The sequence below is a fragment of the Hylobates moloch genome, unplaced genomic scaffold (assembly GCF_009828535.3).
Source record: "Hylobates moloch isolate HMO894 unplaced genomic scaffold, HMol_V3 SCAFFOLD_15, whole genome shotgun sequence".
Classification (NCBI taxonomy): domain Eukaryota; kingdom Metazoa; phylum Chordata; class Mammalia; order Primates; family Hylobatidae; genus Hylobates; species Hylobates moloch.
In genome coordinates, this window is record NW_026652290.1 from 60,287,710 (window position 1) to 60,359,798 (window position 72,089).

General features: G+C 42.6%; 1 long non-coding RNA gene across 1 annotated transcript; it reads left to right on the forward strand.

The window, feature by feature from the left end:
- The first annotated feature begins 8,126 nt into the window (after positions 1-8,126).
- On the forward strand, positions 8,127-58,207 carry LOC131381405 (uncharacterized). The gene is made up of 4 exons (XR_009210151.1): positions 8,127-8,309; positions 13,754-13,825; positions 32,726-32,798; positions 58,143-58,207. It is a non-coding gene; the product is annotated as an uncharacterized LOC131381405 (long non-coding RNA).
- Positions 58,208-72,089: the final 13,882 nt, after the last annotated feature.

Sequence of the window (72,089 nt, forward strand, 5' to 3'; positions counted from 1 at the left end):
CCTGAAAGAAAGAAGCAGAGAGGACTGAAGGTGGGGACCTTTCTATCCCAGGAGGCTAGATACAGAAAGGTCTCTCTTCCCTGTGGAAGGACAGGCAGGTCTGGGAGTCCCTGGACTCTCTCGGGCAGGAGTCTAAGCCTTACCAAATCAAAGTGGGCGCAGTCACTGTCCTCAGAGAGCCTCCATTGAGCCCTGTTTCTAACAAGTCACTTGCCCAGTCTGGGGTAGTCAGCTCTTCACTGAAAATCTCCTCATACCCTTTGTGGAGTACTTCCCAGGGGATACACACCTCTTTTATTCAAGCCAGAAATTCCTGTATGGCATTTCCACACTAGGATGATTATGTAACTTCTCAGATAAAGCTGTATCAACATATCCTCTATTAGGTGACATCCTTGGCTGAAACATTCCATTGCGTGAATCACCGGGGCGTTCTACGCTAATAAGCAGGGAGCATGTGTGACCTACTGCAGTCCCAGAGGGCCTCTCAGAGGCTCCTTTGCTCTTTTTTTTTTTTTTTTTTTTAAATTGAGACGGAGTCTCCCTCTGTGGCCCAGGCTGGAGTGCAGTGGCGCGATCTCAGCTCACTGCAACCTTCGCCGCCCGCGGAGGCTTCTTTCTAGTCACTGCAATTGGCTGTGTGGCCTAGAACATCACTGTGGCTTTTGTGTCTTAGTTTTCCCTTTATGGTCCAGAGCTAATGATGGTAATCTCAGTTGAGCAGGGAGAATTACCTGCACACGCCTGTAAGCCTCAGTCATATCCTCTGGAAGCGGTTCTCGAACTAGATAGAGGCTGAAGCACAGTACGCTTGTGGCTGCAGCAAACTTTGTTTACCAGTCTTAGCTCAAAATCACTCTTTATTACTTTAAAATATTAGGTACTTAAAGGAAATCATTGACATTTGAAAGCATACTTTATTATGTTATCAATTTCTGAGAGTCTGGTATAGGGAAGAAGCATTAAAGTGCAGTAGTTCTTTGTCATTAACTGAGTGACACAATAAGGGTGACACAATATGTGATGGTGGTTAAAGAGCCGGTGTCTTGGGTTCAAATCCTGGCTCTACTATTCACTAGTTGTGTGATCTCGGAAAAATTACTAAACTTCTCTGTGCCTTAGTTTCTTCATCTGTGACTCAGGATGACAATGATGATAATAATGCCTGTCTCAGGTTATTGGGAAGATTAAGTAAATACCTTCCTTAAAACAGTATTGGGCACATAGTAAGCACTTATACAAAAATACTGAGTGCCTGCTGTATACTAGGCACTGGGGATCCAGCAGGCGACTTTTTTGCTGAGCTTACATACTAGTGGGCAAAGGAAGTCAATAAGCAAAATATGTCAGGTGATAAAAGTGTTAGGAAAAAGTAATAAGGCCAGGTGCGGTGGCTCATGTCTATAATCCCAGCAATATGGGAGGCTGAGGCAAGCGGATCACTTGAGGCCAAGAGTTTGAGACCAGCCTGGGCAACATAGAGAGACTCTGTCTCTACAAAAATAAAAAAAATTAGCTGGGTGTGGTGGTGTGCACCTGTAGTCCCAGCTACTTGGGAGGCTGAGGTGGGAGGATCCCTCAAAGCCAGGAAGTCAAGGCTGCAGTGAGCCCTGATCTCACCACTGTACTGCAGCCTGGGTGACAGAGTGAGAACCTGTCTCAATAATAATAAAAATAATTAAAAAGCCAGTAGAGAGAGCGATAGGAGGTAGGGTGATGCTATTTATACAGGATGGTCAGGGAAGCCACCTCTGGTAAAGTGACATTTGAGAAGACCCCTGAAGGAGGGGGTGAGTCATGTGGACATCTGGAGGAAGAGTTTGCTGGCAGAGGGAACTGCAAGGGCAAAGTCCCCAAGTACTGGGGCTGGGGGCAGTGACTGAGGAGATGTGTAGCTAGAAATGGATAGCCCTTCTACACTGTGGTTGAGGATTGGCTTTTACATGGGGAAATAGGAAGACATTAAAAGTTTCTGAGCAAAGGAGGGACATAGTTTGCCTTTTATTGTAGATTCATCCACATGCTGCTGTATGGAGTGGCCTTTGAAGAGAGGGTGGATGGTAGGAGGGAGGGTAAAAATGGGACCTAGGAGATTCCTATAGCATTCCAAACAAGATGTGATGGTGGCCTTGACATGGTGGAAGTGGTGAAGATGTGAGAAGCCCTGGGCCCTTGATAAGTCCCAGCTGTTACCATGCAGATTTGAGAGTTCATATGGTCTTCTGAGCCTCAGTTTCCTCACTTGCAGAATTAAGGGGCTGAGCTCATTCATCACTCCCTCTTAGCTCTTAGAAAGTTCTGGTTCCTGAAAAGCTGTGTAAATACTATCTAAATTGAAATGGGTTTGAGAGTAGGTGCTGCTGAATGAAAATAATCTTGGGTTGAATCTTTTGATAAGTGCTTTTGTAGGGCAAAGAATAACCCTTTGATTTGTTTTGTTAAGTGGAGTTTAAGATATTTGGATTGCTGGAGATGAGTTTCTTACATTTTAGGAATGTAAAGAATAGGAAGGTACTAAACGTGCTCAGAATATTTTATCATGGAAAATTGCCTTTTATTCCAAAAATGCTTGATTCCTTCTCAGTCTATAGAATGGTTTATTTTGAATATGAAGAGCAGAGAGAAAGCCTGAATGAGTTTTGCTGTAACTGAAAGTTGAGCAGGGTCAAACTATCTCTTATGGGGAAAAGCCATTAGCAAACTAATGAATTATAGAGCTTAAAAAATTCTTTTTTGAGTTGTATAGCAAAGATTAGGCAAAATTTGCTCCATGCTTTGATTATAGGTATTTGTGTGTAAAAACATTAACCAAATTGGGACCCATTTATGAAATGCAGTAGTGAAATTTCAAGATGAACCGTGTTACTACTGGAAACTACTAAAAACGTTAAAATGGGGAAGGCAGTCAAACAGATTATTAGCTTTGAAAAAAAGTACAAACAGGTCTTTGAAGATGGGTTTTGCTAAATGATTTTTCCAGAGGAAAATAGTAGATTACTTCCTTTTTACCTTAACATTTTATGTTTTGTTCAAATGTATGCACATAGAATTTCTAATATTGGGAGGGAGAATAAATATTGATGACAATTCAGCAACTATTTTATCAGTATTGCTACATGCCGTGGTACTATGGAGATAGGTGAAAATGCATGAGTCTTGTCCTCAGGAAACTTACACTCTACTCTGGGACACAATGGCAGGATGTATTAGTGGGTAAGATAGTAAAGGCCTCAGACCCATAGCCTGAGCACTGACGTGGGGAGATTCACTCCCATTTGGAGGATAAAGGCCACTTTCTGAAGGAGGTTGCATATCCCTGAGCATATGCATAGCAGCAACTGCTGCAGAACTACAAAAGCAAGTCTTCGAAGACCACATTGCAGCTCTGTTTGTGGCCTGAATTCTAACCCCACTCTTCTCTCTGGTGTGGCAACCAGCTGAACTGAACCCCTGCTCCCAGAGGCTGCCTTTCGTCTGTGCCTTGGTCCAGAGAGGCATGTGCCTCCTTCCCTTCCACCATGCCTGCCGTCTGAGGCCTCCTGTGGGCCGTGATCCCAAGGCCCGACTTGAACTTACAGACCACTCATTTCTGTCGGTGTGTATATACACATTGTCTAAAGCAGGGTTTCTCCTCACACTAGTGACATTTTAGGCTAGGAAACCCTTTTTTGTCGGGGGCTGTCTGGTGTGTTAGAAGATGTTGAGCACTAGATGCAAATAGCACTTCCCCCTCCTAGTGTGACAACCAAAAATGTCTTCAGATATTGACAAATGCCCCTCTTGGAAGGGAGGGCACAAATTGTCCCCAGTTGAGACTCAGGACACACTACCCCAAAATGTAACTGTAGGAGACTAGAATATGCCACCCCCAAATATACTTCTTTGGCATATTTTGAGCTGATTATTCTAAGAAACTGCAGCTGGAAAAGTTGTCCTTTTGTAAAAGAAATGTGTATCTATAAGGGAAGTCTAATACAGTATCTGCATCATGAAGAGGGCTGCTCCAGACAACTTTTATTATCTGGGTGACTTTATCTACATAACAAGACGACCTTTATTCACCATACATTCGTACTTTCACCCTCCCACAACTTACGTTGCCACCATCCCCTTGAAGCCCCAAGCCCTATTCCTTTCCGTAGCTCAGGATACTATATAAGCTCCAACCATCTGACCCTTTGGAGTCTCGTAATTTGTGGGACTCCCATGTGTATGTATGTAATTAAAATGTTTTTCTCCTGTTAACCTGTCTTATGTCAAATTAATTCGTAGTCCAGCCAAGGAACCTACAAGGGTAGAGGGAAGCCAGTTTTCACCCTGTAAGAACCAATGATCTAGAAGGTTCCTTAAGATTCCTATTATCCATATTTATATGTATGATATGAAATTTTTTCCAATCAAATCTAGATTTGATACATGCACATCAGAAACACCTTCCTTTTTATTTGGCAAGTCATTGCTTCCTGATTACCTAGGAGCACTTTGCAAATGATTCCACAAAGAACCTCTAAACTGACGGATGACCCATGAGGGACTCTGTGGGTGTAGCTGCCAGATCAAAATGTCTTTGTAATATTGAGAGATTTGTGTGCATTGTGCATTCTGTTCCATAATATTGCCATGTTTATTTTGATGTGGACATAATGTGCTCCCCACGCCTGTACCTATAGTACAGCATCCCAAATGTTTATCTTGTTTACCCTGCAGCTTTGACTCCCTCCTCGCCCCAGGTCCCAAAGGATGGTGGTAGCCCACTTTGAGGAATAAGACACTGCACAGTGTTACAGGTCCATTCAAGCTTTCAGTTCTGCATAATTGCTTTTTCAGGCCAGTCTGCTGCTCATGATCAATATTCATGTAGGCAGCAAAATACACAAACTCAGCATCCTTTTGTTTACCTACTTAGGTAGGAGGGCAAACATTTATCAGGCTGTATTTCTATATTTCACAATGTGATTATAGTTCTTAATTATTTTAGGAACTATGGTCATGGTTGTCAAATAATTATTTTAGACACACACAAATGTGTGTTGTACCAAAGTAATTAGGGGACAGCCATAAAACTTGGCAGTCAATGCCAGTTCCAACATTTCACTTATTTTCGGTTTACTTATGAGGAGACTAGAATGAGCCTTCTGCTTGTGTTTTAATTACTTAGTGCAGAAAGGATTGATTTTAGAAAACCTCCAGCTTAAGAAGAGAATAATGAACGCATTCCCAGGAGGAGCTCAAGGCTTCAAAGGTATGCTCTGCTTCAAGCCCCGGGGAATGTCACCGTGGACCCTTTACGTGTCTGAGAAGTCCTCCCTAGAACAGAAACCCTGTCCGACGGGGAAGTGGAATGCGCACTGTCCAGGAAAACAGAACCCTTGCTTCCAGCATTTGGAACTGACAGTGTGAATGAGATATTTTAAGACTCTTTCCAGTGGAGCTTTTTGTGTATAAAGATCAACCATGTGCTTCTGAGCCTTCTCTCCAGCCTCACCTTTGGCAATTCCAACAGGCAGGTCTGTGGTCAGCCAATCTTTTACCCATCAGGAATGTGACAGGCCTGCGTGGCAGTGCTCCAGGCCTAATTATGCTCTTCTCATTATGCTCGTCGTTTCTGTTTTCATTTGCTCGTTTATAGTTCTCCTCTTTACCGCCTCTGTGATTTTATTTTCTTGTTGTCAAGTGGCATAAAGGGCTTCTTAGTTTTGTAGTTTCATGGAAACTTGCCTGGCTTTGCTGGTGGAAGAAGACCAAGATTTGGATTTAGCAGTCATTTGGAAATCCTGACTAATGGGGAGGAAAACCCAGGAGGCATGTTGCCAGGTGGTCATTTGATTTTTGGAGGAAGCATATTTGGATGATACAAATTTCTGGATTTTTTCAAAGGTGAACTACACAGAGTATGGGTTAACACAGCACGGCTTCTGAGCAAACCACCATCCAGAAGAGACCTGGGAATTTAAACTTGGCATCCAAATTTGATTACCCAAGGTGATTGAGAGAAAGCATACTTCATTTATTCAAGAACAATTTATTGAGCTATGCTCTGTTTTAGTTGCCATTATGATAGTTTTTAGTTTCTTTAAAAGAGCAAAAACGACCACATGCATTACTTGCACTTAAAATACTTGCCCTCCTCTTAGATACATGTTTCCTAGGGATATCTCTGCTAGCCTCATATCATAGATTCCTCCCCTGCACACTGCCTCTTCCATGTGACAGTATTCAGAGTGGATCTAAGAGCTCCCTTGCCAACATGGCAACAGAGCCCAGAAAATCAAAATGAAATGCTTTGAATTCATGGGCTCGTTGCATCCCACCTCCATTTAGGTAATATGATTTCCATCTAAATGTAGTTTATCTGGTACATGTTGATTTGAGGCCTGAATTGTTCAAATGATTATCCCATAGAGAAGGATTAAGAGTTGAAGAAAATATTTTAAACTGAAGAAGAAATTTACATTGACAGTCTACGTTGATTCAACTCATCACATTTCATTCATTCACATTATTGGCCTTTGTTGGTTCAGTGCTTCTCTGAAACCTGATAATTAGTTCAAACTGTATAAATTCAGGAGGCTTTGGGCTGGGCACGACTTTTTAAGATTGCCGTGTGTGTGTGTGTGATGGTGGGGTAAAGTGGAGAGAGGGGAAATTTCAGCTTTTTAAATTTTAATTGTTATGTATTATTTGCACATTTTTATGGGGGTGCATGTGATATTTTGTTACATGCGTAGAATGTGTAATGATCAAGTCAAGGTCTTTAGAGTATCCATCACCTCAAGTATTTATCATTTCTGTGTGTTGGGAACATCTCAAGTTCTCTTTTTTTAGCTATTTTGAAATATGGAATACATTGTTGTTAACTATAGTCACCCAACTCTACTGTTGAACATTAGAACTTATTCCTTCTAACTGTATGTTTGTACCTGTTAACCAATCCCTCTTCATCCCCTACCTCCCTCACACCCTTCTCAGCCTCTGGTAACAATCCTTCTACTTTCTATCTCCATGAGATCAACTCTTTTAGCTCCCACATATGAGTGAGAATATGTGATATTTGTCTTTCTGTGCCTGGCTTATTTCACTTAACATAATGATCTCCAGTTCCATTTATGTTGCTGGAAATGATATGATTCAACTGTTTTTTTGTGGCCAAGTAGTATTTCATTGTGTTTATATACCACATTTTCTTTATCCATTCATCCATCGATGGACACTTAGGTTGCTTCATATCTTTGCTATTGTGAATAGTGCAGCAATAAGCATAGGAGTGCAGGTATCTCTTTGATATACTGATTTCCTTTCCTTTGGATAAATACCTAGAAGTGGGATTACTGGATTTTATGGTAGTTCTATTTGCAGGGTTTTTTTTTGTTGTTGTTGTTTTGAGAACTCTCCATACTGTTTTCCACAATGTCTGTACTAACTTACATTCCCACCAACAGTATATAAGAGTTCCCTTTTCTCCAAAACCTTGCCAGCATTTGTCGTTTTTTCTTTTTAATAATAGCTATTCTAACTGGGGTAAGATGATACCTCCTTGTTGTTTTGATTTGCATTTTCCTGATGATGAGTGATGTTGAACATTTTTTCATATACCTGTTGGCCATTCGTATGTCTTCTTTTGAGAAATGTCTATTCATGTCCTTTGCCCACTTTTTAATGGGATTGGTATTTTTTGTTTATTTTGTTTTTTTTCGTTTTGTTTTGTTTTTGCTGAGGTTTCAGCTTTTCCTAAAAGCCAATCCTCATTTTAATTACCAGGAATAAACAAAAGTAACTTGGGGAGAGGACACAAAGCAGCTGTCTGGGCTTGGTTTTGATCCCATCAGTGTAATGCCAGGGAAAACTCCATCGTGGGGAAGAGAAGAACCTCATATCATTTTTCTTATTTTGAGATTACTCAGGCAGAGATACAAATATTAAATTTCTACCCTGTGGTGCTTTCTCACTTTCTCTGCTAACAGGTGTTCTCCTTGACAGTGCGGTGGAATCTTCCCACATGCAATGATCCCAGCCAGTTCTGCCCACCTAGTGCATCTATCACTTAATAATACAAAATGGCTTGTTTCCATGGTAACCCGCTCTTCTCACCTGGACAGGTTGGCCCTTGTCATTCCTGGCCCTTCAGACACCTCCCCACTCCTTCCAGTAGATCTGGGCTTCCTCTGTCCTCCTGAGTAAGTTCTTCCTCTATAGCCTGTCTTTTGTAGGCTAGATTTACTGAGTAGATCCTCACTCAGCCTGAAAGAGAAAATTAAGATCCAATAAACACATACCATTTCTATATGATCCTTCTTTGGAAGCAGGAGTAGGTAAGTTCCTGTCTTTCAGGAGGCCACTGTGCCTCCTTTTCTCTTTTAGTTATTGTTGACTGACTGGTGCTATAGCTAGGACGGACAGAAAAATGAGTGTCATGTCATTTCAAGCCCAGGTGATACAGCTAACAATTATTCTGGAGAAGTTAAAACTAAGGGTCGGCACTAGATGATTTATATAGATTATCCAATGCCAGGTGATATATTATAAATAGAAATGAGAAGGAATAAGCTTAAGAGAAAAGAGGATGGGCAGAATTGCTGACTATGCGCAGGCCGTGTGTTTTTTCAGGTCTAACAACAATTTTAGTCCACAATGTTGTTTATTCTCAATGTTCTAATAGAAGATCATAAAACAGCCACAGGCTCACCCCAAAGCCCTTAGTAATTATTACACAATGCTAAAATAGAGCATCACCCAGGAATCAGAGGGTATCTACGCCTTATAGTAAGTAAAGTGTAATTCAGTTCCCTTCCTCAACATTGAGCTTGCGTTTGGTCAATGTGGTCTTTTTTTCTTTTTCTTTTGAGACGGAGTCTTGCTCTGTTACTCAGGCTGGAATGCAGTGCACAAGCTTGGCTCACTGCGACCTCCATTTCCCCGGCTCAAGCGATTCTCCTGCCTCAGCCTCTGGGACTGGGCTGGGACTACAGGCATGTGCCACCACGCCTGGTTAATTTTTGTATTTTTTAAGTAAAGATGGAGTTTCACCATGTTGACCAGGCTGGTCTCGAACTCCTGACCTCAAGTGATCTGCCTGCCTTGGCCTCCCAAAGTGCTGGGATTATAGGCATGAGCCACTGTGCCCAGGCAGCATGGTCTTTTAAAAACACAAATTGTGTAATGTCAACCCTCCTTAAAATCACTTGTTGGATTCTCTCGGTATTTAGAATGAAATCCTAATTCCTTTTCCATGACCTTCAAGGCCCTATAGGAGCTGGACCTGCCTCTCCAACTTTACCTGGGGGCCATGCTGTCTCCTGTTCCCCACTCTTGAGTGAAAACTGGCCTCCCTGGTGTTCTTCCAGCAGCCAAGCGTGCTCATGCTTCGGGGCCTTTGCATTTGCTGTTCCCCCTACCTAGAATGTGCTTCCCCAGACACTTGTCAGGTTCTTCATCCTTAAATCCTTAGCTCAGATGTCACTTCCTGGGAGAAGCCTTCCCTAATGCAGCCCTAACCAGGGCCTTTTACTGCGTCCTCATCTGCACAGTATTTATCTCCATCTCTAGTTGGCTTGTTTATTACCTGGTGTGGCCTTTCCACCCCAGAAGGTAAGAGCCCTGAGCACAGAATCTTGTCTTCCTTTTTCATGACTGTGAGAATTAGGCATGAAGATTTGTTGTTTGAATGAATGAGTGAATAGATGAGTTGATGAATAATGTATGGCCACAGATCTGCAGATGATACATAATCTCATAGCTGTTGAGGACTCCAGGGTCCCAAGGCTGGAGTTCACTTACTGACCTCCTGTTTCACGGTCTCAGAACAATTCTCCTTATGTGTCCTTCCCACCATGCAGAAGGCTCAAGTCTAGACAGCATATGGATTTTATGTAAGTTCATGTTAAATATTAGCCAAAATTGTTGAACCTAAATTTAAAATGTCAGAAAATACCCTTGTAAGCAATAAAAAATGGAATTTGTAAGGTCAAGCACAGTAAAGATAATAGTGAAAAAAATCCTAAAGCACAAGCATAGCAATATAATATCTATATTACTGGTATTATTGTTTCCTCATCTTGATTAGGTCAACTCTCAGGCTCTTTAGAGTAACCTAATATCCCTAATGCCGAACATTAACTCTGACATCTTCTGTAAGAGGGATGAGCAATGAAAGTGCTACCTTTTCCAGATTACTTACTTAATTTTACTTAACAAGCACTGTGTAGTGTTCACTATGTGCCAGGTACTTTTCTAAGTACTTGACAAATACCGCCACAGATTGGGTTCTCTGGAAGCAGTGGTTGAAAGAGTTCAAGGTGTGAGATGCTTATTAGGGATTAACACCTTTGAAGGGAATGGAGAGAAAGCAGGAAGAAGTCGAACTGCAACGTAGGTTCAGCAAAACCTCAGCCAATCTGGCAGTGTCCTGCATCAGGCCCCCACCTCACTCAGTCACCAAATGTGCCCCGCACCCCTGCCCCCAGCAAGGAAGAGCACAGCCTGAGGCAAGGCAGCTCTTCTGCAGCTGAGCCAAACTGGAGTTGCTGAGAGCTGGGGGAGGGTGTCTGCTGACCATACTCCCTGCAGTTGAGCAGTGAGTCCTTCCTTGAAGTGGAATGTGGGGATTGCATCTCTGTATCTGCTCAAATGTTAGTTCATTTAACCCTTGTAACAACCCTATGAGGTAGGTCCTTTTATTACTCCCATTTTACAGATGAGAAAACTGAGGTACAGAGAAATTAGGTAACTTTCCAAACTAGGTCAGATAGCAGAGCTGGGATTTAACCCAAGCAGTGTAGCTCTAGAATCAGAGCTCTTAACTACCCAGCTATGCTGTCTTATTACTTCGTAGAGAAGGTTAAGGGTAGTCTATCTAATAATAATAATGACAGCAATATTGGCACTACACTTTGACGTTGTAAAGTGCACTCACATCAGTGCTTCAGTTTATTTAGTTCTTTGTAAGGGGTGTGTGTGTGTGTGTGTGTGTGTGTGTGTATGTTTGCCTGATCTGGTGCATTTATTAAGAACGACATCAAAAGATGATAATTTGGGGTTGTCTATGGCACTTAAATATTAAATCCTGCAAAAATATTAAATCCTGCAAAAATCTAGGAATCAGAACTAGAGTCTGAGGTGCAATGACTGGGCTTGAATTCCAGGACCAGACAGTATGTGCTGGGGTTCTTATGATGGCCTGGGAAGAGGAAAGGTCCTCTTTAGTGTTTAGGACAAGAGAGTGAGTAGGTGGAAGAAAGGTTGTAAAACGTAGGGTGGGGCTGGCCACCTCTGAGCTCTGCCAGGCAAGTGAAGTGTTACTAGAGAAAAGGACCTGAGGGAAAATTAGGAAGCATGATGAGAAAGAGGGTGAAGAAGGGAGAGGAAGGAGTTCTGCAGGCGTGAGCAGTGTGGGCTCTGGGCGCTCTTCAGAAGGGTCTGTAAGACGATACAACACTGTGCATGACCAAGAGGGCAAGAGAGGGCTCAGTGTGGGCATATGGCTGTTCCTCAGAGTGGCAATGTGTGGACTCAGACTGAAGTGGGGGGACAGAGGAAATCTAGAGGCAGTAGAACATTTCCCATCGCCTTCGTGGAATTTAGCTACACATACTCTTTTTTTTTGAGACAGAGTCTTGCTCTGTTGCCCAGGCTGGAGTGCAGTGGCATGATATCAGCTCACTGCAACCTCTACCTCCCAGGTTCAAGCAATTCTCCTGCCTCAGCCTCCCAAGTAGCTGGGATTACAGGCATGTGCCACCACGCCTGGCTAATTTTTTTGTATTTTTAGTAGAGACGGGTTCTGCCATGTTGGCCAGGCTGGCCTCGAACTCCTGACTTCAGGTGATCCACCTGCCTTAGCCTCCCAAAGTGCTGGGATTACAGGTGTGAGCCACTGTGCCCAGCCTAGCTATACATAATCTTTTAAAGATATTTATTTATTCATTTATTTATTTATTAATTTTTGAGACAGGGTCTTGCTGTGTTCCCAGGCTGGAGCACAGTAGTTTGATTTTGGCTCAATGCAGCCTTGACCTCCTGGGTTCAAGCGATCCTCCCATCTCAGCCTCCTGAGTAGCTAGGACTACATGCATGGGCCACCATGCCTAGCTAATTTTTAAATTTTCTTTATTTTTTGTAGAGACGAGGTCTCACTATGTGGCCCAGGCTGGTCTTCAACTTTTGGACTCAAGCAATCCTCCTGCCTTGGCCTCTCAAAGTGCTAGGATTACAAAAGTAAGCCACTGCACCCGGGCTTTCAAAGATATTTTAAAATCATTTCCTACATTGTGAAATTATATTTCTTGTTCTAAAGACTGGGCTTAGGCAAGGAAGAAATCCAAGGATGGCAAATTTTATTTTGGATGATGAAGAATACACATTTCCCCCTACCTTACAATTCTATTTTTGTCTAGAAGAGTTCATGTAGTAAAAGTTATCCTTAAGACTTTTAGCTCTAGTGGGATTAACTGGCTTCAAATTCTTTTTCTGGAGTTGGTGAAGTGTCCTTTCTGAGCCCAATAGAAGAATTCTGTTTTAATACCTTGTTACTTTTATTTGTATATAAAACATAGTCCAAAAGGCTGGAACAAAATCTTGGTAGTAAGCACTCTGCAAAAATAGGCAGCCGGGATAAAATTCAGCAACATGACATATAAACTTCCCAACAGACCAAATGTGTCCTCTGAGCCAGGGGGATTAAAGGATTCTACCTGGGATCTGAATGAAGGTTATTCTTGTTACTGAGCTGATTATGTCACCATCGTTGACCCTTATGTTAACAGGTTCTTTCCCTTGAGACATATTCTATTCCATTCTCTTGTGGATATTTTAACATGATTTATTCATTTGCCCATTTTTATAACACATAAAGCCATTTTAGAAACTTGCCCTATAGCCCACAGCATAACAATACTATAAATAATTCACAAAGGAAAGCAACTACAGAGGTGTTTAAAAAGTAATGTACAGCAACTAGAAGATAACTCATGAGGCCAACAATAGATCTTGCTTAGAGTAGATACCCAAGCTCATTTATTACACTAAGCCAAATTGAGAGAACGTGAAGAGACAAAGTGTATCCAGAGCATAACATATTTCTAGTACCATCCTCTGGAAAATGAGCATGGTTTCAGAGGAACCTAGCTTTTCCTGGAGTAAACAGTTTGTGTTTGGGGAGAGAGTAAATAACTTATTTCTGAAATCTAGCATTTTATTGAAAAATGTTTTCCCAAACCTGACAAACCTTATGAAGGCAGAAGCAGGAATAAGTGTGGAAGATCATTGTCTAGCTGTGGGGATGGCAGCAATGGTGGAGGGAGAGGAGTCTTGGAATCCTGCATATTTCCCACTGACCCCTTGGTGATTCTGAACTGCCTTCCTGTAGTCACTTCTCAGCTGGGCACAGTTGGTGGAACCCAGTGAAAATAAGCCATATTCCAGGGAGCACAAAAAAGGTGAAGCATATGGTAGTTCTATTGCTAGTTTTTTGAGAAACCTCCAGACTGTTCTCCATAGTGGCTGCACTAATTTACATTCTCACCAACAGTGTATAAGTTCCCTTTTCTCTGCATCCTCGTCAGCATTTGTTATTTTTTTGTCTTTTTGATAATAGTCATTCCAACTGGGGTGAGATATCTGATTGTGGTTTTGATTTGCATTTCTCTAATCAAAATGTCACTCTATATTCCATAAATACCTGTAATTCTTACGTGTCAATAAAAGATAAAAGGAAAAAAGCCTATTTCTGGACTTTGAAATGCTTATATTTAATCCTCAGACACTGCGTTTGGGAGCCACCTCTGCTTCCAGAACACTTGTCTCTTCTAAGAGCTGGATTCAGTATCAAAAGGTGAGCTCTTTCATAGAATGCTGTACTCAACAAAGAGTCAGGACACATTCTTATAAAAATCAAAGCATTTGACCAGCAAGAGGTGAAATTGCAGGAACATAGGGTACACACATCTAATAGTTTTATAGATACTGCTAGGTTTTTGTCCAGTGGGGCTGGACCAACTAAATTCATTTTCTACTCCCATGCGTGATGCATTTCCACTCACCTGTACCAACCTTAGGACAAATTCATTTTCCCTTTCTAAAAAACAAAGACAAAAATACAATAGCCAGCTCTCCAAAATTCAACCTCTAAAATATATCTGGTCATAGATAGATCTAAAATGAATTTGATGGGCATCAATATGAACCTTCACCCTCTGCTTCTACCCTGAAATGCAGGCCACATACCCTTCAGCCTGATGTTGTTCTAGAATTAACTGTGCACTTCTTTCATGAGATGACATTCAAACCACACAAAGACAGCAAGGTCAATGAGGGCTAGAAGGGAAAGTAAGCATGGCTCATAAAACCAAGAGGTACTTAAGATTTAACAAGATTAACAAGTGCTATTGAAAAGAGCTACCTGGCCTGAGTCACAGGCAGGGAGAAAGATGCCAGCTCAATTCTCCTGGCTTCACTAAAGTCTTGCATGAAATTGCAATAAAGCTCTTTGGAAAGTGATTATGTCTTTAATGATTATTTCTCTTGAACTCTTGCAGAAAGAATGAGTTGTTCTTTTTCACTGGCCCATTTATTTGCTGTTAACATTTCTTTTGTCTGCCTTGTTTGAGAAGGTTATGTTTGAAGCTTGCCCAGCTTCTTAAGTTTAAGTCATTTAGTACACAGTAAACTCACAGTGGACTCTTGCAACAATTCCCCCTGAAAAACTATAGTTTCAGTGGGATTCAGCAACAGCGAGCTAAGGGAGACAATCCTTCTACTTTTCAGGTAGTGTGCAAATGCATGAATGAGTGAAACGCACTAAATTATAGACAAAACTTGTCATTCAGCTGTCTCCCAATCTTTTTGCTCTGGGCAAAAGCAGTTTTTCCACATCAGTGTATTCAGATTTTATGAGAATTGAGATTTTCAGAATACACCGTGCTTTATATTTTATATGCCGAAAGTTGGCTTTAAATGCTCAATAACTAGGTGATCTCAGGAATGTTGAGTAATCCCTGTATAAGCAATTTGCTTAATGCTATATATAGAAGAAACTCTGGAAGCTATACTAGTTACATATATGCATTTCAATACAGGTGGGTAAACAGAGCACAGGTTGTTCGTTTAGATGCCTGATCTTTTTAGATATGTCCATACGGAAGATACAAGTGCTCTGCCTGTCAGGGTAGGTAGCTTGGTGCTTTCATTCTGGTGATACTTCCAGCTGACTCCTTCATATTAATTCTCCCCTTCTTCCTTGCAAACAGGACCAATTTTGGGGTGGGTGGCAATTTGTCCCCTAAAAGGCTCTGTTCTCTAAACTTCCTTGCTGTTCAGGGTAGTAGTGTAAGGTCATTCTGGCCAATGAGATTTACATCTCATTGGTCTAATTTATGGGACTCTCAGAAAAGCCATTTTTTCCCTCATAAAAAGTTGGCATTTGCCTTTTCCTCTTTGTTCTTCCTCTTTCTTTCTTACTGGAACACAACAGACATAAGGAGGACAAACAGAAAGGTAAGAGGGGTCTGATCCTTAGATGGCCAACCCTGGAGAGCTGACATCCAGGCTTCTTATTCAAGGGAATAAACCACTTGTTTCAGCCACCATAGTCAGGTTTCTGTTTTGTGCAGCAGAAACCATGATACGCGTAACCTAACTAAGAGCAGGATGCTTACCTAAGGAGCCCTTGTTCTAAACAAGAGTGGTTCAATTGCCCCAAGAAGTAACTGCACTTGGGGTTTGAAGGAGACCGATTTTCAAACATCCAGTTGGTTTGGTTAACCAAAAGAAAACAAAAATCTCTGAAATTCCTCTCTTAATCATTGAGTTGCTTTAATGGTAACTGTGATCCAAAAGCAAGAAGGTATTTGTCTGATGGTCTCAGATTTAGTGGAAGAAAGCTTGATGGAATCTGTCTGTATACTCCTGGCCATATTTATTTCTTGTTTTGGAGACAGGGTCTTGCTCTGACACCCAGGCTGGAGTGCAGTGGTGCAGTCACAGCCCACTGCAACCTCAACCTCCCTGGCTCAAGCAATCCTCCCCTCCCATCTCAGCCTCCCAAGTAGCTGGGATTACAGGCACATACCACAACACCCGGCTAATTTTTAAATTTTTTTTGTAGAGACAACGTCTCCCTATGTTGCCCAGGCTGGCCTTGAACTCGTGGGCTCAAGTGATCCTCCCACCTCGGCCTCCCAAAGTGATGGGATTATAGGCATGAGCCATGGCGCCCAGTCCATATGTATTCCATAGGTTCTCTCTTCCTCTCCTACCCCCAGCAATCCAATCTTGTAAGTTTCTTTAGTAAACAAATAAGAGCATCAAAAACAAAAATCAGTTTCTTACTCTGTAACACCAAATAATCAAGCTTACTTAGTGTGCACGCATCTGTGAATGTGCAGGTGAATATGTGGGCACGTTATTGATACCATTCTTTAGCATAGAGGGAGAACCTAGACTTTTTTTTTCAGTTAAGGCTCTAGTCTAAATCATGTAAACATACATTTTAGTTGATAAATAGAAATGGGCCTGTGAATTGAGAGGACAAGAATCCAGACAAGTCCAATGGTGGATTCCCGTTTGACTTGCACCATAATGCTTTTTCCACCTCAGCTGAGAGCGAACAGTAAGTATTGGTAGAACAGCAAATAGCTTCATCTGAGTAGGGTGTTTGGGACTCATGCACGTGACAAGTCTGGAAAGGCAGATTGGGTATAGGGTACCTTGGGGCCAGGTTTAGGAATTTGGAATTTATCTTATAGGCTACTCTTTCCTGGAAGCTTCCTCAGAACCTCAGGGCAACGAGATGTTTCACAAGAGAATGTTCCAGGGTCAGGTAAGTTTGAGAACTACACATGCTATATCCGTCCCTCTTGAAAATTCACACCATATAATTGCATAATAAAAGCCGAGGAGTTCTGTATTAAAAAAACTGGTTAAACTTAATGCAGGACTCCTCCCTGCATTAAGAACAGGGAGAAAGAGACTCCATCTCTCCAAAAAAAAAAAAAAAAATTATCCAGGTGTGGTGAGAGGATTAGACAGCTATTTGGGAGGCTGAGGTAGGAGGATTGCTTGAGCCTAGGAGATTGAGGCTGCAGTGAGCTGAGATTGTGCCACAGCAACCCAGCTTGGGCAATAGAACAAGACCCTGTCTCAAAAAAAAATTATCTTTATTTTAAATGTTTGATTTTGGTTTTTGACCACATGCATATATCATTTTACATAGATATAGCATCAATACAATTTTGTAGTATGCTTTTCAGTTTAGCATTACATGATAAGAATGTTCTCTTACTGTTACTTAACTTTCTTATTTTATTTGCTCAGCAATTTTTCAGTAAGTGGATATTTGAGTTGCTTCCAGTGTTGTTTTCTGTTTTATTTTAAGTAATGATTAAATTAACTTAAACACTAATATAGCCCTTTAATTTTATTTACCTATTTTCTCCTAAGCCATTTTATTTTATTTATTTATTTCTTCCCAAGCCATTTGATTTTTTTAAATTACTTTATTTTGGATGAACTATTCAGCAGCAGAATTATTGGATCAAAAGTATAGTGAATGATTTTCAAAACATATTGCTGAATGGCTTTTCAAAGGTTATACCAATTAACAGTTTTCAAGGATTATACCTCTCGAAGTATGAATATACTTCAAGTATATGTACCAGCTTTACTATCTCCTCACCAACTAGTAATGTCATTTTTTATGTTTTTGCCAGTATAGGGGGAACTGACTGGCAATATACTAAGTTCATTGTTGCTTAATTTGTGTGGTGTTTTTTAAAATAACAGTTTAGGCTAAATGTTGAATATTCGTTTTACTGATTGCATCTTAGAGTATTATTGATATTAGTACAAAGGTAAACTTGTTGATGAAACATTTGTTTACTTTGAAAAATGAAAGGCTTATGGGAGTTGCCCTTGGAGTGTTGAAAGAAAATGGAAGAATTGGATAGGATATTCTGTCAGTTAAGATGTTAGTCTTGAACATGGTGAGGCGTGTTCAATAAAGGGAGCGTTTACAAAGGTGTGATCATGTTAAGGAAAACTAACAAGGGATGGTGCAGTACTCCAGGGTTGGCAACAATGGTATCACTTCTAGGCCTGAATAGGTCATAAGAGGACGCAAGGTAATGGACTCAGACAGATAGTTGTATGAAAGGGCTGACAGACAGGAGCTGTGGCCTTTGAATGGGAGACAGTTAACGCATGATGACCTAGTAGAGAGGGAAGGAAATGAGTATCCTGGCCTTGATGATTTCCACTCACCCTCTTGTGTCTTGGCATGGCATCCAATTAGTTGAGCCCAACTGCCAGAAGGCAGTTAATGCAATCCACAAAGGTCAGCCACCTGAAGCCCTAAGTGGAATGAAAAAGAAAGGTAAGTGGATCTGGAAAAAAACATGGAAAATATTCAGCGCAAATATTCTGGCATTAAGATACTTTAGAGTGGCTGATGATATGAGACTTTACAAATAGATGCAAGATTGTTAATCAGAGGTCTCACATCATTCAGTTTTTGAATGTTATTGAGAACTATTGAACTTAAATAGTTTAACTTTCAAATAGAAACAAAACAGTATGTAATGCCATTATTTGATCCCATTCAGGTATGTGGATAGTAGAATTTATTCCTTGCTTGAAGGAAGTTTTACTATGCCAGAATCTCAGAAGCAAATAAGAAAGTAGCATTTCAAATCTCAGAAGTCAGTAAGAAAGCAAAAGAAGAAGCAAATGGGAGCAGTCAAGGAATGTTAAGAAGGGACGAGATGGCTGGGCGCGGTGGCTCATGCCTGTAATCCCAGCACTTTGGGAGGCCAAGGCGGGTGGATCATGAGGTCAGGAGATCGAGACCATCCTGGCTAACATGGTGAAACCCTGTCTCTACTAAAAATACAAAAAAATTAGCCGGGCATGGTGGCAGGTGCCTGTGGTCCCAGCTACTGGGGAGGCTGAGGCCGGAGAATGGTGTGAACCTGGGAGGCGGAGCTTGCAGTGAGCCGAGATCGCACCACTGCACTCCAGCCTGGGTGACAGAGTGAGACTCGGTCTTAAAAAAAAAAAAAAAAAAAAGGAAGGGACGAAATTATGGTGGGTCTACCCCAGACTTTCCAATTCAGTAGGTTGGGGTGGGTCCTGGGAATATGTATTTGTACCAAGGACTCCAGATCATTCTGATGGAGCCAGTAGACTGTAATTTAGAATGACTGGACAACACAAGTTTCGGAAAGAGGCTTCAAAATCTACAGCCTCATAGATGTTAATGGGATCACTCCAAATGGAAATACTAAACTTAAAGATGATAAAACAGCTCACAGGGAACAGGAATTTTCTTGCCTTAAAAGCCAGTATTTGGACTGACAGTGACATTATATTATGCTAATAATAATGATAGTTCTAACATTAAGTACTTCCTACAGGGCAAGCTCTGTGCCAAGTATTCAACATTCATTATTTCACCAAATCCTCTCAACAGTCTTTGAGGTACTATTAGTATCCACATTTTATAGATCAGGAAATGAAGGCTTCTGGAGATTAAGCAAAAACCAGGCACCCATGTTGTTCTCCTGATCCTATGATTTGTAGTCTGCCTTCTCTCTACCTTTCAGAGTTTTTAAAAATGTTTGTTTCATATATAATATCCAGAATTTTTAGTTGTACCTAGCAGAATAGAGAAAAGTAACTCTACTTCATCTTCTTGGAGGCAGAAGTATTTTAAAATATTTTTATAATAAAAAAGGTGGTCATGGCCGGGGGTGGTGGCTCACGCCTGTAATCCCAGCACTTTGGGAGGCCAAGGCAGGCGGATCACGAGGTCAAGAGATCAAGACCATCCTGGCCAACATGGTGAAAACCTGTCTCGACTAAAAATACAAAAATTAGCTGAGCATGGTGGCATGCACCTATAGTCCCAGCTACTCAAGAGGCTGAGGCAGGAGAATCACTTGAACCCGGCAGGCGGAGGTTGCAGTGAGCCCGAGATCATGCCACTGCACTCCAGCCTGACAACAGAGTGAAACTCCGTCTCAAAAAAAAAAAAAAAGGTGGTCATATTTCATCACTCTAGTTGAATTACTTTTCTCATCTCTCTATAACTCTCCAGTCTTTGTATATATACAAATATTTGTATGTAGTTATAATCACAGCTAGCAGCATTTTGATGGTGTAGTTAATACCTTGGGCTTTGGAGACTAAGATGCCTGGGCCTGAATTCCAACTTCATGACTCACTAACTTTGTGACCTTGATTAAACACTTCTATCCCCACCTGGCCATAATGAGGTACCTCTCCCCCTCTTTGCTGGGATGGTATCAGAGGGGGCCTAGTGAATGATAAGGACTTTCACCATCACTCAGCAGCAATGGGCCATCTCCACCACTGTGTCTAATGGCCATGTGAGGAGCTGGAATTCCCACCCTGCCCAGCAGCAATAAAGATACCCTCTATGCTCAACTATTTGTTAGCTAAGTGGGAAACCAGGACTTCTACCCCCACCTAGGAAGAATAAGGCAGCATTCCTCTCTTTCACCTACCAGAACTGTATCAGAAAAAGTCAGTAGAACCAAGTTTAGATAAGATCCAGTCTCATAATATGAACATAATATGAACATATCCAGGACCACTTATCATACCAAGAACCAGAAGGCTGTCAAACTGAATGAAAAAGGCAATTCATAGAAGCCAACATTGAGATGACAGTGATGTTAGAATTATCTGACAAATTTTAAGCAGCCATGATAAAAGCAGCAATAGCAATCAGGGACACACTTGAAACAAATGAAAAAATTGAAAACCTCAGCAAAGAAACAGAAAGTCACAGAAAAGAAATAGAAGAAATAGAAGCATACAAAGAAGAACTAAATGAACTGAATAATACAGAATGAACACAAGAAACTTAGTGAAAAGCAGAATGAAGGAGACAGCAGAATGGAGGAGACAGAAGAAATAATCAGTGCAGTAGAAGAAAGAATAACAGAAATTACTGTTTGAAAAACTGAGAGAAAAATAGGCTAGAAGAAAAAGAAACAGTCTCAGAGGCCTGTGGGACTAAAATAAGAGCTTTAACATTTGTGTCATCAGAGCCCCAGAAGGAGACAAGACGAGGGCAGAGCTAAAAATGTACTTGAAAAAATAATGGCCGAAAACTTTCTAAATTTGGCAAGAGATATAATCCTACAGATTCAAGAAGCTGAGTGAACCCCAAACAGAATATATCTGAAGGAATTCACACCAACTCACAATTATAATTAAGCTTCTGAAAACTAAAGACAATGAAAAAATCTTGAAGGCTGAGAAAATGGACATTTTACCTGAAGGAGAAAGCAGTTAGAATGACAGCAGATTTCTGGTCAGAAGTCAGGGGAACCAGAAGGAAGTGGTACAACATTTTTCAAGTGCTGAAAGAAAAGAACCAACCACCCAGCATCTTGCAAAACTCTCTTTCAGGAGTGAAATGAAAATCAAGATATTCTCAGATGAATGAAAATTAAGAGAATTTGTCACCAGCAAATCTACCATAAAAAAATGGCTAAAGAAAGTTTTTTAAATAGAGAGGAAACAACAAAAGAAGGAAACTTGTAATATCAGGAAGGAAGGAAGGAAGAACACTATAAGCAAACATATGGGTAAATATAATAGGCTTTCCTTCTCATCTTGAGTTTTCCAAATTACATTCTATGGTTGAAGCAAAAATAATAACACTATATAATATGGTTCTAGAATGTATGAATATTTGAGATGATCATATTGTAAATGTGGGAGGGTAAAGAAATCTAGACCAGGCATGGTGGCTCACACCTGTAATCCCAGCACTTCGGGAGGCCAAGGTGGGCGGATCATTTGAGGTCAGGAGTTTGAGACCAGCCTGGCCAACATGGTGAAACTCTGTCTCTACTAATAATACAAAATAGCCGGGTATGGTGGCACATGCCTGTAATCCCAGCTACTTGGGAGGCTGAGGCAGGAGAATCGCTTGAACCTGGGAGGCGGAGGTTGCAGTGAGCCAAGATCATGCCATTGCACTCCAGCCTGGGTGACAAGAGCAAAACTCCATCTCAAAAAAAGAAAAGAAAAAAGAAATCTAGAGGAAGGTAGAGTTTTTATCCTTTATTGAACTATTAAAATTATTATACTAGTAGACTATAAGAAGTTATATGTATATGATATAACACTTAGAGCAACCACCATAAAAGCTATATAAAGAGATATACTAAAAATACTATAGATAAATCAAAATAGAATTCTAAAGAATATTCAAGTAAGCCAAAAGAAGGGAGGGGAAAAAACAGAGAGATGAAAGAGAGAAAAAATAAAATGGCAGACATAAACCCTAAAACATCCATAATTACGTTAAATGTAAGTTTTCTAAATACACTAATTAAAAGGCAGAGATCGCCAGAGTGAATTAAAAACATGACCAACTATATGCTGTCTAGAAGAAACTTACTTCAAATAAAATGATATAAGGTGAACCTAAAAGGATGGAAAAAAATCACATAAATATTAAATAAAGAAAAGAAGGATTAACTATATTAATATTAAATACCGTACTCTTCAGAAGAAAGAAAATTACCAGACACAGGGAATATTGATAATAACAAAAGAATCAATCCACCAAGAAGACATAGCATCCTAAATGTGTATGCAACAAACAACAGAGCTGAAAAATACGTGAAACGAAAACTGATAGAACTGAACAGAGAAATAGACAAATCCACAATTATAGTTGGAGACTTCAATATCTTTATTTCAACAATTGATACAACTACCAGAGAGTAAATCAGCAAGGATGTAAAAGAACTCAACAAGGCTGGGTGCAGTGGCTTAGGCTGTAATCCCAGCACTTTGGGAGGCTGAGGCGGGTGGATCACGAGGTCAGGAGTTTGAGACCAGCTTGGCCAACATGGTGAAACCCTGTTTCCACTAAAAATACAAAAAATTAGCTAGGTGTGGTAGTGTGCGCCTGTAGTCCCAGCTACTCAGGAGGCTGAGGCAGGAGGATCGCTTAAACCCAGGAGGCGGAGGTTGCAGTGGGCCAAGATCATGCCATTGCACTTCAGCCTGGTGACAGAGTGAGACTCGGTCTCAAAAAAAAAAAAAAAAAAAGAACTCAACAATACAATCAACTAACAGAATTTAGTCAACATTTGAAGAACACTTCACCCAAACACAGCTGAAAATTCATTCCTTTCAAGTGCATGTGGATCATATGCCAATATAGATCATATCCTAGGCCATAAAACAAACCTCAACAAATTTAAGATAATTAAATCATACAGTGTGTTCTCTGAACACAATGGAATAAAATTAAAAATAAATAACGGAAAGGAAAACTTTCTGTTATTTTGGAAATAACATTTCCATTAAATTTGGAGATGAAAGAGCCCTTCTAAAGAATCCATGGGTCAAAGAGGAAGTCTCAAGGGGAAACAAGAATACATTGAACTACATGAAGATGAAAATACAACATGTCAAAATTTGTGGGACATAGCTAAAGAAGTGCTGAGAGGGAAATTTAATGCATACATTAGATTAGTGCATATTAATGCATACATTAGAAAGAGGAAAAGTCTCAAATACATAATCTAAGCTCCCATGACCAAACTTTAAAAAGAGGAGCAGAATAAACCCAAAACAAGACAAAGAAATGAACTAGTAGAGATGAGAGCAGAAATCAATAAAAACAAAAACAGAAAGGCAATAGAGAAAATCAATGAAACAAAAAGCTGTTTCTTTAAAGGAATCAATAAGATTGACAAGCCTCTATCAAGACTTACAAGGAAAAAAGAGAGAAGGCACATATTATCAATATCAGGAATAAAATGGCGTATCTCTGAAGACCTCAGGGAACACCCTGAAGGCATCAAAAGGATAATAAGGGAATACTATGAACAACTCTACATATATAAATTTGACAACTGAAGTGAAATGGACTGATACTTTGAAAAAAAAAAACTATAACTCACTCAATATGAAATAGATCATTTAAATAGCCCTATAACTTTAAGGACATTAAATTAGAAATGTTTAAAACTCTCCCCAAAGAAATCTCCAGACCCAGATGTTTTCATCACAGAATTCCACCAAATGTTTAAAGAAGAATTAATACAAATTCTGTACAATGTCTCCCAGAATATGTAAAAGGAAGAAATATATCTCCATTAATTTTATGAAGTTACAGTTACCTTATACCCAAACAAGACAAAACAGTGAAAAAAAATAAAACACAGAACAATGTCTCCTGTGATAGATACAAAAATCCCTCAAAAACTGGCAAATAGAATTCAGCAACATAAAAATGATTACACGTCATGACCAAATGGGGATTATTCCAGGGAGGCAAGCCTGGTTCAATATCCAAAAATCAGTTTAATATATCATATTAACAGACAGAAATTAAAAATCACATGATTATATCAATTGCTGCAGAAACAGTATTTGAGAGTATTTAACATCTTTTAATGGTTAAGAAAACCCCAAAAATATAAATAAAGGGGAACTTTTTCAACATGTTAAAGAACATCTACCAAAATAATTCTATTGCAATTATATTTAATGGTGAAAGACTGGATGCTTTCTTCCTAAGACTGGGAATAAGGTAAGGATGTCCACTCTCAATATTCTTATTCAAAATAGTACTGGAAGTTCTATTCAATTAATAATGCAAGAAATAAAAGGTATATGGATCAGTAAAGGAGAAATAAAATTATTTCTATATGCAGATAATGTGATTGACTATGCAGAAAATTCAAGGAATCTACAAAAAAAATCCTAGAAGTAATAAGTTCAACAAGGTCATAGGATGGAAGATGCAAAATAACATGCCTTATATTTCTATATACTAGAGATGAACACGTGTACACTGAAATTAAAAATAAAATGCCATTTATAATTGCTCAACAAATGAGAAATATTTAGGTATAAATCTAATATGACACATACAGGACTTTATGGTGAAAACTATACAACACTGATGAAAGACATCAAAGATCTAAATAAAGACATCAAAGGGCCATATCATGTTCATGGATTGGAGGATAACATAGTGAAAATATCGGTTATCCCTAAACTGATATACAGGATAAACTCAATTTCTATTAAAATTCCAGAAGAATTTTGTAGATATAGATAAAAGTATTCTAAATTTTATATGAGAAAGAAAAGGAAGTAGAATAGATGAAAAATTTTGAAAAAGGAAAATTAAGTAGTAGAAATTGGTCTATTGGATTTCAAGATGTATTATATAATGATAATAATCAAGAGAACTCAAAAATAAACTCACACAAATATGCCCAACTGATTTTTGACAAGATGCAAAAGCAGTTCAGTGATGGTAAATAGATTTCAATAAATAGTGCAGTAGCAATTGGACATCTGTACACAAACAAAACAAAACAAAAACCTCAACCTAAGTTGTATGTATTATACAAAAATTAACTAAAAAATGGGTTATAGACCTAAATATAAAATTATGAAACTTTTAGGAAGAAACATAGGAAAAAATCTTCCGGACCTGGAGTTAGGCAGAGAGTTCTTAGTCTTGACAACAAAAGCTCATCTATAAAAGTAAAAATTAATAAATTGGATTTCATCAAAATTAAAAACTTTTGCTGGGCATGGTAGCTCACGCCTGTAATCCCAACACTTTGGGAGGCTGAGGCCAGCAGATCACTTGAGCTCAGGAGTTTGAGACCAGCCTGGGTAACATGGTAAAACCCTGCCTCTACATAAAGATAAAAAATTAGCTGGGCTTGGTGGTACATGCCAGTAGTTCTAGATACTCTGGAGGCTGAGTGAGCTAAGGTCCTGCCACTGCACTCCAGCCTGGGTGACAGAGTGAGACCCTGTCTCAAAAAATACATATACAATAATAATAATATAAAAATTTTTGTTCTGCAAAAGGCCCTGTTAAGAGGACAAAAAGACAAATTATGGAGTGGGAGAAAAAATGTTTGCAAACCACACATCTGACAAAGACTAGTATCTAGAATATATAAAGAACTCTTGAAACTCAATAGTAAAACCCCCAAAAATCCAATTATAAAATGAGTACAAGACATGAAGGGACATTTCACCAAAGAAGACATACAAATGGAAAATAAGACCTGAAAAGATGTTCAACACCATTAGCCATTAGAGAAATGCAAATTAAAAGTCACAATGGGATATTACTACACACCTATAAGAACAGCTAAAATTAAAAATAATATTACCAAATGCTGTGAGGAGAAATGCAGTGAAACTGGATCCCACTGGTGGGAATGTCAAGTGATACAGTCATTCTGCAAAAATGTTTGGCAATTTCTGATAAAATGAAACATGCAACTGCCATACAACCCAGCAACTCTACTCCTGGGCATTTATTATCCGAGAGAAATCAAGACTTACGTTCCCACAGAAACCTGCACATGAATATTTATAGCAGCTGTGTTTTATGTAAATGCAACTTCAAGTCTAAAGCCTCTTTTTAATCCAATTGAAACCTTCTATATAGAGATTCTGAAGCCATCACTTCCACCTTTGTGAACTGAAAGAGAAAAAAAAATCCGAACATAAAATCAAGTACTTGATTTGAAGACTGATACTAAGGCCTCCAGGGAAAAGGGTAAAGTTACACACTATATACACGATGTATTTTAAATAAGGAATTACAGTGCTGCTTTTGTAATCATTAATCTGAACCTAGGCATTACTGGGCATAATTCAGATTCCTGCAAAAATAAAGTGTTTTGAAGTTTAGTGAATATTTATTGAACATCTACTATGTGCAAGCCATGAAATTTCCACGTGAAATTAACCTCTGTACCTAACAGTTATCTACATTTTGCAGATGATAAAAATGAAGTTCAGAGAGGTTTAGATTCTACTCTGTGTCAATGACTCTGGTGTTTATCATGATCAGATTTCATTCTCACAGTTGGCTCTGGTCAAGTTTCCTATCTCCTGGTTTCTCAAGTTACTGGTCATCGTTGAGAAGAGCATACAGGGGTACTCTGAGATTGGACTCCAAAATTAGGGCAATGAATCTCTGAAGAGCTCTACATTAAAATGTGCAAAGAAAGGAAATCTTGAAATATTAATCTTTGTGCTGTTCTTTTCTTCCCTTGCATTCTGGTTCCTTCCTTTAGTGAGCTTGTTTTAGTAGGAATACAAAGAGAAAAAAATAAAAATATGGAGCTGTTTTAAAAACTTCCAAACCAGGTGTCTTAGTCTGTTTTGCTATAAAATGCTTAGTCTGCGTTGCTATAAAAGAATACCTGGGCCGGGTGCGGTGGCTCACACCTGTAATCCCAGCACTTTGGGAGGCCGAGGTGGGTAGATCATGAGGTCAGGAGATCGAGACCAACCTGGCTAACACAGTGAAACTTCATCTCTACTAAAAATACAAAAAATTAGCCAGGTGTGGTGGTGGGCGCCTGTAGTCCCAGCTACTCAGGAGGCTGGGGCAGGAGAATGGCATGTACCCAGGAGGTGGAGGTTGCAGTGAGCTGAGATTGCGCCACTGCACTCCAGCCTGGGAGACAGAGTGAGACTCCGTCTCAAAAAAAAATAAAAAAGAATACCTGAGGGTGGGTAATTTATAAAGAAAAGTTTATTTGGCTCACAGTTCTGCAGGCTGTACAAGAAGCATGGCATCAGTGTCTGCTTCTGGTGAGGACCTCAGGAAGCTTCCATTCATGGCAGAAGGCAAAGAGGAACTGGCATGTTGCATGGTGACAGAGGGAGCTATAGGGAGAGTGGAGGGCAGTGCCAGGCTCTTTTAAGCAATCAGATCTTGTAGGAACTCATAGAGCAAAAACTCCGTCATTACCACGAAGACAGTGCCGAGCCATTAGGAAGGGATTTGCCCCCAGGACCCAAACCTCCCTCTAGGCCCCACCTCCAACATTGGGGATCAATATCACATAAGATTTGGAGGGGACAAATATCCAAACTATATCACCAGGTTCTTGCAAATCAGAAGACAAGGCTTTAAGGGCCATGGGGCACAGAGTTTATGCCATGCAAAGAAAAGAAAGTAATGAGAGAGGGATGCCATCTTGCCTGCCCTCTGTATTCCAGGGAGCATACTCAGGAGTTTCCTGTACTGGAGGGGAGGGAGCTAGGGGGAGCTTCCTATGAGGAGACCCCACCATCTGGCACCAGCTGAGTGAGAACACATTTGCTGCTAGGCATAGGAGCCACGTGGCAGTCCTTCTCTGTCCATCAGCAACAGAAGACACCATCCCATGCCCAGTGACTACTGAGCTCCAGTCACACCACACTGTACAGACTGCTCAACCCCCAGCAAGAGCCTAGGGCACTTGTAATTCCCTCCACAGCAAAGGGGCCCTTGGCTCCCAGAGGGGCAGGGATGGCGAAGGGAAGAGCCAGCAGAGGAACTTGGGTGGGGCTGGACTGTGGGGAAACCCTTCCTAGTTACAGGGGCAGGAGGTTCCTCACGGTGGGCAGAGCGCATCTCTGTAGATGATGATTAACTGACCTGAAGCAGCCTGAGGCCCTGGAAGACGAAGATGAGGGGAAATGGTTATTTTCTCTCACTGGGCTCCAGGATTCCAAAGCTCTCTCAATTGAGTAGGCAGGTTCGTGCCCTGTCCAGCCAAGCTCGGGGGGACTAGTAAGGGGAGAATGTCTGTCACCTGGAGAAGCCAGTTACGAAATGGCAAGTGACTAGCATGGCTCCTGGGCAGCAGCCTTGCACGGCAAAATCTGTGGGTTTGCATTCCTGAGGAGTCCCAAGGAGCCTGTGGAGAAGATCCAGGGAAAGGCCAGCTTCCTGGAGTCTATGGTGCAAGGACTGTGTCTTTTGGGCACCAAAAGGAAGGTTGACCTCTGAGTGTGGGGAAGTGAGGGACATCTGGCTGACAAGAGAACTTGATTGTGTCCATTTTCTCACCTTGCTCTGATCTGAAAGCAACAATTTTTTTCATGTTATTTTTCTAGAGTTAAGTTAAAACAGCAGTTGCACAGGTGAGGAAGGGAGTGTGTGTGTGTGTGTGTGTGTGTGTGTGTGTGTGTGTGTAACCAGTGCTGAAGTATTAATTCACATGTATATTTCTAAAACTAGTAGAGGCACAGTGGGGCCTCCCTAGCACGAAGATCTGAGAAGATAACTCCAGTCTAGGAATGAGAACACATGCTCCCACTTTCAGCTAAACCCCCACTTCTTTGCCTATAAAATGGAGAGCTTGGATCGAATGATTGAAAAACATTGTAATCCTAGGATGTGTAGTTTTCCTTAGATCCTCACAAGTGTTTAAGTCAAACCATTCCTAACACTAGGTTTCTCTTCCTTAAGGTCAGCTGGCTATATATGCGTGTGCAGTGTGTATCTGTTGTGTCCATAGTATATATGACATACATGTAGTGTACTGTGCAGCGTGTGAATGTGTTGTGTGTATACTATGTGTCTGCATGGTGTGTCATACACTATTTGTTCTTGCTGTCCCAAGCAACCCCTCATATTGCCCAATCAATGCTAGATTTCTGGATCCTTCAGAAATCCTCCCTCTCATACCCAGGAAATAAGCAAGAACACATGTGTGAAGACTTTTGCACTCCAGTGACTCTTGAGCTGCAGCCAAACAGCTGGAATTACATGCATTGTAGAGAACCAGGGACGTGGCATGGCAATGGGAAATTCAGCATGTATTTGAAAGCCAAATTCCTTTTTCCAGAACCTGAAAGAGCAAGAGAGGTAGAGGCTAGCCTGTCTGTTGCTGGCAGCCAGGGGTGTGTGCGTGTGTGTGTGTGCGTGTCTAGAGGGCACCATTTATTAAAATCTCTGTTGTCTCTAACATGCCCCCATTCACATGCACATTTGTATTTCAGACTCCAATTTTCAAGCCAGCATTTCTTTCCTCTGCATCTCTTCCTCTGATTCCGTTGCTCTTCATTCATCTCCTCTGCCCCTTTGCTTTCTCATTTTCCTTGGAATAGTGAGTCAAGCTCCTTATGGACAGTAGTTTAGGGTTCTTAATCCACTGCATGGACAAGGCCCCCAGATTAAAGCAGGGGAGGTTAGAATGCTGTGCAGTTGGAATGCTGGGCCTCAAAGTCTTTTGACTACTTTCACCTTCCTGGTTATGGGAGGAGGGCTTCCCCCTGATTCTGGGGAAATACAGAGATGCCAGTGTCCAGCTTGCCATTCCACATCTGTTCCAGTCAAACTAAGTTCTGTCCAAGTCCAAACTAAGTAGTTTAAAGTGATAATCATTTATTTGTTCATGAATCTGCAATTTGGTCAGGGCTAAAAGGGATAGCTCATCTCTGCTTCCAAGTAGAACTTACTGGGGTGGCTTAAAGCCTGGGGTGGCTCGAAGGTGACTCAACAGCTGGTGTTGGAGTCATCTGAAGTTCGTTCACTCACACATCTGGTGTTTGATGCTGGCTGTTGGCTGGGACCTTAACGGAGACTGTCAGCTGGAGCACCTACGTGTGGCTTTTCTATGTTCTGGACGTGTTCTCACAGCAGGGTGTCAGGGTTCCAAGAGTAAGCGTTTCAAGAGACAAAATGGAAGTGCATATTATTTTTATGACTTGGTCTCAGAAGTTATTTAGTGTCACTTCTGCTATATTCTATTGGCCAAGGCAGTTACAAAGTTCTGTCCAAGTCTAAGAGGGGGTAACACAGACCCACCACTCAATGGGAGGAGGGTTCATTGTCACACAGGAGGAACAGCATGTATAGTGTGTGTTTCTGTGTGTGTGTAGTGTGCAATGCACTATCTTGTACTAATGTATTATACATGTATGGAGTATGGTGAACACACACTACATTGAAAATTCAGTCTGCCACATCTCTTTCTATATTCACCGTTCCTTTCTCTACCTCTTATAGTCCTGCTGGTTTAAATTTATTGACAGAGATGGGATTCGCAGTAAGGACTGTCATCCCATGGGTGCCAAAGCTTACACTCGGCTTGAATCATGTGGTAGGCAGGATGGCCCCAAGATTCCTACCTGGTATAGACACCCTGTGTAATACCCTCCTCTTGAATGTCAGGGACCTGTGAGTATGATGGAATTTTACTAGAGTGATTAGGTTACATTATCTGGCACAGGTGGGGGAATTTTGCTGATGTAGTTAATGTCTCTCCTGTTACTTTGGGTCACACAAAAGGGAGATTACCCTGGGCAGGCTTGACATAATCAGGCAAGTCCTTTAAAGGAGGGTTCAGGCCTTCCCCAAAGAGAAGATTCTCCTGCTGGCTTTGAGGGAGTGAGCTGCTGTGTAGTAAGAGGGCCCCACAGCTAAGATATGAGGGTAGCTTCAAGTTGCTGAGAGCAACCCCTGGCCAACAGCCAGCAAGAAATTAAGGAGCACCAGCCTGCAACTGTAAGGAAATAAATTCTGTCGACAACCTGAATGGATTTGGAGAACTCCAGGTGAGAATACACCTGGCCGGCGTCTAGATTTCAACTGTGTGAAACCCCGAGCAGAGAACCCAGCTACTCCATGTCTAGGTTCCTGATCCCCAGAAACTATGAGATAATGAATGTGTGTATTTTGAGCTACCAAGTTTGTGGTAATGTGTTACATAGCAAAAGAAAACTACCATAAGTCAAAACAATGAGCTCCATTGGCAAGCAAGCTTTATTGGATGGGTAATTGGAGAAACACATGGCAGATCCAGTAGCAAGACTACACACATGCTGAAGGACCCAGCTCAAATGTCACCCCACTGCCATCTTCGTGGATTCCCTTCTGCTAGAAGTAATCTCTTGCATCTGAAATCCTATAGCTTTGTTTGTCCCTGTTTTGTGATACTTCTCGTATTCTACTTATATTTATCAGCGTTCATGTCTCGTCTGATTGTAAGGTCCTCCCAGTGGAAACAGTGTCCCATTTATTTTTGTGGTGCCAAGGTACTTTGCATAATTCTTTGCATATCAACAAAGATGTATTGATAATTTATTAAATTTTTTTTCAATGACAGGACTTCAACTGTTATTTATTGAGGAACTTTGAGAACACATTTTGCTATGATGATAATCAAGAGATGGTCATCACTATTGTTTTAAAGGTGTTAGTTGAAAATATCAAAACCAGCCAAACATTCTGTCCTCATTTGCAGTCAGTGAGAATGTTTCTGTCATTTGAGATTCTGAAATTAAGCCTATGAACGTTCATCCAATAGATTCTGGTTCCCAGGCACTGAAACTCTCTGCCAAGGAAGAATCACAGATCTGTCTGAGTAATCTTTATTTTTATCCTGAAAATGGAGAAAAGAATTTCCTACACCAATAGGGACAAGCTGCTATTTAGCTATTACCTCTAGAATTAGGGACACTGTGCTAATGGGAGGTAGGAATAAAATTTCTTCTTGGAGCACTAAATACAAGTCTATTTAGAGAAACAAGTAGCCTTTAGCTCCTCTTTTGAATTCAATTTTGAGACATTGAACACAGAGGAAGCAGAAAGGTCAGAGAATAGAAAATACCCATGTTTTTAGGATGGCAAATCTTTTGTATCAAAAGAATCCTGGTTGCCTTGGGCCCAGGGGGCAAGCCCTTGGGAGGCTCTTTCAGAGGCCCCTAGCACCCTGCCTTAGGGAACCCCATGTGGAGTTGTGCCTGAGGAACTGCACCCCGCAGGAAACTGTTTTTGGCAAGTTTGAGTATTAATAACAAGAAGCATTACCATTAACAATCATCCCTGTAGCTCTTCTAGAACTGTAACTGTAGTGCCACGAGGGATTCTTTTTGGCCAATTATTAGTCCTGTCCTTGTTTATGTGCTTTAGGGGAGTGCCAGCTGATTACTCTGGGCTCAAGAACACCTTTTGAGGACTTATGGATCTGGGCCTCATAAAAACAGTGAGTAGAAACACTGCATTTATATATCTCCTAGGAATTTGCAAAGAGTTTCATATACATTGTCTCACTGTACCTGGGGGTAGGCAAAAGCCATCCTCTTCTAACTTAAGCTAATGTGGGTACTGAAGTTCAGGGTCCATGATTGTTAAGGCCTCAAATGGCATCTACTTTGTTAGGAAATTTAGAGTGTGTGTCCTCTTCTGGTTGCCAGATCTCACAAGGCTCCAGACATCTGGAGCCGACAGATCAGGTCACTACTAGTTAGCATCAAGATGGTGTTAAAGCCCTGAGTCAAAATTAATCACAGCAGCTATTCTCTAGTTCACCCTATGGTTATCCCCAGGGTCATTAATGAAACTGGATGTGACAGGTCCAGATTTTACATTTCATGTAGAGAACCAGTAAGCATTTATGAAATCTACCAGGAATTATTTCCCAATAATCCTGGCATGGGATCTGTGGTCTATTTGTTGTTTAGGCTCTACACAGTCCTTGGAATTCACTGGGTAGTTATCCTTATAAATAGCTTGCAAGCACAATGTCTTAGGGAAAAAACCGGCAGTGCAATGTACATTTGAAAGTAGGTGGCACAGTAGGAAGCTAGGAAGAGAGCCGGTGTATACCACTCTCTCCTGCGTTGTAATGGGAGGTGGGAGTGGGTGGAACGAAGAGGAGGGAGAATATTTGGGATCTAAGGAATGAGAAGGTTAGGATAAGTGGGCTAAGTTCATCCACTTCTTGCCTTCGCTTCACTGGGAGAGGTTTTTAAAAACTCAGATTTCAACCCAGTTCTAATGGATCACAGTGTCTAGGGGTGGGGCCCAGAGATCTGCATTTCAAGCATCCAAGTGATTTTGGTGCATCTGAGGGATCATTGGTTTGAGCCCCTAGAGATCCAAGGCACCCATGTCTCAGGGAATCCCACACTGAATTGTGCCTGAGGACCTGAGGACCTGCACACTGGAGGAATCTGTTTTCAGTAAGCTTGATTATTAATAATGAAGCTTGAAAACCACTGGTGTAACTAATGACAGACTGCAAGCAACAGTGTAGAGATCCCTGGACTAAGAGTTAGGGTCCTGTGTTCAAGTTCTGCCACAAGCTTCCTGCGTGACTTTGTACAAGTCACTTTGCCTCTCTGGCTCTTAGTTTCCTCATCTGTAAAATTGGGGTAGGGTGAACAAAATAAGTGCAAACATTCCATCCTGCACTCACACTCTGGTTGGAAGACTATCTCTGACACAAATACCTGGAGCCACGCAGGGACCCTGTGGTGATCCCTGTGCAGATGCTGGGAGGACGAGCGAGGGGACACAGAGAAATGCATGAGGAAGAGTGTCAGGCGAGTGGCATCACCATCAAGGTGGCTCTTGATTTTGTGGGGCCTGAAGCTCATGTAATTTGCGGGGCCCTCTTTAATAAAAATAATGCAAAACTACTATCAAAAATTAAATGTAAGGCCGGGCACAGTGACTTATGTCTGTAATGCCAGCGCTTTGGGAGGTTGAGGTAGGCAGATCACTTGAGGCCCGGAGTTCGAGACCAGCCTGGACAACATGGTGAAACCTCTTCTCTACTAAAAATACAAAAATTAGCTGGGTTTCCTGGCATGCACCTGTAGTCCCAGCTGCTTGGGAGGCTGAGGCATGAGAATCGCTTGAACCTGGGAGGTGGAGGTTGCAGTGAGCTGAGATCGCACCACTGCACTCCAGCCTGGGCGACAGTGCAAGACTCTGTCTCCCCCACCCCCAAAAATTTAAATATAAAACTGGATGTTTGTTTAGAATAATACAAGAAATAACAATAAACTACATACTTGATGAAAAGTGTCATAAATACAGAATCCAGAAAAATAACAGTATTCTAATGAATTTGTTGCCCAAAACACCTTCATAATACTTTTTCCCTGTAGTTTTGGGCAGCATGCACTTTTTCTCTTCATGTGACAACAACTTTGTAATTATCATTTTCTTTGGAGAGAATAGAATGATAACTCAGTCTTTGCTCTAATGTGTCTGATATTTGTTTTTCTAAGCTATTGATAGTTATTAAGAGTTCTTTCAGCTTCAGAACTCATTATTGGTAATATCCTGTACATTTTACGGATTGTCATCAAATCTAGGAAAACCGTAATCAAGCTTCTTTTGTATCTGAGTTGTAAGAGTTGGAAGAATTTTTCCATATACTAGCTTTCAGCTTTGTCCATTTTAATCCTTGTTTTTTCTCCTTTACCTGCATAGTTCTAGTGTTGGCTGCCACAGGCCACATTCATACACGACACCAGTGTGCCTCCATGTCAGGACACTGGTGAGTTGGCAGAGTGGGTTGTCAGAGCCATTTCTATAGCAGGATGGCTAGCCATTACCAACCTGTACATGGAAGTGATGCAAACACCCCCCTAACCCGATACCAGATGTATCCCTGACTCCACTTCCCCTTAACCAGATCCCTGAGATGCCCACGATTACTCCAGGACTGCCTGACCTGAGGAGAAGCATGACGGAAGGGGAAGGAATGTGGAAAGAAGGGGTGGTCTTTAACCTATTGCTGCAACATGAATATATTTTTTCTATATGTATATTTTATATGTCAATTTTCATATAATTTGTATTGCAGGAGGAATGAATATTGTGTGATATATATATATATATATGAATATATATATATATATATATATATAGCTATGGATTGAATTGTGTCCCCCCACCCTAGCCCCCCAGTTTGGTGGTATTTGGAGATGGGACCTTTGGGAGGTAATCAGTGTTAGATGAGGTCAAGAGTGTGGTGCTCTCACAGTGGGGTTAGTAGCTTTATCAGAAAAGGATGAGAGACGCTCTCTCTCCACTGTGTGAGGACACAGTGATAAGGTGGCCATCTGCAAGCCAGGAAAAGAGGCCTTACCAGAAACTGAATCTGCCCGACCTTTCATCTTGGACTTCTCAGCCTCCAGAACTGTGAGAAATAAGTCTGTTGTTTGACCCACTCAGTCTATGGTACTTTTTTATGGCAGCCCAAGCAGACTAAGACATTATATATACTATTAATAGATCTATATTGTCATGTGAACCCGTTGCTAGGGCCCTTCCAGGGCCATAGAAGAGCCAGTGCAAGGAGGACCCAGGATCTTAAGCTTCATTGGCTTCACAGTAACCTGCCTGTTTCTGACGCTGGGACAGAGACTGAGGTTGACTATGGGGATCACAGGGCTGAGATCCTTTCCCTAAGGCTGCTGTATGGTTTGAGACACTTGGGCAGACACCTCTAGGGTGAAGTACTGTGACCATGGCAGCGGCCTGGGGTGTGGGTTAACTTGTATTTCTTCCTTCTCCTCTCATCTCTTATTTAGAATTCAGGAAGGTTCACACCTGTCCAGGTAACTGAGCTGAAATCTCATTAGTTAGTCTCACCATCCCTTACCTCCATGGCCCCCTATGAAAGGGTGAGGTTTTAACCCTTCAGAGGAAGGGGAAGGGAAATCCTAAAACAAATGTCATGAAAAGAGGCTGAGAAATGGCAACAATTCCTTGGTACCTGCTTAAAGAGAGCACAAGGCAAAGCTGGACTGTCAGCAGAGGGTCCCGCAGGGAGTATGCCTGACTAGGTTGTGTCAGGAGCAGAGGGAGCAGGAAGCTCTAGCAAAGACACAAGAGGGAACCCTGCTGGGGCTTGGGAGCAGGAGATTGGGCAGTGAAGGGTCCTGAATGGGTGACTGCCTTCAAGAGGCCAGGAGATAACTGGAGACCTTTCAGAATCCCCAAACATGTGAATACTCAAGAACATGCAGACTCAAGGTCAGTGGAAAACAATAAAGCCCCCTTATTGATACAGCAGCTGCAGTTGGCCAGGTTCACTTACCAGCTAAGTGACATTCTGGAGCACCAAGCTTCCAGAGGGAAATATTTACAAGTCAGCCTCCTTCAAAAGGACATCCCTGTCATGAGCATTCTGAGTCATGAAGGACTAGTTCATGATGGTTAAATTAGCAAATACCATGAGCCTACTTAAAAGAAAAAAAAAGCAGTTTTGGTGACCACCAGAAGCTGGAAAAGGGAGTGTGGCCCTGCCAACAGCTTGACTTCAGACTTCTGGCTGTCAGAACTGTGAGGGAACACATTTGTGTTGTTTTAAGTCACCAGAGTTGTGGTAATTTGTTACAGCAGACCTAGGAAACCCACACAGACACCTAATAACGGCACAACACTTGGCTCCCCAGGAACAATACAGCCAGGTTACTTCCCACGTTATGGAGTCATAATAACACCAACCCTGAGAACTGATTTAGCCAACTTTCAAATATAATCATAATAAGAGGATGGGAGACGGGAAGCAAGAAGAACATATATATGCATTAAGAGAAGTAAATCCTTCCCCCCAAGGGAAGTAGATGGAAAAAAAATAAAAAATAAAATACAATCCCCAGTTTTGCAATTGCAACAGAATCATGCAACATGTCCTCTGTATTCATTTCCTTTCATGGTGTTACAAAGACCACATAGGTAGTGTGGCTTACCACTCACCCAAGCTGGAGTGCAGTAGCGCGAACATGGCTCACCGCAGCCTCGACCTCCTGGGCTCAAGCAATCCTCCCACCTCAGGCTCCTTAATAGCTGGGACTACAGTAACATGCCACCATGCCTGGCTAATTTTTGTATTTTTTGTATATACAGGGTTTCACCATGTTTCTCAGGCTGGTCTCCTGGACTCAGCAATCCCCCTGCCTCGGCCTCCCAAAGTCCTGGGATTACAGGCATGAGCCACTGCACCCGGCTCCAACACACATTCCTTATCTCACATTTTCTGTGGGTCAAGAGTCAGTGCACAGTTTAGCTAAATCCTCTGCTCATGATCTTTTAAGGCAGCAATCAAGGTGGTGGCTGGGCTGTGTTCTGTTGACTTGCTTGGGGAAGAATCTGCTTCCAAGCTTGTTCAGGTTGTCGGCAGAATTCACCTCCTTGTGGTTGTATGACTTGGGTCCCGGTTTCTTGCTGACTAGGCCAAAGGCCACCCTCAACTCTTAAAGGACAGCTGTAGTTCCTGGCCACATGGCTCTCTCACAGGCTCTCTCTCAACATGACAGCTTACTGCATGGCAGTAAGGGAGATTCTTTCTCCCTAGTTTATAGAGCCTTACATAAAGTAGCATAATCACACTCCCATCACTTGTGACATGTAACATCACTTAATCAAGGAAGTGACATCCCATCACCTTTGCCATATTTTATTTGTTAGAAACAAGTCACAGGCTCTGGCTGTAATCAAAGGGACTGGATGCTATAAGGGTGTGTTTTGTCGGCAGTCACTGTAGGATGTGTCTGCCACATTCTACTGTGTGACTTCTTCCTTTTCATTGTTGTGCAATATTCCTCTGCACGTGACTAAACCACAGTTTATCTATTCTACTACTGATAGATATTTGGGGTATTTTTGGTGTTTAGTTATTAAGAATAATGCTATTTTAAGTAGTCTTGTACATGTCTCTAAATGAATATATGCATTCATGTCTCTGGAGTATATAATTAGGCATGCTCAGTTTTTTTTTTCTTTCTGTAATTTAATTCATTCAATACTTATTTACAATAAACTCTCCTTGCTGCAATTTAAAAAGTCACGACTGGCCGGGTGCGGTGGCTCACGCTTGTAATCCCAGCACTTTGGGAGGCCGAGGCGGGCGGATCACGAGGTCAGGAGATCGAGACCACGGTGAAACCCCGTCTCTACTAAAAATACAAAAAATTAGCCGGGCCTGGTGGCGGGCGCCTGTAGTCCCAGCTACTAGGAGAGGCTGAGGCAGGAGAATGGCGTGAACCCGGGAGGCAGAGCTTGCAGTGAGCCGAGATTGCGCCACTGCACTCCAGCCTGGGTGACAGAGCGAGACTCCGTCTCAAAAAAAAAAAAAAAAAAGTCACGACTGGGGATGGGGCTGGAGGGTAAAAGAAGGGTTGACTTTTGATGCAACAATTGTGATTTACATCCTCCTACCCCACTCCCTGCCGCTAAGGTGGTGCTGATTGGATCTCTATTCTGTGAAAGCTTTGCTGATGATTTCTCTCCCTTCCACCTTTTCTTCTGGTAACCAATCAAACATAAACTAGTGCCCGCCCACCCTAAACTTAAGACAGTGCATCATGGTTGCTAGCCTGTTTTTAGGGGATATAGGTTTCCAGCTCTCAGGGACAGCCTTTTCTGTGTTTTTCTCAGTGCCTGGCTTTAGTCTGCACATGTCTGAGAGTCTTGGCCACCAGAGGACACCTACGGATGCACAGTGAGACCTCGAAAGTGCTGGAGCCTAAAACTGTAACTTCAGAAGGACTGCCAGAGTCAGGCTGCAGCCCCAGAGGATGCTTTTCCCTTCAGCGCAAGAGAAATGAAAAGATTCAGTCATATTTAGAAGGGAAAGGCAGGTGATGAAGGAAACTAATCCACAAAAAGATAAACCCTCCAGCCTTTCTTTGGAGTCTGAGGTATCTTCCCTCCTCTGACCAGAAACTGAGAAGGTCTCACAAGGAGTTCTTAAATACAGATGAACCCCATTTTAAGGCCAGCCAGAGCTAAAATCATGTAATATGTGATCTGAACTCAAAATGATTGAATTATTCTACACAGCTGCTTTTGCATGGAAGTGTTTGTTGTTGGCATGACTGCACATCTAACCACCCAGCTAGAAATTTCAAGTCCTCTTCAATTAATGTTGCCTCATCTCTCACACCCAATCAAAATAATTATAAATTCTGTCTGTGCAATCTCATAATCATGTATTAAACTATCTCTTCTTCTTTGCCTCCGTGACTGTGCCCTAAAGTCTTGCATCATTGCTTCCTGGATTCGTAATAATGGTCATCACTTATTAATGTTCATTGTATGTCAGGAGCTCTGGTAGGCACTTTATATATATCATTTAATTTAAAAACATTCCTGAGAGGTAAATACTCTTGTCTCCAATCTACCTGTGAGGACAGAGAAGCTTAGGGAGTTTAGACTTTGCCAAGTTACACAGCTTATAGATGGCAGAAGTAGGATGCCAACCCGGATATGTTGATGCCAAAGTCTGTGACACTCCAATGTGGCACTCTAATGGTGGCCAGTTGATTCTGCCCTAGACAATTACAGAGGTGTGCTCTGTTCCACTGATGAGATTAGGTGAAGAACTAGAAGTGATTTCAACAGGAAACTGATCCTGCTGCTCCTCAACTATTACCAGAAAGAAAGGTCCAAGAACAACTATTCTAAAAACACAATAGTCATTTTGGCAGAAGTCTTTGGAATTTAATTAACATGTATCCAACAATACTATGCAACATGTTGACTCTCAGTTCCTTGTGGGTACATTTTTCACATAATTTATTCTGGCATGACCATTCCTTCATTCAGCTAGTATTTACAGAGCACCTATAGTATTCCAGGCACTCTTCTGGGTGCTAGTGATTTTGCTGTGAAAAGATGACAAAGTCCCTGTCTTCATGAAGCCTACATTCTAGAAGGAGAAATAGAAAACAGATAACCAGACAAAGAGATGAATGACTGTGTATATGCAATGAGTGCTATGTAGGGTATGTATAGGCTGTTATCATAAAGAACGGCAGGGGTGGGGGGATACTTAACCTGAGACATGAAGATTGAGAAAGGAACAGCGATGCTATGTGCAGCAGGAGGGAAATTTCAGGCAAACAGTCGTGTGTTCAAAGCCTCTGAGCAGTAAAAAGGCTTGGGTTTTTCCAGGTGCTGAAAGAAGTTGAATGTGATAACAGCGTGGTGACTGATGGGGAGAGGGATGTGAGATGACATTGACAAGGTAGAATGAAGCAAGATGCTATAGGGCAAGACTTCGGGTTTTAGTCTAAGTGCAATAGGAAGGTACTAAAGGGTTCTAGACAGAAGAGTGGCAAGATAGGATTTGTGTTTTTAAAAATTTGCTCTTGATTCTATATGGAGAGGGGATGTATGGGATGGAAGTGGGGAGATCAGTTATAAGGCTTTCACATCCCCTTTACACTTGTAGTGGTTCAAGTGTAATGGGTCTTAAAATTTATATGTTGAAGTTGTAACCCCCAGTACCTCAGAATGTGACTGTATTTGGAGATATAGGGCCTTTAAAAAGGTAAGTGAGGATATCAGGGTTGGCTCTAATGCAATATGACTGGTCTCCCTATAAGAAGAGAATATTAGGTTGCAGAGAGATGCACAGAGATGAAGAGATAGAGGTGGACCTGAAATATACTTCTGAGGAAGAAGTGACAGATGAATTAAACATGAAGAGTAGGGAAGAAGATGAAATCAAGGATGACCCCCAGGTATCTCTGGCTTATGCTACTGGGTGGATGGTAGTATCAGTTACTGAAAAGAGGAGGCTGGGGAGGAGCATATTTGGGAAGAGAAATCAAAAGCTCTTGACCTGTTAAACTGGGGATGCCCATTAGGCATGTGAGTGGAGATATGGAGTAGGCAGATGGTGGAAACAAGGCTGAACATCAGGGGAAATATAAGGGCTGGAGATAGAAAGTTGACAGCTGTGCCATGTCATGGTATTGGAAGCCAAGTGAGTGAATGAGCTTACTGAGGAGAAGGGACAGAGAAAAGAGCTGAGCATCTTGGAGAAACCCATGTTGAAATCTCTGGCAGAGGAGGAAGAGTCAGGCAAGGAGACTGAGAAGGTGTGACCAGTGAGGTAGGAGAAAACCAGGAGTCTATGGTGTCAGTCAAAAGAGAAGCAGGCTTAAAGAACAGGGAAATGGTCAGCTGTGCCAAATGCTGCTGAACAGTTGAGTGGGATGAGGATAGGAGAATATGCCATGGACTCGCCAAGGTGGAGGCCATGCTATTCTTGACAAGAGCACCAGGGTGGTGGTTGCTGGGGCTAAAATAAAGTGAATTAGGAATGAATGAGAAGTAACTAAGTGGAGACAAAATGTGTAAGGATCTCTTACTAGCCATTTGATTTTGGAGAGGAGCAGAAGAGTGAGGAAACAGCTGGAGAGGTTGAGGAGCCAGGATGACAGAGAGTAAGGAATAGATTGTGTTGCAGGAGAGGGAGGAGAGACCTGAAGGAGTGAAGATCTCCTTTGGGGGAAAGGGGTGAGATCCTTGGAAAGGATCCCTTGGAAAGACTGGGCTTTGCCTGGAGAGGGGACACCTTCTCTGCTATATTAGCACGAAGGAAGGAGATGCTGGTGGGCTTAGGCTTCATCTGATGCCTTCTATTTTCTCAAGGAAACAGGAGGCCATGTCATCAGCTGAGAGGGGGAGAGAGAAGGGAGTTGTTGAGAAAAGAGAAGAAGGCAGGAAAGAGCCAGTTCATAAAGTGGCATGTTGGTCCAGGTCCTTTAAGAAGCAAATGTCAAGATGGGAATAAGCATGCAAAGATTTTATTAGTGGAACTCCCTGTGTGAACAAGTGAGGAGGGAGTCAGAAGAGGCTGGTACAGCTGTCCAACAGTGATGCAAGTCTGACCCTGAGTGAAGGAGGAAAGAAAGGAAGGTTGGATGGAAGCATCCTAGATTGCCATGAAATCTGGGGAAGGTTTGGCAGGATTAATGCAGAGCCAAAGTTCACTGTCAGAGGAGTGCCCTGTTTCCCCTGAATGAGCTTGACTTGTTATCCCTGTTGAGCTCAGCCATTGGCTGCAAGCAGCCTGTGGGAAGGTGGCCTTAGAGTCAACACAGTGATGGCTTTCACAGTACAGTGGCTAGGGACTTTGGTTAATTACACATACACTGCAAGATACATTCTCACAGCCACCACAATGAGGAAAGTGAGCGTACTTAGAATAGACATAGTCATGCTACCAGGCAGTGTTAGGCATCCATTTGAAGTTTGCAATTATAATTTTAAAGTGAAAGCCATCTTTCCTTGGAAACTGTGATGCTCAAATTTAAACACTTTGTGAATGCATGATTGAGATTTCAGACTGAATTCCCAGTCTGAACGAATTTCAGGCCAACATCAATGTGATCAATATTCTATGGAGTGAAGATTTGAGACCTTGACTTCTCATATGTTTATTTTCTGGATTGGACCCAGAAATATTGTCTAAGCTTGTTCCTTCTATAGGGCTGCCTCAGTCCACCTTTGGACAGTGACAGAATCCTTTTGTTCATATGGGAGTCATGGTCAAGTCCTTAATTCTCATAACCTGTGCCTCTCAGCACATGTAGCTTCTGAAAAGTCAATTTTTATAAACACTATTTTTCTGATACCAAAAGTAATATATGTAAAAAATATGAAAACTACACTGTTGGTGACCTGCCCACATTCCTTAAGCCACCTGAAAGTCATCTGCAGTTGTGGATGGTTCTGTTATATGTGGATGGTTCTGTTATATATGGATGGCTTCCTTTCTCAAGCACCTTTGTCCCCTTCTTGCGGACATTCTCTGGCTATAGGAGCTTTCTTGGCTTGCACATAGGGTGGTTGAAAGTGCCGGGAGTGCTGGGGAGTTAACATTTCCAGAAGTGATCCTTAACAATGGAGGATGAGAGTGGCTGGATAAATATCTTGACCAGCTATCTTGACCCTTGATGGGACTGTTCTGAGATGTGTTTCATAGAGTGTCTCAGAGTTTCCCTTGAGGGATTTAGCTCCAATTGCCAACAGTGGTAACCCATTCATCAGCACATCCCATATTGACCTTCTTTCCTTTCTTCTACTTCTTCACCCCACTTCTAGTGCCTCCTGCAATTATCTCCCAAGCAGTTGCACCCAAATTCTCCTTTCAGGATTGAGAAGAACTCAAAACTAGCATAAGCACAAAGCAGTCAATTATACCATCTAGAAATAGACAGTTAACAGTTTATATTCTTTCATTCTTTCTATTCTTTATCTTTCTCTCTCTCTCTCTCTCTGTGTGTGTGTGTGTGTTTGTGTGTATATATATATGTGTATATATATATGTGTGTATATATATGTGTGTGTATATATATATGTGTGTATATATGTGTGCATATATATATATATATATATATATACATTCTCCATGTTTAAATCCTTCTTTTTTCCCTGTTTAATGCTGTAGATCCTATTTTGTTACTGATTTTTAAAGCTGTAATATTACAGACAATTATCAGGTCATAAAAATTATGATATAGAAAATAATTGTTAATGACTAGTATTTCTTTGGATGTGTATAAGATTGATTTTGAAGATTACTGATCTGCCTTTAATCAGTAATAGAAAGTTACTCTACTCTAGCTGAGTTCTTTCCAAATAATGTGTCTTCCAACCATGTGTGACCCAACTTTTAGCAAACAGTTATAGAGGATTGCCTGACGGACATGCAGTCTACCCTTAGATAGCGTAGATCTTATTTCCCAGTCCAAATCAGGTGAGTTGACTACTAGGTTGATGTATTTGGCCTCTCTCCCTTTGCCACCTCTTAGTCCTAAGTTGAGGTTTGGAATATCACCTCTAGGAACCCTATGGAATAGCTGTGGAGAACTTAGCATTGTATAGATTGCTGAGAATCTATGAGACTTCCCTTGTGTGAGAATTTGGAGGAAAAATTCACTCAAGCCCCAGAACAAGGAAAAAGAAAGCTCTCACTGAGGAACTGGCTTTCTTTTGTCTTTTGTTCATTGTCAGTTTTGTAACTTTTACATTCTCATTTTTGCTTTGTTTCATAAGAAGCTCAGAGCCTAATTCATATTCTATTTTTGATAATTATATAAGATCAGTGTAAATCACTGGATACTAACTTTCCTTCTATATTAATCTTTTTACTACCCCTTCTTAATTTTCTCCTTAAACTTGGTTTCTCTTCAAATAAAAAAAAAATCTTACATTGGGTAGTGTATTAGTCTGTTCTCATGCTGCTAATAAAGACATACCCGAGACTGGGTAATTTATAAAGGAAAGAGGTTTAATTGACTCACAGTTCCACATGGCTGAGGAAGCCTCACAATCATGGTGGAAGGCAAATGAGGAGCAAAGGCACGTCTTACATGGCAGCAGGCAAGAGAGCTTGTGCAGGAGAACTCTCATTTATAAAACCACCAGATCTCATGAGACATATTCACTACCACGAGAAGAGTATGGGGGAAACAGCCCCCATGATTCAATTGTCTCCACCTGGCCCCACCCTTGACATGTGGGGATTATTACAACTCAAGGTGAGATTTGATTGGGGATACAGCCAGACCATATCAGGTAGATTTTTAAAGTCACCTCAAAAAATATAATGATATGCAGTATGTTTATGGCTTCCTCTTCCCCACCGTTCCTTTTCCCCCTCCTGTGGGATGTCAGGGACTTCTGCTTGTTTTGTGGGGAGGAGGACAAGGGTTTTCCTGGACTATTGACACAGGCAGTTTGGATGGGACTTAGCAGTCTCAGGACCCAGTGGGCCTCCCTCAGCAATGTGACTACCAGTAGTGCTCAGCCAGCTATTGATGGGCAGATTTATCCCATAGAGATGCGAACAGCATCTGCTCAGACATCAGATCTGCTGTGGGAAAGATGAGAAATGGGCTGCATATGTGGGCATCATTTTTGCACAGTTCCCTGGTACTCAACACCCAGAGAGCTGGCAGCCTCTCATGCAGACCCCTCCTCCCTATGGCCAGGCCTCCATCTCCAGCCTCCATCTGCACCATCCCCACCCCCATGGTGGAGGAGAAGGAGTGACCCCTGTGGCAGGGAGAAGGTGAAAGTCACCTGCCCATCCCTCTCCTGCTGTTCTCTTCTGAGTCCTCTTTATTTCCCTAGACCTTTGCCTGTTGGTTCTCAAGAGCATCATTTGGAAGTAAGAGGTAAACCCAACTGAATATTAACTACTGTTTTTATTTTTTTATTTATACAAATTTATGGGGCATGTGTGAAACTTTGTTACATGTATTTAATGTGTAGTGATCAAGTCAGAGAATTTATTGCGTCCATCATCTGAGTACAATACATTTTTGTCAACTATAGTCACCCTACTCTGTTATCATGCATTTAATTTATTCCTTCTGTCTTATTACATATTTGTACCCTTTAACCCACTTTTCTTCATGGCTAAATAGTATTTCGTTGTGTATATATGATGCATTTTCTTTATCCATTCATCTGTTGATGGACACTTAGGTTGATTCCATATCATTGCTATTGTGAATAGTGCTGCAGTAAACATGGGAGTGCAGGTATTCCTTTGATATATTGATTTCTTTTCCTTTGGGTAGATACCCAGTAATGGGATTGCCGGATTGAATGGTAGTTCTATTTTTAGTTTTTTGAGAAGTCTCCACACTGTTTCTTATAGTGGCTGTACTGGTTTACATTGCCACCATAGTGTATAAGAGTTCTCTTTTTTCTGCATCCTTGCCAAGATCTTTTATTTCCTTTTTAATGATAGCCATTCTGACTAAGGTAAGATGATACCTCATTGTGGTTTTGGTTTGCATTTTTCTGATGATTAGTAATAGTGAGCATTTTTTCATATACCTGTTGGTCATTCGTATGTCTCCTTTTGAGAAATGTCTATTCATGTTCTTTGCCTACTTTTTAATGGGATTGTTTTTTCTTTTTCCTCTTGAGTTGTTTTAGTTCTTTGCATATTCTAGATATTAGTTCCCTGTCAGATGAATAGCTTGCAAATATTTTCTCTCATCTACAGATTGTCTCTTCAGTATGTTAATTATTTCTTTTGCTGTGCAGAAGCCTTTTAGTTTAATTAAGTCCTATTTGTCTATTTTTGTTTTTGTTTTTGTTGCCTGTGTTCTCTTTATATTTCTGCTAAGAGAATCATAATTCTCCTGGGCAATGTATAGGCCTCTGACTCCCCTGACTGTGCAGGGGGTAAGTGATAGTGGAAGAAAAGCACAATAACTGATTTAGGTTTGTATGGGTGAAATATACACATATATGTGTACTTAAAGTATATGTAGGGAGACTATTTAGATGTTTGAATTTCTTTTATAGCTATCTATATGTGTATATGTGTGTTTGTAGCTCCCAGATCTGATCATATCATGCCCAGCCTTAAAAGCCTTCCGTAGTTCCTTCTTGCTTACTATAGGATAAAGTCCAAACTTTCCTTGGCATGGCCTCCATGCCCTCTGTCCTCTCCACCCTCCAGCACCAAACTTCCCTCCAATCAGCCACCTCTACCCCCACCCTCAGGCTCCCATCATGGGCACCACTCCCTGGCCCTCACATGAACCCTGCCCTTTCCCAGCTCTCAGCTCTACAGAGGCTGCTCACTGACTGTACACCTCCCCCGCTTCCTCTCCATAGTTGCCTGCCTTGGAAAGTTCTATTCATTCATCTCAAATGAACGTTCACTGTCCCTTCTGAGCTAAGCTAAGCCTTCTTGAAATGGCAGTGCCTAGCACAGTGCAACCAACCAAAAAACACCAAGCGAATTCTCAAGGACCCAAGGCTGAGTCAGGAGTGCCCTCCTTCCCGGCTGCCCGCAGAGCTCCTGGCTCACTATCCCTCCACGAGAGCTGAGCCCAGGTGTGTGCTGTTCATGGCATGCCTGCCTCTCCCATGACAGCCCTCAAGGCACCACTCGTGTCTCTCTCCTCCAGAAGGGCATTTTCAGCACCCTATGCAGGGCCTGACACATGGTTGCTACCCAGTGTATGTTTGAATGAATTATAGATCGCTAGCATGGGACAGATACACTGGAAGCAGAGAAACTGAAAGCAAAATGTTGGAGGTATTGCCCAAGAAGCAATAATCAGGAGCAGTGACAAAGCCTCCCCCACACATGAGGACTAGTTCACTGAGGAAAATGGAATTTTTTTTTGCAACTTGAACATCACCACAGCTCTTGAGGAAGGCCATGGTTGTTTGTTTTTGGGTCCTCCCCCGTTGCTGTGGATGATGTGTGGTTATGATGGTGCAGCTAAGACAGTGGCAGCAGGCATGGAGGCCAGCCTGAGGGAAACCTCCAGAATGCCCTGCCTCCCAAACCTGAGCAGAGCCCACCTGCTTCCCCTCTACACATGTGTTGCAGCAGGAAATCCAAAGCCATGTTTCTGATTTGCCACTCCTGTACCATTAGACTCTCGGCTGGTTTCTGGTCTTCCTGATTGCCAGATCCGGCTTCGGGCCTGGTGACCCTGCATATCCCTTTAAGACTGCAATAGGGTCAACGGCTATTGTCATTGATTACTCTCTTTATTATCATATTTCCAAGGACTTCCTATTCCTTCTTCCCTTGTATGAAATTTCTAACATCCATCGGTATAAAACCCAGGAGGGCAGGTATTTTGACCTGTTTTATCTACTATCCTAGCCCAATGGCTGTGATGAACAATAGCAGGTACAGTGGATGCCCTTGATGCAGGGCAGGCAAGCTCCAAAGTGGAGCTTAGCCCACTGGGTTCTTGGCTTTGCCCAGGAAAGAATTCAAGGGCAAGCTGGAGGTAGAAGAAAACAGCTTTATTATTATTATTATCATTATTTTATTATTATTATTGTTTGAGATGGAGTCTCGCTCTGTTGCCCAGGCTGGAGTGCAGTGGTGCAATCTCGGCTCACTGCAACCTCCGCCTCCCGGGTTCAAGAGGTGTTACAGTTCCATGACTGCTCCTGTAGAGCAGTGCTACTGTGTAGGGAGAGAGCAGCAGGTCAGGGCCATTCTGCAGTCATATTTACACACACTTTAATTGCATGCAGATAAAGGAACAATTTATGCAGCAATTTCTAGGGAAGGGGTAGTAACTTTTGGGTCATTGGGTCATTGCCATGGAAAAGGGTGGTGACGCCCACATGTTGCCATGGCAACGGTGAATTGACACAGCACACTGGTGGGCGTGTCTGATTGAAAGCGGCTTTCTCTGGGGCCCTGTTTTAGCTAGTCCTCAATCTGGTCCTGTGTCCAAGTGTCCAAGCCATGCCTCTGGAGTTGAGTGCCACCTCCTACCTCACCCTGTTGAATAGAAAATGAAAGAGTAAAAGTATGAATGAATGGACACCTGTTAAAAGAGCCATCTATTACAACTAAATGAATGAAGGGCATAGACATTCCTTTGGTTGTTTTTCCAACTAGAAATCTCTCCCTGTGTTCTGTGATGGCCTAAGTCTGGCCCTGCTCAAGTGAGGGACTTCCTCCATGGGCTGGTCTCATTCTTGTGCCCTCCAGGACAGCAGGGCAGGGGGAGAGGGAAATGGGAGGGGCTAAGGGACAACGTGGCTCTTCTCGGAGCCTCTTTACCCTGTGAAGTTTCCTCTGGCAGCTTTCCCCCTTGGCCTGCAGCCTGTGCCGGCCCCTGCCCCCAACTCATTGGCTTTGGTTACAGGGACAGGCCCAGAGTCAAGAACAATAAAGGGAGGAGGGGCCTGCTTCACAGGGTCAGGGGTCAGGGAGGGGGTTTGAAGGGTGAGGAGATTGGCTCTGTGTAGCATCCGGTTTTAAACAACTCTGTTTAGAAATAGAAGAGAAGCCCTCCGGAAAATGGAAGGGCTCTGGCAGGCCTCCCGGCTGGCCAAGGAACAGCAAGTTCCTGCCAATATGTGACGGAAGTGGGGGATCTGTGGGGAGGGAGGAAGGAAGAGGGCACTGGAGAGAGTAGACACAACCTAGCAACATTTTCCCTGCTAAAAACCTTGCTCTGAAGTAAACATGGAGGGTTCTTATTCTTCCTAGCTGTGTGCACTCAGGCCAGCCTACTTCCTGTGGGCGCAATTATTCCCAGGGGTGTGTGTGTTTGTTTTCAAAGAAGGAGAATTATAAGCTATTCATGGTCACTGCCTGAGAATTCTTTGGAATAATGAGACAGAAAAATCATCTCTACTGTTCATGTTTCTGAGGAAGAACAAGCCTTCTAGACTCTCTCCTAGGACGGGGCTGGGAAACTCACTTTTTCTCCTGCTAAGCTCCTTCTCAATCCATTAGAGCCAGAGGGCCAATAGGGGCCTCTTCGTGCTTTGTAGGCTAGACGGTGTAAAGGACCTAGATGTGCAGGAAATCTGCTCTGGCTGATCAGGCAGGTGAACTCGGGGAGGGAGAGCTCTAAGGGAGGACCAAATGAAACAGTGGAGATGGCAGCTCGGCTTCAGCTCACCCCTGCTGGAGCATTCTTAGTGATCACAAAACCCACACTACTGCCTCACTGATACCATAATGTGCAACCATGCCTTTTACTTTACAAATTTCAGGCACTGGCCTTCGGAGATAACAAGGTTGTGAAGTGTCCCACTTCGGGAAGGAATGCTAACAATTGCGTTACCGTCTTGTTGCCACTGACCAGAGCATCAGGTGGTCCATTACTCAAGATAACCGTGGCAACCAGATATGCTGACCCTCATCCCCTACCCTCAGGTGCTTTGCCCAGCCCACCCTGTATACCTCACGCCCCATGTGAATTCCTGCGCTTTGCCTAATAAAAAAGCAGGGCTCTTTTGGGGGAGTAAGTCAGGGAATTCTCTCTCTCTCTCTCTCTCTCTCTCTTTCTCTCTCTCTATCGCTGCCTCTTTTATGTCCAGGCATAAGCTCCAGTGAAGCCTTGTTTGGAAAAACTCTTTTGGCTTTGTGTGAATTTCTATTGCATTGAGAGCCCAAGAATCATGGTTGGTAATGCCAGGGGCCTTATTGAGGTGGGGCAAGTCATTACACATTTTCCAAATGAGACCGAAGTGGATACACAGACTAACAATAACTGCAATGACTCATTCTCCTTTCCAGAACCTCAACTCACAGCTATCCCCAGTGGCTTTGTGGCATTTCACAACTGCTTTGACTTTAGAACCTCTCTCACCTTGGCCTCCCCTCCAGAGCCAAAGGAACCCCTACATCTCAGGAAGTAGGTTATGAATCTGGGATACCTTGGAAGCCCAGATGTAAAACCCATATTAGGGAGGAGGAAATGGGGAAAATGAATGTTCTTTAAAGCCACCTTCTACACAAGCCTCCCCAAGAAGGGTGGATCGTCTTTGCTGCTATAGGAACTCTTATGCATTGCTGGTGGAGGGTCCAAAGAGATAATGTTAAAGTATTGATTTGAGCTGAAAGAGTGAATTATGCTAATAATTAGATTATTAATCCTTTTACAAATCTAACACTATCCAATTATTTTAACAAAGATGAAGGAGAAACTAATGAGTGTTCCATAATATCAGTATTGGACAACATAGCTTTAGAGCTTTATGGTCACAGAAAAGGAAAAAAATTGAATTTGTATACATTTTAAGAGAAATGATAAGGTGATTAATAAAAGACTTTGATCATAAATGTATATTATATCAGGATAAAGTTCTTTAGGGAAAGACGAGTGGAAATACAAACTCAAGGAGAAAAAAGGAATATGTCACATTTCTGACTGTTAAAGAAGAGCTTGTTCATGTTTTTTTTTAAAAAAATGGAGGATATTAAATTGCTAAAACATTCCAATTCTATTTTGATACATTTAAATAGTGGCTTATAGTTATTCCAAAATGTTTAACTGTTAAAATGTTAAAAGACTTCAAATTTACAGTAAAATGTAACATTTTTCAGCTATTTAAACTAAAATGAAAAATTTAAAATACCAACAGAAATTTTAAGGCATTCCTTCAGAGTAGAGGAGGAAAAAAAAAAACCTGTCAAGGGGGATATATAAATGTTTCAACATTATTTTAGGGGACATGCAATGCAAGCAAAATACTTGAAGACTCCTGAGCTGGACAGCATTTGTGTTCTTTTCAACTCTTTGGATTTTGTGGAGGGGGTCTAAGAGGTTACTCTGGTGAGTGGGCACTGCAAAGAGCAGGACACCTATCTCCAAATGTAAAGGAGATAGGTGTCCTTACAACCAAGTCTCCAAACAAAACAAAGTAGAAACAAGCCAACAAATAAAACCCACCATCTCCTTCTCTTATACACACGCACACACACACACACACACACACACACACACACACACACACAGACCTCCCGAGCCCCCCAGTAGTTGTTCCAGTATAGGCCGTTCATGAACCTGTGGAAACATGAGCATCGTTAGCAACAGGGGATGGTCTGATCCCTGAGAAATCTCTGGAGCTGGGAGTGGCCTCAAAGAGGATCATTAAAGATCAAAAACCCCACTTGAAGTTGTTTGTTCTGCTGCAGTGCAAATCCTCTTGGCTGAGCAGCCCTTGACAGAGTCTGCTGCCTGCACAGAAGTCTTAGACGGGTGTTTGGTTTGGTTTCTGTGGAAATCAAGGCAAGGATCTGAGTTCCACATCTCAGTGCAGACCCAGGACAGTGTACACAGGATGGCAAACTGACTCAAACTGAAAGAACCCAGTGGAAGCAGAAACTAGGAGCCAGAGGTGAGAACATAAGCCTCCCCACCCCCGACTGGAGAATATGGAGACATCCTGGGGACAGTGGCTTTTCCAGGCATGTAGAGGGTTCATGAGCTTGCATTTGGTCATGCATGAGGAGCCCAGCTTGCTTATATTCAGCCCTGCATGGATTCCTCGTGCTGTTGTCCTACTCCAGGTGTCAGGAATAGCTCAGCCCTTCCCAGAAGCAGCAAGAGGGTAAGAAGGACAGAGGAGACTGAGCTGGCAGGTCTCTAAATGACCTCAAGTCACCACAGCCACTGGTGCTGAAGGAAATGGGAAAATAGTCTCGTGACCCAGTGAGTGCTTCCCATGCAGGTGAGTGCTGACAGTGGGAGACAGGGGTGTGTCATCCTGGCAAGACAGCAGAGGGGAGAGGAGAGGATTCCTCATGCTGTGGGAGCTGGAATCCTGGCTTGGCCGCCCTGAGTTCGCCTTCAATGGCCAGGGCCAGACCTCCCCTTCCTAGCAGGGCCCTGCCCAGATCAGGTGGCTGGGAGGGGCTGTTGTTCAGCCCTAGTCCTGGGACCAACCCCAGGAAGTGGTAGCAGGACCCAGGTGGCCTTGGACCATTTCAAAGACTGGCATCAGACGTTTATCAGCTAGTATTTGTACAAGGCCCAGGCTGAGGATGCATAAGAGACTATGAAAAGTGTCAGGGAAGCGAAAACAGCTTACTGTAAATAGGGCTCAGACCCTGGGCAGGGTGCTATGTCTCCCCTTGGGGCCTTGGTGAAGGAAAACAAACATTAATCCAGAGTGAGAGAAAGAAACAGACACCACCTTGTAGGAAGATGGAGGACTGACTCCAGGAAACTCCAAGAGACGGGATGCAAAGAGAGGCAGGGTCAGTGTTTTACTTTTTCTTTGAATGTTCTGCAGTCTGTCATCTCTGGAGGCCTCAGAACCTGGTGTCACATTACAGGGTGAATGCTAGGGACAAGCTAAAGAGAGGTAAGAACCCACAGCAGTGTTAATGGCCACTGTGGGAGAATTCTGGAGATCTTACACTATAAGGGACAGGGAAGCATTCATACATTTAATAAACATTAAATCTCTGATAAAAACCTATAAAACCAATCATTTTCAACTTGTATTTTAATGTAACTCACATGATCTTTACCTACATGACTCACTCCTATGCATATTGCCAGATTTTGACACAACTGTCAAATTTGTTTGCAATTCCAAGCTCCCAAACCCTAACTTCACCTCTTCCTCTCTAGCTTAGAAGGAAAGAAAGAATGCATGTAAGTAAGAGTATTGTTATTATAGGGTGACCTTGAATTGTTCTAATTCATTAAAACAGTGAATTCTTTGCAAAATTGAGGGATGAAGTGAGGCTGCATCTCTTTTATGTGTTCTGTGAGTTTGGCTCTAGCCTCATCTCCCCTCTGGCAAGAATGGCTTTCTCTCTTTCCCAGGGTCATTTCCCTGTGATGAGCCCAAGAAGTCCAGGTTACCAGGATGCTTATGAGAAAGCCAAGGGTCAGTCCTTGTCTCCTGGGCTACTGGAACCACCTCAGATGCATGCCTGGAGGCTGTGGGGCTTCTCAGCCCCTGCCATGCCCTGGGGGTCCCAGACCGCTGCCAGAGGCAGAGGGACTGGGGTCTGGACAGCCAGGAAAGGCCTTCCACACACTGTAGCTGCAGTTGAAATTCCACAGCCCCATATGAGCCCCAGAGCTTGTCCTGGTCACTGTCACCTCATCTACACTCCTGATGCTGGGACTTCCTTTGCTGCTGATCGTGGAGTTTGTGGCTAGCTCCAGTCACAGCTAACAGCCATGGTATATATCCTACTGACTATTGTCCTTTCAGCACAAGACACTACAATCCCTGCCTTCTTTCAATGCTATGCTCAGCTAAGGAGCTCCCACTCAAATGGAACGGCAGAGCCACTTAGCCAGGGCATGATCTGCCTATGAGAATATGTGGGGACTGATCTCATGCTTACCTCTCACAGACTGAGGACCACAGTCTCCTTCTTCCCCTATCTTCCACACCCCAAGCCCACACCCAGTTCCTAACCCAGAATGGGTGACATGTCTTTCAAGGAGATAAGCTCCTCTGAGTTACCTTAGAAACAAAGTCCTTGGAAGCCACCTTGCAGACAAGGGGTTGTGACTTAGTTTTTGAGAACTGCTGAACTTGAAGCTGGGCCCTCAACAGAAATGTCTTCTCTGTCTCAAACCATGCCCATTTCTGAAACTACTCCCTATCTCTTTCACAGGGGACCCTGCTGCACCGGTAGCCATTCTGCCACATCAGCTGTGAATATCAGCTGTGGGTTGTGTTAGGGTTCTATTAGCTGCTGCAACAGATTGAACCCCAATTTCAATGACTTAACACATTGGAAGTCTATTTATCACTCAAATAAGATTCCAATGTCAGATTCCTAGTCAGTGAGGGTCTTTTGTCATGTGGTGACTGATGGCACAGGCTATTTCCCTTGTGTGGTTCTTTCATCCTATGGCCTGAAAGTTCTCCGCCTCCAACTGGCAGATATGGAGAAGTCACAGCTCCTTCTCTTCCTCCTCTTCCTCCTACTCCTCCTCTTCCTCCTCCTCTTGCTCCTCCTCTTCTTTCTTCTTCAACTATTGTAAAATATATATGGCACGAAATGTCCCATTTTAACCATTTTAAGTGTACAGTTCAGTGGCATTAAGTACATTGACATTGTTTTGCAACTGTCACCACCATCCGTCTCCAGAACTCTTTCATCTTTCCAAACTGAAACTCAGTACTCGTTAAACAACATGAAATCCCCATTTCCCTCCTTCCCTCAGCTCCTGGAAACCACCACTTTAATCTCTGTTTCTATGAATTTGACTGTCCTAGGTACCTCATATAAGTGGAATTATATAATATTTGTCCTTTTGTGACTGGCTTATTTCATTTAGTGTAATGTCTTCAAGGTTTATCCATGTTGTAGAAGGTGTCAGAATTTCCTTCCATTGCCGTATACACCATACCTTGTTTAGTTATTCATCCATGATAGACACCCGAGTTGCTTCTATCTTTTGGCAAGTCACACCCTCTTCTTAACCATCTTGACCTGCAAGTGACACCTGTCTCTTCTGATCACATTCCACAGGAGAAGGTATGACATAGCCCCACCTACATGCAAGGGGAGCCAGGAAGTGCAATCCCTGGCTGGGCTACCACGTCTCAGAAACCATTAAGCCTATGGAAGGTGAGGCACAATTTGTTGGTGGACAACTAGCTGTTCCTACCACCCCTTTGCCTTTGCACTTCTTGCAACAGCTACTCAGAGTGGCCCAGAAAAAAATGTTTCTTTTTCTAGTTTCAGTTCCCAACAGGACAAATATTTTCAGACCTGAATACTTTCAATAAATAGTTATAGCTCTGTAATCCCAGCACTTTGGGAGGCCAAGGCAGGTGGATCACCTGAGGTTAGGAGTTTGAGACCAGCCTGGCCAAAATGGCAAAACCCCTTCTCTACTAAAAATAAAAAATAAAAATAAAAACATTAGCCAGGCATGTTGGTGCATGCCTGTAATCCCAGCTACTCGGGAGGCTGAGGCAGGAGAATTGCTTGAATCCAGGAAGTGGAGGTTGTGGTGAGCCGAGATTGTGCCATTGCATTCCAGCCTGGGCGACAGAGTGAGACTCCATCTCAAAAAAAAAAAAATTTTTTTAAATTAAAAAAAAAAAAGAAGAAAAAGCAAAAGAAAAATGTATAGCTAACATTTTTGTAGATGTTCGCAATTTCCAATGTCCTTTTCTTTATTTTTTTTATTTATTTATTTTTTGAGACAGAGTCTTGCTCTGTCGCCCTGGCTGGAGTGCAGTGGCGCAATCTCGGCTCACTGCAAGCTCCGCCTCCCAGGTTCATGCCATTCTCCTGCCTCAGCCTCTCGGAGTAGCTGGGACTACAGGCGCCCGCCACCACGCCTGGCTAATTTTTTTTTTTGTATTTTTAGTAGAGACGGGGTTTCACTGTGGTCTCGATCTCCTGACCTCATGATCCGCCCGCCTCGGCCTCCCAAAGTGCTGGGATTACAAGCATGAGCCACCGCGCCCAGCCTCCAATGTCCTTTTCATATTGAATGGTGATACAACTTCTGATTCTCTCTCTGTCACTTTCTCAGTGGATGATATGTGTAGAGCCCATAGCTCTACAGTGAATTCAATAAAGAGTAGTTATTAATCTCCACAGGAACATGAGGTATGTAGCATTTCCCCATTTGTATAGATGAGGATATTGTACCTCAGAGAGATTAAGCAATTTGCTCTAAGTTACCTCGCTCAAAATTGTGAACCCCACCTCTTTGTCTCCACCTCTCTTGTGGGGAACCATCATCATAGGTTTAAAAAGTAACCTTGATGTCCCTCAAAAAAACCTTTGAGCTCCCAAACCTAACTCTGCCTTTGGTAAATGACCTTTTGCACCAGAGCTGGTGGACTCAAGCTGTGACCCATTAGACAATTTGGTAAGGGAGGGAGAAGAGGTCCTGTCACTTAGGAACCTGTGTTTTGTACTTGACCCCAGGGAGCTGCCTAGGACCCCCTTGAAGAATATCTTCCACTGTTGCAGCCACTTCCTAACAACATTCACGCACCCCTCTTCCGTGTTCTAGGGCCCAGGGATATACAGGAATATGAAGTAATCACTCCTCTCCAAAGACTGTATCATCCAACCAGTGAGACAGACATATGAGCAAATAGCTCTCGTGATGAGTGATATAGAGACACATTCAAAGTGCTATGGGAATTTGCATGAGGGGCAATTAATTTTGCCTGGCATGTGGCAAGCTACAGCAAGAAGGTGACAACTGAGCTGAGTGTAGATGGTGAGGAGAGGATTGAGGGAGGGCTACTTCAGGTAGAAGGAACAACAAAGTCTCAATGGTGTCAAAGTGCATGGGGTGTTTGAGGATGAAGAGGAGGTATAGTGAGGGCAAAGCATGGATGGAGACGGGGTGGGGAAGAGACTGAAGAAGAGGAGGGGTGGGTGGGGCAAGGGTGAAGGGCCAGGATTCTGCAGATGAGGCAAGGAGATTATTAACTGGGGGCTAATTGGATTAGAGCCATCTTTTACAAAGCTTCCTCTGGCTGGGGCGAACAATGGGAAGCAAACTAATTTGCCCATTTTATTCTAGCCCCTTCATTCTCAGAGGGCAGGACCACCGTAGCCATCTTGAGGCCACTCCTGATGCCACATAACCGGCTTACTCTAGGCAAAGGCCTGAAGAGAGACCACCTGAGGACATTCGTTCTCCCACAATAACACTCTCCTTTAGTCTGGAGATTATGAAGGACGCCTGATAGACATTCTCTCCTCTTTTTGGCTCATAGACTAGGCCAAGCCCCCGAGTTGGGTATCTGGAAGGCAGGGTCTCTATTTGACACTTGCCAAGACAGAATTGAAGTGTGGGGATGCCCAGACCACTGTGGTATCTCCCCGATCCTATGGACTGAGTGTGCGGGAAGAGGCATGGGGAGACAGGGAAAGAAGGCAGGGGAAGTGATAGCAGAGTGGCGTCAGAACCCAGTCCAGCCTCCCATGACAGGAAACCACTGGCACCCCACTCACCTGCTGGCTTTCCACTTCCCATTGCCCTGACAGGAGAATGGACACCCAGACAGGTTTTTCTAAGTAATTTACAAATAGAACCAGAAAACAAAGGAATTCTCTGCATGTAATAAGAAATCGAAACCTGAAGAGAACAGTTGCCCTGCCCAAGAAGCCAAAGGTAGCAGTGCCCCTTCTCTCATGCTGTGGGCCAGACACACTCTGTCTGGGGAAGCCCTTGGGAGTTCTGGTCTTCCCCGTGTGGACATGAGCAGGCCTGAGTTTAAAGCCCAGCCCTCACCTCTGTGTGACTTTGGGTGACATTAATCTCTCTAAGCTTTAGCTCCATTATCTGAAAAATGCCACACAGGCTGTTATGATTAAATAACAGCACTTAAACATGGACCTCCTATCCTTGACCCTGGGGACCATGGGGACATACAGTATTGCAGTGTGCATGCTTCCAAGGGCATGGAGCCTGGGCCTTGTGTGCCGCATTCACCAGGCCTTGCCTGCCCTGAGCTCAGGGATGTGAAAACGAGCGTACCTCAAACCACTGAAAGTTCTTTCTTCTTACTTTTCCTCCAGGTGTCTGGATTTGATGGCAAATGGCAGCAGAAATGTGGAAAAGATCAAAGTGATGTCACGGTTGATCTCTGAGTTTGGCAGGGCTGAACTCAAATGTCATTTATCATGGACCCACAGTGTCTTCAGTAGCTGAGTGGGGTGTCATTCCCCTTTGATATGTGCTCTCAATTGCTGGCCAGTTTTTGTTTTTTGTTTTTGAGACAGTCTTGCTTTGTCGCCCTGGCTAGAGTGCAGTGGCACGATCTTGGCTCACTGCAACCTCCGCCTCCCGGCTTCAAGTGATTCTCCTGCCTCAGTCTCCCAAGTAGCTGAGATTACAGCCGTGTGCCTCCAGGCCCGGCTAATTTTTTTTGTATTTTTAGTAAAGATGGGGTTTCCCCATGTTGGCCAGGCTGGTCTCGAGCTCCTGGCCTCAAGTGATCCACCTGCCTCCATCTCCCAAAGTGCTGGGATTACAGATGTGAGCCACCGTACCTGGCCCCAAAGTTTTTGAAATTGGATCATTTTAATTTGTTTAATTTGTTTAGGATGGCTGTGTGGCAAATCTTTTTTTAAAGTAAGTAATTATCCTGTAGTATAAGTCACCTCCTGATCTCTACATTTAAGGTTTGCTGTCCTCGATGTGTTCACCTATGAATGTAGGTGTGCTGAGATACACAGTGCAAGGCTGAAGTCAGAGTACACCACTGATGAACCCCTGGGAACTGGTAACCCAGCCAGGGAACGAACATCTTTTATGAATCAGTTTATCCACCAACACTTGCAGAGAGCCTATCCCATGCCACCCCTGAGGGCACAGTGATGGAGAAGATATGCTTCCTGCCTCCAAGAACCCCATAGTCTAGTGGCAGAGGCAAGCAGGTACATAGCTGCCTATAGTACAGCATCACAGGTGCCATAACACTGTGTAAACTGGGAATAATTCTATTCTCTGGATACAGAACATCTAACCAAGATATTGAGTATCTGGCTTCCCCTTCCCCACACTGGCCCTCACTGGGATCCATGTCTAATGTTATGAAAGTCACACAATATCATTATAAACTAATCATAAATGGCACTGTCAGTTTGCTACAAAAACTTACTCAGAAAACATTCAGATTCTCCCATCAACATATGCCGCTAAATGTTGGCAAAAGCTCTGATTTAAAATACTTGTTTCATTTTCCTCTCCAATTTTGTTCTAGTCTTCAAAATGATTTCATACAACAAAGCACTGAGTTCCTTAGTTCCTCTGACCCCTGCCAGATCTGAAGCTGTGATGTTCAAAAGTCAGGGCAGAGTCAATCTTATGATTGAGTTTCATAAGAGTCTAAGCCACTGATCAACATACTGTGGCAGAGTAAGCTTTCTGGGTCCCAGAATTTATTGTGAGTGGGTTGAGGGAGTTGAGAAATGGCATGGGAGGCCTAAAGATAACTTTTGAATGAAAATTATAGGAAAGTGGATTTGAGATCAAAACAAGGGAAGGTTGACCACAGTTGGAATCATTTAAGATTGGTGGGGGTAGTGGGCTTCCGGTTCTTAACCCAGGCCAGGCAGAGGTGTGACAACAGTCAGGGGTTTCTAAACAGGGTGGGAGGTTGAATTAGATGAGCCTTCAACCCTTTGTGTTGAACTAAAATCCTAGCTCTGCTTTCAACTCCTAAACTCTCTTTCATCATTGCTAAGTTGGAAAGAGGGAAAAATTGAGAGTCCCTGCTGGCCACGGCTGGGGTGCCCCAGACTACAGCGTGGATCCTCAAAGGCAAGTGAGCATAGTGTCGGGAGTTGGGCTTCTGGATCCATCAACTCCATCTGATGACTCGGAAGTTCCTTCAGTTCCCAACATTGGAGTCCAGCAAGACTGGTTTGTCTTGTTTTAATTATTATTTAGATGACTGTTTGGCTCATACCTGAGAAGGTTTGAATCAAGTCAGACCTGTTAATTGAATCAAAGTTATATAATCACATTTGGGCACTTAAATGTAAACCAATTATGTTGGAGCCCAAGTATCTTGTACTCAGGAGGGAGTTCTAATAAGTGCTGGGAATGTATGCTAATGCACAAAGCCTAACCCCCAGAGTGGAGGGTGGAGCACTCCAGGGCACTCCTGTTTCGGTGACGTTGTTTTAATAGTTAGTGCTCTGGGTGCAGTCTGGGAAGATACTGGAAACATCTCAAGCAAGTATGACATCCATTTTACCAAAGCCCATGGAACCCATTATATTTGGAACATGTCTGTCTGTGGCATTTGCCTTGGCTTATAAATGCACTATCAGAATCTGCAGGAGGCCTTTGCAAGAAGACGTCTCTTGGCCTTTCTGGTTATCAGCATTCTCTCCACCTCTCTCTTAACAAACATATGCCGTAAGGCCTGATCAGGCATTTAGTTTTTTCACTTGGACATTTTCCTAGTTCCTAGTCTCAACCCCAATGCCTCCTAATCTTGTACTTCTTCAAATACTGGCCCCCCTCTACAATGAGAGAGAGAGGAAAGTAGGGAGGAGAAGGAGGAAAAGTTATTGAGTTGATATGAGGGTAGTCAACCTAAAGCAACAATCAGGAGGAAGGCATTGGACTTGAGTTTGAAGTGTTTGTCACTAAACTCTTTCAAACTCTTCCAGGCTAACTAGCTTCAGAGGGCTTCTAGCCCATAGTCTTCTTGTATTTTCTGCCCTCCTCACTTGGAGTGGGAGGGAACCAGATGTCCAGTCTTTGTCCAGTGTTAAGAACTGGCCTGGCAGGTTTTGTTGAGACCATCCAGCCTTGAAAGCCTCACAACAACCAGATGCCATCACAGGCACTTTCTGCTCTTGGCCGTTGTCTGTGTCTCCTACATGAACTCATCAGACTGCCTCTGAAGAGGGACATTCTGGGGACAGTTTCATCTTCATCACCATCCTGGATAGGGAACCCTTCCAAGACTCAGAGTTGCAAAAGTCAGGGAGGGGCTGCTGACTGGAGGTGGAGTCCTTTGGCCAGGTTTCACTGTAAACACATGGCTAAAATGTGTTGCACATGGACAGGCATGCTAGTGTGCCCTGGATATATGATAGTGTGCCCCGTATAGTTTCTGGCTAAAGGACACTGACCTCAGCAAGGCCAAATGAGGCATCAGGATGAACTCTTCAAATAGACTTCATTAGACCCACAGAAAACTGACCTTTGCCTGACTTTGGATTACCCCTTTCTTGCCAGGAATTATGTTCAATGACTATATCTGGAACTAGAGGTCTTGATAGCCACACTTTGCTTGGTGTGGCTTCTCAGTCTTTTGAGGACATGGCTATCAAGGGCTCATGTTTATTCCAGGTCAGCCCTTTACCCCTTTCCTCCAGGGGCATCTATGGCAACAAAAGACCATGACATCTGGCAGGGCTGGCAGGACTATTTAGTTTAGGCAGGAATGTGGGTGTCAGCATGTCAGAGTACATCTGAGACAACATTCCAAACCAGCCTTTCCACACTGGGAACTCAACCCCCAGGAATCACCAAAGATAAGGGCAACAGTCTTATCTCTCAGAGGGAAGTTCAGGGTAAAGGCCACTCCTGCTGTGGACCAGAGCTCAGGGAAGAAGAAGGCTCAGGCTGGCTCTGCCTGTCCACTTGATGAACTTCCACAAATGCCACTCTGGGGACTGAGGCATATGAAGTGGGGAAGAAAACACCAGCCCTGCCCTGGAGCTCTGGGATGGTGGCTGTACACCCCTAAAGATGCCAGCAGATCTGAATTGTGGCCTATGTGTGTTTGGGAATTGAGAAATAAGGAGATAGAGGGATAGCAGGCAGGAAAAACTACAATTAGACTCAACTCGCACAGATTTGGGAGTATGCAGATCTGAATTGTGGCCTCCATGTGTTTGGCTGAAGGATAATGATCTCAGGCCCAGACTTTTTTTTTTTTTTTTGTATCACTCGCTCAGAGGGCTCCGACCAGGAGCTTCTTTCAGATGACACAGATCCCGAGGAGCCACTTGCCTTCTACCCATGACACTTCTAAGAGTGACTCGTGCCATGTGACCATAGAGATAAGTGAAGCTTTTCTCCAATGACATCATTAAGAAGTCTAAACTTCCCCAAAGGGAGAGGCTGTGACTAGGAACACAAATGTCTCAGTGTATCACACTCATGCTCCCAGATCTGTGGGCAGAAAAAGAAATCATAGAATGGTGCATATCCTAAAAATAAAAAGAAAATTGCTTTTCAAGTTATGAAATCTGGCCCTTCTCATTGTGAGTTTAAAGTACATGTTACTGCTTCAGTTTCTAAAACAGGAGGTGGCCAGATTCAGAGTTTAAAATGTCTAAGTGGTTAGAAAACAGATATTTAGAGGCAACTGAGAGAAGAATACTGGGGCCATGGATCTGCAGTCACTTTCCCAGCAGTGCTCTGAGGCCTTGGGTTTCATAGAAGGTAATCATAGTTACTCCTTTTAAAGAAAGCTGAGTCTAATTGTAGCTTTTACTGCCTGCTATCCCTCTATCTCCCTATTTCCCAATTCTATCTACCTTTCAAAACCCAGCTCAAATCCCACCTCCTTCCATAAGTCTTCCATTGTTTAATATAGTTGGAATTTACCTCTTCCTCCTCTAACTCCCATGGCATTTTATTTACACCTCTCTGATGGCCACTTTCTACTTTCTATAATGTAAGTTATATACTTGTTTTATATCAATAAATTTCAAAATATTGAAATCTTACAGAGTATGTTCTCTAACCACAATGAAATTAGATCATATATTAAACTACCTAGATAATCCTACATATTTAGAAATTAAATAACACATTTATAAATAACCGTGGATCAAAGGAGACATTTTAGGAGAATTAGAAAATATTCAGATTGAGGGATAATGAAAATTCAATATTATATTTCAAAATTTATGGGGTGCAGGTAGAGCAGTGCTTAGAGGGAAATTAATAGCTTTAATGTGTTAGTATTAGAAAAAGAAGGAAGGTTTAAAATTAATTATCCAAATTTCCATTTTTAAATGTAGAACAAACAGAAAAGTAAACCCAAAGAAAGAAGGAAATAATAAGTATAAAAGCAGAAGTCAGTATATTGGAAAACAAGCTGCAGGGATTTTCAACTCAGTCAAAAATTGGTTCTTTGAAAAGATTCATAAAATTGGTAAGCCTCTAACAAGAGTGATCAATTAAAAAAGAGAGAAAATACACCTTACTAATATAGGGATGAAAGAGAGGATATCCTTACCAATCTTATAGGTTATAATGATAATTCAGAAATGCTATGAACAACTTTATGGCAATGAAGTTGGTAATTTATGTGAAATGAACAAATTCCTTGAAAAACACAACTTATCAAAATCAATACAGGAAGAAATAGATAATCCAAATAACCCATATTTCATAAAGAAGTTGAATTAACTATAAAAAATATTCCACAAAGAAAACTCCAAGGCTCTATGATTTCACTTGTAAATTCTATCAAAAATTTAAGGGAAAAAATACAAATCTTGCATAAACTCTTTCAAAAAGAGAGAAGGGAAACTTTCATTTTATAAAGTCAGCATAACTTTCATACTAAGACCTGATAAAGACATTTGAAGAAATGAAAATTACAGACAAATATACTTGTGAACATAGACACAAGAATCCTTAACAAAATATTAGCAAATAGAATTCAGAAATACATAAAAATGATAATACATCATGACCAAGTAAGGTTTACCTCAGGAATGTAAAGTTGGTTTAACATTTGAAAATCTATCAATGTAATTCACAATATTAATGGAATAAAGGAGAAAAACTGTATAATAATCCCAGTAGAAACAAAAAAGCATATGATAAAATTTGACATCTATTTATGGTTAAAAACTCTTAAAACTTAGGAATAGAAGGGAATTTCCTCAATTTAATAAAGTACTTCTGCTGGGCATGGTGGCTCAGGCCTGTAATCCCAGCACTTTGGGAGGCCAAGGTGGGCAGATCACCTGAGGTCAGGAGTTTGAGACCAGCCTGGCCAACATGGTGAGACCCTGTCTCTAAAAATACAAAAATTAGCTGGGCATGGTGGCACATGCCTGTAATCCCAGCTACTCAGGATGCTGGGGCAGGAGAATCGCTTGAACCCAGGAGGCGGGGTTTGCAAAGAGTGGAGATCACGCCACTGCACTACAGCCTGGGCAACAGAGTGAGACTCCATCTCAAAATAAATAAATAAATAAATAAATAAAGTACATCTATGAAAAAACCTACAGCTAACATATAAAATGGTGAAATATTGAATATTTTTCTCCTAAAATCGGAATAAAAGGAAGGGTTGTTCACTTCTAGCACTTCCATTCAAACTTGTAACTAGAGGTCTTAGCCAGAGCAATAAATCTAATGAATTATTAGTGAATTCACACAGAGCAATAAAACAAAAGAAAAAAGAATAATTATTATTAGTCTCCCATCAGGCCTGAAGGAAGTGGGAGGTAATGGAAGTGAGTATGGAAAAGTTTCAATATCAAGGTTATTTAATGGGAGACATAAAATGCATAAAAGCCTCTTTATTAAATTTTCTTTAACTTTTCAATGTTAGAGACATATTTTGTTACAGTGGTTACTATTGTAGCATCTGTTAAGATCAAATCTTGGCTACCAGGAACAGTGGTTCATGCCTGAAATCCCAGCACTTTGGGAGGCCAAGGTGGGCAGATCACTTGAGGCCAGGAGTTCAAGACCAGCCTGACTAACATGGCGAAACCCCGTCTCTACTAAAAATACACACACACAAAAAAAGTAGCCAGAGATGGTGGTGCACACCTGTAATTCCAGCTAGTCTGGAGGCTGAGGCAGGAGAATCGCTTGAACCCGGGAGTCGGAAGTTGCAGTGAACCGAGATTGCACCACTGCACTCCAGCCTGGGCAACAGAGCGAGACCCTGTTTCAAAAGAATAAAAATAAAAATAGAATAAATCTCAGAGGTACCTCGAACCTTGCTTTTTTTTGACAATTTCCTGTAAGTCTATAATTATTTCAAAATAAAAAGTAAAAAATAAAAAATGTAAAACAACAAAGTTCGAGAACACTATAACAAGTGTTTATCAAAGAATGCTGGTGCTTGAACTTGGTAAGATATTGTTGAGATAAACTCTATCAAAAATTTAGAAACCACTTAAATATGGGTTTGAAAATGTCTGCATCCCAAGTAATACTTGTACATCTATAAAATATTATCATTTTCCTGAAACATAATCTTTCTATTGCTCAAATTTAATCCTACTTTTAAATGCCTTTTTTTCTCAAAAAAGTTCTACATTCGTAAGCTAAAACCTGAAAATTTTATCTTTTTTTTCTTATTAAAAAACAAAATATGAGCCATAAGAGGGGATGGGGGCGGGAGCTCTGGATGCAGGTTGTTTGTGACTTCTGAGGCAGAGGCTCCACGCAGCATCCGCTGTATTGCCCTCCAAAGTGGCTCCTGCAGCGAGTCTGCTGGGGAATCACTGTCGTCTGGTGTCAGTGGACCTGAGCTTCCTGGGCATAGTGTGGGATAGGAGGGGGAAGTGTCAGGAGATGAGAGATGAGAATGGGCCCTGTATTTGTGGCCAAGGGGTTGGCCTTCACACTCCAAGCAAAAGAAAGTCCCTAAGCCTTGCAGTAGGTAAAAATAAGATCAAATCTCTGTGTTTAGGAAGATACAGTGTGTCATCTAATCTAAGGTACCTGATTGTAAGCCCCACCGTTATTATACATAGCCTCTAAGAAAGAAAAAGCAGTCAAGGTGAGGGGCGTGGGAGGGAGTGTAGGACACCAAAGAGCTACACTCTCAACGGAAGGGTCAACAAGGAATGAACCCGCCTGGCTGCCAGGCCAGCAAGGAAACCTGAATGCCTCACAGCTGGCACTCGGCGGAGGTAAGAAAACAATCTCCTCTTAGAATGTGGACCATGGGCTGGTCCTCATGCTGGTCTGAGGTCTGAATTCACACCTTCAAGGTAGACCAAGAAATGTCAAACTGAAAAGGTAAGTGGGTCTCAGGTTGTGATGGCAGAAGCAAATGCAACAGCAGTTATCAGAAATGGGAAATTTTGCCTTGAACTGAATTGAGGAAATGCAGTCATGTGTAGCAACCGGGAGAAAGCAACAGGAAGCAGGGCCTCCTCCTGTCCACATGCTGATGGCACCACAGCTGTACCCTGTGTGAGATATGACTGCTGGCTGGACCTCTCCATTTCTCCAGCACCACACTGCATAGAAGGTCCCTTTCCCCAGGTCTGCCCCTCTGCCTAGGAGTTCTTTGGGCACCAAAAGCAGAAACCTGGGGGTTGTTCTTGATGCTTCCTCCTCCCTCATTCAGGGCAGGTCCCCTAGATTGCCAGCTCCTCAGTCAGCCAGGGCTTCTCAGGGCAAGCGCCAGCCACCCTTTGTAGGCCCAGGAATCTGAACTTGTCCATATCCCGAAATGGCCAGACCTCAGAGTCTGACTGCAGGCCAAACAGTGTGAATGAGAATAGGACTTGATTGACTGATGCCAAGGGCACTGGGGTGCACATTTTTTCTTACTAGGGCTTGTGCTCCCCTACCACCTCTAAGGGGGGCAGATAATTCTGCAAAGGATATCTGGGGGCTCTGAAGTCAGCACCAAGTAGAGGAAGGTGGTCAGTAATTAACAAAGAGGAAATGCATGGCACATCCAGAGGTCTGGCCTTCTATTTATCCTCTCATTTAATCTTTAAATAGCCCTAGCATGTAGACAGCATTATCGCCCCATTGTATAGCTGAGGAAAGTGGTGCTCAGAGAGAGTGAGTCACTTGCCCATTGCCCAAGATCACAGAGGTAGATGCTGGGATTTGCACCCGGGCAGTCGGTCTCCTAAGTAGCATCCTTTACCATCATACTCAACTGCTGAAGCTTACAAAAGGAGAAGGGGGCTTCAAACACCGTAGGGAATTCAGTAAGATTAGATCTTCCATGACCACCATAGGAACTGTTTGTAAAGGGAGGGACGTGGTGGTCAGAGACCAGATTACAGTGGGCTAAGGAATGATTGGGTATCAGGAAGTAGAGACATCACTGTAGGCCTCTTTCATGAAATATGGCAATTAAAAGGGGTTGGTGGCTGGATTTGATTTTATTTTATTAGGCTAGGAGGGACTTGGACAGGCTTATTGATTGAAGAGCAGGAGCCAGGGCAGAGATAAAATAACCAGGGCTAGGGGTCTCCAAGAGAGCAGGCAACAGGATCAGGGTAGAGTCCTGGTTGAGATGAGGAACACATCCTCTTAGTCCGAATGGAAGAACCCAAGATTGTTTGGAGATACTGGTAAGTTTATAGGAGCAGGCAGTGGAAGGGGTTATACCCCATGGCCCCTGTTTTCTTGGTGCAGTGGGTAATGAGGCCGTTAGAAGAGACTGGGGGAGATGGGGACTTGAGGACAATGGGCACTTTGGTATGGCCACTGTGGAAAGTGAGAAAGAAGGGGACCAGGAAAGGGGTCATTGAGTGGTACCTGGACCACGTTCCCCAGGAATGTATTTCCAACTAATTTCACAAAGCAGCCCCCGCCCCCAGCATGCCTGTCTACTCCTGGCCTGTCTCGTCCTGAGAGACACACTCCCCATTGCTCCTGTGGAAGTAGCTTAGGGACATGCTTGGCTTGTGTCATGGGAATGGAAAGCAGGACTTTTTTCCCCTTTCTCCTGGAGGGGTGATGAGAAAAGAATATAGCCTCTAGATTCAGAAGGTCTGGGCTTGAATCCTCATTCCACTATGTACCGACTGTGTGACTTTGTGGAAGTGACTTAACCTCTGTGCTTCAGCTTCCTCATCTATACAACAGAGGTAATAATAGTGCCTGTCTTGTAAGCTGTTTAACCGTGAGGGTCAAATGAGTTTATGCATATGCAGCATTTTAGAACTCTGCCAGACACATAAGTGCGTAAAAATGTTAGCTATTATTATGAGATCTTATCTGATATCATCCTAATTGGCTTTGTAAGAGGCAGAGAAAAGTCTGGCTAAATCTATTCTGGACCAATAATTCATGGGAAGGTGCTACAGTCACTTTTTTTTTTTTTTTTTAACCAGCCAGTGTAGATTTTTATCAAGCAAGAAGACTGTCAATTATCTGCCAGAAATAAAGAAAGAAAGCCTTAAACTCACTTCTAAGGACTGATTCTGTTGCCTTGGTAACCCTTAAGATTCCCATAGCTGCTCTTCAAGGCGCCCGGAAATTAGTTCTCAGAAACATAAGAGCAATTGACACTTCTCCCAGTTCCTTCAGCCAGGGCTTGCCTGGAAATCTTACTGTCTTGCAAGTTCACATCTTATATTTCCAGGATTCTTCCAGGGACAACTGACAGAAAACCAACAAAAATTGCTTCAGTAAAATTCGTTTTAACACACATAGCTGAACAGTGAAAGTCAGGCACACATACCTTTTCACACACACACCTGAACAAAGGGTGGATTTGGTGGGTTTTCAGGCACAGCTGGATCCAGCAGCTCATGTGCTGTCATCAGCCCTCACTCTCTCCGCAGCCTTGGCTCCTTTGTTTTTCCTGTGACTTTTCTTCAGTCAGGCTCTTTTTACAGGGTGACCTCCATAGCCACATGCTAACAGTCTCCCCATTTCTTTCTGCTACAGAAAGATCTTTTCCTGGCCACTCTAACAAACATTCCAGGATTAACTGAATTTTACTGATTTGGGCCACAAGTCCATCTTTGAACCAGGTGCTATGGGTAGGGAGTCCAAATGCACTAATTGGCCAGGGCAGGGTTAGGTTCCCATCCTGTAGGGAAAGAAACTAACAAGTATGCTGCATACATGTGACTGTCCCCAAGAACACCCTCTTCATGGTCATTGAACCCGGCAGCCCTCCCTACCACTAAAAGTGGGCTTCCCCGATGGAAACGATAGATCTGCAGATAAAGGTCTCCCTCATGAGCCATCATCACCCGAGTCTCATCCCCATGAACCCTGAGAGGGAACACAAATTTCTTATCCCCTTGCTGCTAGATATAAAGATATAGGGTCTCCCACAATTATCTCTCCTGCTGGAACACAAGCATATATGAAGCAGACACTGTCAGTGTCCTAGCAATATTCCCTGGGCCTGACTGTGTGAACACCAGCCAGGCTTCCAACTGCACAAGGGCTTTTTCTGGCAGCTGGAGCCTGCACTGTCTGAGTGCCCAATGGGCAGAAGTTTCAGAGAATTAACAACGCTCCCCAGTCCCCGGAGCAGCCATCCACCAGTGATTGGTGGTGGTTGGTGTAGAAGCAGCTTTCAGGTGAGATAACTCTGGGGTTACTGTCTTGTATTGACTCCCAGAGTTCTGCGGTGGGATTAAGCCCCAGTTCCCCTCAGTGGTAACTGGCTCAAGAATGTCCCTTTCACTGACAGCTTTCCCTTCCCCACTTCTATGGTGGTGTTGCCTGGGATCAGCTCCCAAAGAAACTTCACTCAAATTTCTATCTCAGGGTCACAACTCCTCTAGGTATAATTAGCCCCATTTTAAAGATGAGAAAATTGAGATTTTGTGAGGTTAAGTGACTTTCCTAACAATTGCAATTCCCCTTCTTTCTGGGGGAATCCAAGCTAAGACAGAGTCTACCTCCCCACGTGTGTGTGCATGTGCCCACGCATGTGCTCACCTTTCTTAAAAATATTTTTTGTTTTGTATGTCCAACACCTTTCTCTCCCACTGGGAAAATGCCTCCTTCGTTTGGGCTGCCACTCTTCCTTCTCTAAGAATCATGAGGTCCACATGGAAGCTGTCCCTTACACCATTCTACTATCCTGGCCTCAGTGATTGGTATAGAAGATGAGTAGATAACCCAAGAAGGGACAATCAGAGTCTTTCCCAAGAATTTCGAATTGTAACTAAGAGGAAATGGGCAGAGCCTCTTGGAACTCATTTGCCAGGCAGTAACTCACTAATTATAACAGTGATGCTTGTGAATCTGGACTCCTTTTTGAGTTTGGCGGATCTCCTCTAATGATAGGATGGACACAGGGCAGCTGAGGATTCTCTTGTCTGTGTAAGCCACTGCCCTGTGAGTGCACTCATCATCCACAGGTCACATTGCCAGAGGCCAGAGATCACCATGCTGGTTATGCACCACTGCCATGCTTATCCCAGAGCACGGCCCATGCCAGGCCCCAAGTAGACACTTCACGTCTGAAATGCCTAAATGTGGATGATGACATGTTTGAGATGAACAAGCACCTCACATACTTGAGAAGCATCATCACTTTGGGGGAACTTTTCCCTGCAGACCTGGGGTTTAAGAGTAGCCAGACCAGTGCCCTCAGGACTAGACTTTTCTCCTGGTTCTCATACCAGAGAAAACTAATTGTTGGGTATAAATTAATTGCCTTGGGGGTTGTGACTGGGTACAGCCATCTTAGAAAGCAAAGCGGTCATATGAATAAAAACTCATAAGGATGGATTCCCACTCTGGAAAGTTCATCGAAATGAAAAATACATACACACAAAGGAGTTCATCCCAATGACATAAATGCAAAGAGAATTTTTTTGGGGAAGAAATTCCTTGACGTGATGTGTAAGAATAGACTCTGGGCTTTCCTAAGCTCCTAAGTGTTGGAAAAATTGCCCACATGAGAAAAAGAAAAAATGTGCTTGGACGCTAGAGAGGAGATGGCAGAGAACGGGGTAGGGCTGGAGTGATCAGGGTGAGCCAGGCATCCTGTGTTAGTATCTTTTCCTGTGATACCCCAGATTTTCACTTTGGAAAGAAACTTTCCAACTGAAATATAACATATAATAAGCTGCACAAATCAGGGATGAACTGTGTGATGCACTTTCACAAGTAAACACACCCAATAACCATCCCCCAGATCAAGATATAGGACATTATTTGAACCCCAGAAGCTGCCCTGATGTCCCCTCCCAGTCTTCTCCCCCAGGAGGTAACCACTATTTTTTTTTTTTAAGAGATAGTCTCACACCATCACCTAGCCTGGGGTACAGTGGCACGATCTCGGCTCACTGCAACCTCTGCCTCCCAGGTTCAAGCGATTCTCCTCCCTCAGCCTCCCGAGTAGCTGAGATTACAGGTGCCTGCCACCTCGCCCAGCTAATTTTTTGTATTTTCAGTAGAGATGGGGTTTCACCATGTTGCCCAGGCTGGTCTCAAACTCCTGACCTCGTGATTCACCTGCCTCAGCCTCCCAAAGTGCTGGGATTACAGACGTGAGCCACTATACCCAGCCCGTATCCACTATTCTAACATACATCACCATAGATTAGTTTTTCCTGTTTTGGAACTTTATATAAAGAGATCACAGAATATGTATTATTTTGTGTCTAATGTCTTTCACCCAACATTTTTACTGGGAGCTGCATGTATGTTTTGTGTATGGCGGTAGTTTGTTCTTTTTTATTGCTGTATAATATTCCATCAAATGACTCTACTATATTTATGTATTCAGGCCTTTAAGTTACCTCTTTACTGGTTTAATGTGGATAGACAAGAAGTACCTTATGAGCACAGAGTGCAAGAGAGAAGCCTTGAATGGGGAGAATGGGGAGTTTTGGGGAAACTTTATCAAACTCTTTAAAGAGAAAGGTTGTTTATGCTCTGTGGCCGGCATGCTGCTAGGTGTTTGACCCTCTTTACTTAATCCTTTTAACAACTCCTCTAGGTATAGTTAGCCCCATTTTAAAGATGAGAAAATTGAGATTTTGTGAGATTAAGTGACTTTCCTAATAATTGCAATAGATGTGTAGAAATATGGAGAATTATAATTAGAAGTCAAAAAGTTGAATATATTTGTAGATAAACTTGATAAGTATGGGTACGAAGGTATATGTAGAAAACATTTTTTAAAAGTTCTATTAAGTATTCATGAAATTTTAGAGGCTTAAAAATTTCTTTACCACTGGCCAGGCAGAGTGGCTCATGCTTATAAACCTAGCACTTTGGAAGGCTGAGACAAAAGGATCTCTTGAGCAGAGGAGTTTGAGACCAGCCTGAGCAACAAA